The 72,089-nt window shown below is 30.9% G+C and overlaps 2 protein-coding genes and 1 non-coding gene across 3 annotated transcripts; 1 reads left to right on the plus strand and 2 right to left on the minus strand.

Moving 5' to 3' along the window:
* The first annotated feature begins 24,281 nt into the window (after positions 1–24,281).
* Positions 24,282–30,091, plus strand: LOC124919172 (protein HIGH CHLOROPHYLL FLUORESCENCE PHENOTYPE 173, chloroplastic). Its single transcript, XM_047459340.1, has 16 exons — positions 24,282–24,433; positions 24,567–24,773; positions 24,875–25,036; positions 25,320–25,370; positions 25,581–25,715; positions 26,269–26,292; positions 26,402–26,513; positions 26,709–26,834; positions 26,912–26,961; positions 27,393–27,551; positions 27,751–27,846; positions 27,939–28,054; positions 28,136–28,259; positions 28,810–28,923; positions 29,512–29,592; positions 29,685–30,091. The coding sequence occupies exons 1-16, from the start codon at positions 24,353–24,355 to the stop codon at positions 29,829–29,831; spliced, it is 1,785 nt and encodes a 594-aa protein (XP_047315296.1). The 5' UTR covers positions 24,282–24,352; the 3' UTR covers positions 29,832–30,091.
* TRNAK-UUU lies at positions 26,557–26,629 on the minus strand. Its single transcript has one exon. It is a non-coding gene; the product is annotated as a tRNA-Lys (tRNA).
* A 27,450-nt stretch (positions 30,092–57,541) lies between the features above and the next one.
* LOC124935108 (RING finger protein 141-like) lies at positions 57,542–58,297 on the minus strand. Its single transcript, XM_047475568.1, has one exon. It carries the CDS (start codon positions 58,295–58,297, stop codon positions 57,542–57,544), a length of 756 nt encoding a protein of 251 aa, XP_047331524.1.
* Between the last annotated feature and the right edge of the window lie 13,792 nt (positions 58,298–72,089).

A 72,089-nucleotide genomic window follows, 5' to 3' on the forward strand; every position in this document is an offset into this window, starting at 1 on the left:
TGGATTAACATGTAGTGTGATCTTTAACATGTCTAATACCAACTGGTCCTCCTTTATTCCTTATAGAGATCAATCTGAATAACTTTAAAATCTTGATTTTCTTTAAAAACTAAATCTTTAATTTCTTTAGAAATTAATTCTTTAATGTGCACATAAATTCCAAATTGTATCTATACAAGCATCACAATACAAACTCCCACTAAAACTGTATATCATCTAAATATGTAATATCCATATGAACAATATGTTCATGAAAGACCTCGGATAGCAAATATTTAGAGAACGGATCCGTAATTTTAGAGTTTGTCCAAATATGCTCAATAGATAAATAAACATTCTGAATTCTTTATTTTCCAAATAGTTCAACTTAGTCAAACTCATATTACTATTAAAGTAAAAGAACTGCAAATTATTGTCACGTAATAACTTTAGTGGTCTTTCTATATCATTCATAATTTGCAACCCCGTGACAAAATTTTGCAATCAGATTCTTTAATTGGATACCACAAAACACCTAATAAATTCTGCCATCAACTTGAAATAATTCGAGTGTCTACTTAACACTCTTCCAAAAATTAATTCTTTAAACTAAAATGATGTGGCACGAATTTTCGACTGTTTAGTATCCAACAAATTCGAATCAATATACCAAATGATCTCTATCCGATTCGATTTCACTATATGAGTATGCAATGTTTTGTTCTTAAAATATCACATTAGTTGTTTGGTTGCTTTCTTAATGATCCAAACCAGGATCCTTCAAGTATTTGTCCAACATCATAAATATTCTTAATTTCTTGATTCATATAATCTAGAGCATACATTAAACTCTTGTTTAAGGAGTATTATGTATATATATTTATTTTCAAGGCTAATCTTGAAGTACTTATGAGACTAAATTTATCTCTAGATCTTTCAAAATATCCAATAATTAACATCTAGAAATTCTTTAGTCTAGTTTATTTTCTTTAGACTATAAGGCCTGACCTTAACTGGACAACCCCCAAAAGAATTTACTAGTTGTTTTAGTTGAATCTTTATTCCATATATAAGTTGTTAATTCTTAACTCTTCCTTCCAAATGAATCAATTACATGAAGATATTCCATAAATGTTTGTTTCCAAATAAAAAAAAAGTATCTAAAGTAATTCTTTATTTCTTCATCTTTAATATGAATTGTCAATTGCCCATGCCGATGTTTCTTTCACCATCAATTGACTTTTGACTATTAACTCAACCGTACATCAACACATTTACTTTAGTAATACTGAAGTTACCATTAAATGTGTATGAGTACTGAAGTTAAATTACTCTTAGAACAAACAAAACAAACTATAATAGTATTCTTCTATGCACCACTTCTTTAGTAATTTTCTTTTAGGTGCAATATCTGCAATTCTTACAACTTCATTTCTTTATTATGTATTAAGGTATTTGCTAAGTGAACACTATTTATGTTATTTTTGTTTCAATCTTTTATTTTTCTTACACACAATTGATGTGAGTTCATATAGAGACTATGTCTCCCTTTAGACAACTACAATTCACATCAATTAACTTAAGTGTAAATAAGAAAATCCAAATTAGATGCATGAGAATACATTATTGTAACTCTGACTTTAATGCATTACTTTTGAAACAAATAAAACATATATTATTTATGAAATCTTTATTCTAATAATACCCTTAGCAATTTTTAACCATTTTAGATATAATTCTTAAAAATACAACAAATTCTAAATATGTCTTAAAAATTATATCATATAAATGAACTTAAGATGTTGACAAAAAAATAATCCGTATAAGCAGAAGTGTTAACTTGATTAGATAACAAACAAATGAACAACCATACTCACAAAATTTTTAATAATCACATAAATTCAAAATAATGGTACGTCTCATCATAAGATACCAAACGCAACATTAATATTTAGTCTTTGGACATTAAATATTAACTTGCAAACGGTACTCTTTTGTAGTAATCAAATATTAACAATAAGTCCTGTCAAATAATTGGTTATCTTTGGATATTCCAATTATTCACATGGCCCACCGAATAATTGTTACCATATTTATTACCACATGTGCATAATGTTATTCTGACCAATTATTTATCTTCCTTTGGGCCGATTAAATAACCGCATGAAATACATACACACTACCTTCTTAATTTATAAAACATATTAACCTTCACAAGAGAGCCTACTTTGGTAGGATGTTGCTTCAATTAATTGATTTAATAATTAATAACTTATGTACATACTTTAAGTGTGTAACTCGACCAATTATTAAACTTCATTTTGTCCGATTAATAATCGCATAGTTACAAACACAACGTCTTAATCTTATAAAACAAATACGTTCTATATAATTTGGTACATTATTTAAATTTGCAATCCGACCAATTATTAACCTTCCTTTGGGCCGATTAACAACCGCATAATTACAAATTTAAGTGGGCCTAAAATTGTACCAAATTTTGAATGTGTTATTAACACGAAAATCCGAATGTTGTTTTATGTATCAAAATTGCATAAATTCCATATGTGTTACACAAAACAAATAATTGTGATTTTACTAATCACTCAATTATTTCTTCATATCAATCAACACATATATACATAAAGACCGAAATATGTATATATTTGAATGTGTAATATAACATGATTGATTATTCATCCAAATATAATAAATAATTAAATAATCAATTACACAGATTACTCAAAATTCTAAATTTATCAATTATTAGGTTAATTGATTTCCTTAATTCTGAATAAATAACTTAATTCTTGATAAATAAGTTATTGATATTTATTTATCCTTTAATTGTAAATTATTATTATTAATAAAATAATAATCTCTTATTCTTGTCTTTTCTTAATTTCTGAATATATTTATATAAATTGACTTTTTCTTAATTTCTGAATATATTCCATACATTAATTAAGTCATAAATTAAATGGATGATACATACGTTTTATACTAATTCATTAAATATATTATGTACCCACAATATTGGAAATAATTCCAACATACTTATGTATTCTCATAAAAAGAGAAATCAAGTCCAACATAGTTCCGTTTTTTTAATGGAAATAATTTTTTGATTTTTGGTTTTATTGGAGACCAAACCTCGTGAGAGACTGACTACGTCCTATCATAATAGGAGAGGAAAATGAGGTCTGACGTAGTTCATTTTATAAAAAGAAGTCAAAACTTAACCCCTATAGTGAAACATCTTCTTTCTTTTTTCAGCGTTTCTTATGTTCGATGTCGTTGACGTGTAACATAAACCCTAATGTCTGCACTCGAACTCGGCCTCTTCGATATCGTCACCACATATATATTGACAATTGTCCGTAATTTAATTATTTTGGTATACGATTGACACGACATCATTTTTAAATTAATTATTTGTTTTCAACACCTTCTAATGCTGTAAACACTAAAAATCTACACACCAATTTATAAAATTAATATAATTATTTTGATTTATTTTGAATAAATAAAATCAAAATAATTAATCCACTGAAACTCAATTAAAATAATTATTATACTAATTATTATGATAATTAAAGCCTAATTAATTAGGAAAATGGTCAAATAATAAAAATAAAATTATTTACGATAATGTTATACTCATTTATCTTAAATAATTTTATGAAAAAAGCAGGGATTAAAATAAGTAATTTAAGATGAAATGAGGTACCCATTTCATATCCGAAAATTATTTATTTAACCCTAAAAAAACAAAAAAAATTGGTAAAATATTTGCCATATTTATTTAACTTTTGTATATTTAAAAAGATTAAAATTAAAGTCATAATGGTGAAAGAAAAATCAATTTCAAACAAGATGCTGAGAGAGAAAGAAAGATCGCTTAAAAAACTCGTTAGAAAGATACACGGCAAACCCCTTAAGGTTTTAAATAAAAATAAATCAGTAATCGGGTGTAATCAAAATTGGAAGAAAAAGTTACAACCGAATCTACAGCCATCAAATTAGCGCTGGATTGTCATCCAACGCTTTAGGTGCTCCCGCGTAGCCCGTTGTAGCAAAGGGAGCGCTCGCATCGCTAGCACTAGATCAACTAACTCGACGTTAGTCCCGTTAGCCGAAACACCCAGACGCAATGGCGCCTTGACGGATCGCTGACGGAACGCCAAACGCGTGCAAATTAGTGTTTACAATAGATCGGTACTTAGTAACGTTCAAAATATTTGATAGTTGTGTGTGCCCTTCTAGTGACTGTCTTCACTAAAAATTCCCGACCATTTATAAACTATGATATTTTATATATTTTTTTTATTAAAGTCTTTGTATGCGTTTAATCTAAAATAATTCGATCCTAGCATATGTCTAATTTTATGACTATGTTCGTAACATGTGTATATGTTCGTCATAAACTAGTTCTAACATGTATTTTAACAAATGTTTGAAAACCATTTCAGTCATCAACCGAGTTTTTTTTTGTTGTATTTCGGTCCGACCTATTCAACTGGTTGAACCAAGTTTTTTTTAAATAAATTTAAATATATTTATACATAAATTGTATATATGAATCAATTAGACATATAAAAAATAATCAAATAAATGCTAAATAAAGTCAATAATTGTCAATTAAATTTATATTATACCAAATATTCATAATTCCCTACAATCAAATTAACAAATATCCATAATTCCCTACAATCAAATAACAAATACCCATAATTCCCTACAATTAAAATAGCAATCACACAAAATATCTATAATTCTTTACAATCAAAACACCAATAACACCAATTTTTTATAATTCCCTACAATCAAAAGTTCAAAACAACAATCACACCTAATATACTTATAATAAGTCAACAACAACAATGCCATTTCGTGTGCAAATGATGGTAATCTACGATTTTAAAGTGTTCAACTTCATGAAATAATATTTTCCCATCTTTCTTGCCTATCCTCTTTTGTAGGGTTGCAAAATCAAGTATAACTTGAATAACAATTTGTTTATTGTAGTAACTGTCCTGATAATACTGAAAGGCGAGATTCAATTGATACTAGCATTTGAATAGGTTGACATAACATACCTCTCCACCAAGCCTTCATGATATCAATATAAGGCTTTATAAGTCTTTTTTGTTCAAAAATATATCCTTCATTGCTTTACGTGCTCTACGCATGCCTTCATAAATATATCCCATTATAGGATTATCATCAGCGTCATAAATTCTCATTATACGCATCAATGGAGCCATCAATTTCACAACAATCACAACATTGGTCCAAAACTTGTAATCCAATACAATTTGTTTCACTTCTATACCCTTCGACATCTTCAAATACTTTGAGTAATATTGAGATACGACCAAAGCTTACAAGTCTGCCATGTGGTCATTCAAACTTTGAAGTGCTATTAAAGTAGTAGCAAAGTGTGTAGCACCGGATCTAACAATCTCATTCCAACCAGGACATTGCCTCAACCAATTCAAAGTCAGTTTGTGATTGTACACAAAGATAGTAATCATAGACCCAAATTAACTGTCATTTCATTAAAGGCATCTCACAAATGTCCTTAAAAATCAAATTGATGCAATGTGCAACACATGGAGATCAATAAATTGTCATATACTTTTCACTCAATAATTTACTAGTTACCTTATAGTTAGCTCCATTATCAGTCACAAGTTGAACAACATTGTCAACACCTGTCCACTCAACAATCTCATAAAACAAGTTGCACAATGTTGAAGCATCTGAGATGAAACCCGATGCATCAACAGACTTGACAAATGTAATCCCTTTAGGACAAGAGACTAAAAAATTGATCAAAGACCTTTGACTACCATCCGTCCAACCATCTGTCATAATTCTACATCCCGTGTCCTTCCAACATTTCCTATAATCCTCAACAATCAACTCCACTAATTTTTTGGCATCTCTCAACAATCCAACACGTAGAGCATGATATGTTGGATGTGTATATTCATGACCCATTGCAACACTCTTATTAATCGCTATTTGAAAATAAGGAGAGTTCAAGGCATTAAATGGAATTCCAGCATCATAAAACTACATTGCCCAAGCTAAATCAGTGTCATGTCATCTTTCCTTACTTTGTAATGCAACTTTAATACTTTGTTGAGAATGATCATAAACACCATATTTGAAAAACTTTGTCAACACCTCTTTTCTTTGAAGATGACATTGTCATTGTAACTTCTTTACTATTAAAACTATTTAAATTTATTGACTTCTCCTTCACTTTTTGAGATTCTCAGAATTAAGGCTATAAGTTTTTTCCGTACTTTACTTGAAACTTGTTTGCATTTCGCAACATCTCCTTTTATTCCCATTAAGTGTTGCTTGAACCGAGAAATCCCTCTACCAGAAATAGTTTTTTCACAAAATGTGCATTGAATTGATCTTACCCATATGCTCGAGTAGAATTGCATATTCACAAGCTGCATCTGACTTAGATCTGACATTTGAAATAACGCTTGATTGTGTTGTTGAAGTTTCAGCTTCTAATTCAAGACGAGTAGCTCCCTAGTTAAACATTCCTAATAAGTTAAACAATTACCTATCAATAATTAAACAAACAAATTAATAAATAATTAAAATATATTAAAGATTTGGAAAACAATGATAATTAATAATTAATAATAATTAATAAATTGAAACCAATCAGTAAACCAATAAGCATATATCCGACTTAGATATGTTATATAGATTACTAATTAATAATTAACATATATCCGACTTAGATTTGTCATCTAGATTACTAAATTGAAGACAATCAACAATCAACAAATCAGTAAACCCAAACACATCAAATTGAAGAACCATAATTTTATAGTACCTATATTGAAAAACCATAATTGGAGAATCCTAATTCTCGGCATTTATTCTCTTCTAAACCCAAACAAATCAGTCCTATATTAATTTGATTGCTGCTCATTAATGATAAACCAACACATTATTGGAAATACTACGAAAAATGATAAACTTACCGATGAGTTCTAGCTGAAGAACAACCGTAAATCTAACGAACAACCGTAAATCTGAAGAACAATCGAAGATCTGAAGAATAGTTGATCTAAGGTGAGTTAAGAAAAAGATTAGAGAGATACGAGGAACAACCGTCTTTCTTCTTTCGAGCCTAAGGAAGCTCTGTTTCAGGAAATGAAAGAAAGAAATACGTGAGAGATTATATCAGTAAAGAGGAAAACTAATAAAAGAAAATAAATTAAATAATATTATAATAATAATTTATATAATAACATTTTCAACCGAAAAAAATCGGTTTGATTTTCCGGTTAAACCGTCTGGTCGGACCGAATTTTGACCCGTTCGAAAGGTGACCGTTTTGAAGACAAAATTCAAACCGCTCAATAAACCGGTTCGCGGTCGGACCGGTTGGACCACCAGTCGGACCGCGTATTTTAAAACATTAATTTTAACAAATTTGTATTGAAATAATAGAATGAATTGATCACAGATAGTAGTGCATGAAATCTTAACTTTGAATTAGAGAACCAAAGTTGTTTATGTCTTTTATTACATTTTATTTTCAAGTCATTAATTGGGTCTAATAAAGCACATTTATTTGACTATTATCTTTTTTCTTATAAAAATAATTTTATTTGTTTTCTAAATAATAATTTTATTTTTTTATTTATAAAATAATTAATTCATAAAGAATTTTATTTTGTTTTTTATAAAACTATTTAAACCATTTTTAAAATTTAATTTATTTTATCTAAAAGATATTAATTTATTTATAAAGATTTCATTTATAAAAATAATTTATTTTGGCCAATTCAAAAGTTAGTTTAGTTATTGAACCTAGACCCAGAGATCTTGTTATTATTAATTATTTTATTTTAGTTATGAAAACATAAGCCCAGCCCAGTATATTTTTAAGTTTAATTATTTAAACAGAACCCAAACTGAACCGGGCCTAAAATAAAAAGGTCCAAGTTATTATATACTTTTTTATTAAGCCTTGACCAAGTGAGTCAAAATTCCAATCTTTTTAAAAAAAAATCGCCATGATATCATGAAAAATGGATAAAGATATTAAGTTTCTTAATACTTGTAATACTTGATAATGTTAGAATAAAAAAAAATAAAAAAATCAAGGACTAAGGACCATAGAATTCATTTTGAACCAACATAACAATAGAAAATTTTGAATTTTTCTCACTATTAATTTATTGGCCTAAAAATTTTTTATTTCTCTGTAAAATATGTTGATTAATGTAAAATTTTATATATAATTTATTTGAAATAGTAAGAGATTTATGTGAAAAATATTAGTATATATATATATTATTTATATATTTTATAAATTAGCTGTTTTTTAAAATTTTATATATTTCAACATAAAATTAAGTAAATAATAATATATTTTTTTAATTTATAAATATAAATTATTTTTTTCATTAAAATTGAAAATATTTATAATCTCTTAAAATTTTATTATAATAAATTTAGAGTTGCATATTTATTTATTTAAAATTTATCTAAAATCAAACTCATTTTTTTAAAATAGTTAAATTTTAATAGTTGTTAATTCGAGTTTTAATGACTTGGTTAGACTCTTGTATACATAGCCATTTTTTTTTAACATTTAGGGCTCGTTCTTTTTGGGTTTTTTTAAAAACCCAACCCAAATCAATTTTCCAATCAATCACTTTTCAACAATCATATCACTCATTTCATTAACCAAAATATCAAAATATCCTCTATTTTAAATTATTATTTATTATTTTATTTATATATACCAATACTCTTTAAGTCTTTTTACCAAAAATAATCATCATCTCCTCAAAATCATCCCCAATCATTATTTTTTTCTCCCTCTATGTTTTTTAAATAACTCAAATCCGAACAAGGCCTTATTTACAGTTATAACCCACTGGATCTCGTCCATTGTTTGTTGTTTTATTATTTATTAGATTTTTTTGAATAGTCTGGTTCCTTTCAATAGAGCTCATGTGGGCCGTATCTGGGCCCAATTACATTGTCTGATCCTTTGGACCGAACTTATTTATTTATTATTATTTTTGTTTGGAGGAAGTACTTTTCTCAACCCTCCCATATTCTCACCCCTCACCTTTACTCTTACTCATAAATTAACTTCAAAATTATTTATTTATTCCTATTATTTTTATATATTTATCTTTCTTATTTTATTTATTTTATTTTATTTCATTATTAAGTTTTTTATTAAATATAATTAATTAATTAACTTTTAATATTTTTTTAACTTTATTTATTTAATTAAAAATACAAAATATTATTTTTTTATATTATAATTATTTAAAATATATTAAATATTGAAATGTATACTAATTTAATAAAATATAATATTATTAATTAAAATAATAATGATTAGACTAATTATTAATTATTATTTAATAAATAATTTTATTTATAAAAAAAATTAAATTATTTAACTATTGTTTTTATAAGTATTTTAATATATATATATATATATATATAATTAATATAATATAATATTAAATATTTATATTTTATTAAATTAAGACACACTTTAATATTTTATATATTTTAAACAACTCTAATATAAAAAAAATAATATTTTGTATTTTTAATTAAATAAATAAAATAAAATAAATATTAAAATTTAATTAATTAATTATATTTAATGATAAAAAAACTTAATAATTAAATAAAATAAAATAAGTAAAATAAATAAGATAAGAAAGGTAAATATATAAAAATAAAAGGGATAAATAAGTAATTTTTGAGTTAATTATGAAATGAAACGGGTGGGAAAAGCAATTTGCTTTTTCTTACCTAATTAATTCATTTTATTTTATAATAATTATTATATTAATTTTATATCATTATCATTGTACATTAAAATCGTAAATTAAAAATTTATTTAATTTATCAGATATAATTAATTAACATCAATAATTAATAAGTGAGTTTCAAATTAATTAATTATTTTATTTACGATGCAATGAATTCGAATAAATATTTTATAAAATAATTTCGGCTCAGAATTGTTTAAATAACTATCAAAGAGTTATTTCCAAGTTATTAGTGTAGATATGTTAAAAGATAAATGCACTCTTATGTTTAAGAAACAATTAATGAGAGAAATCTTATTAGCAAACATCGGGTCAAAACTAATGTTTGAAAACAAGTTTGATATCCCATAAGTTTGGGATACGATAAGAAATTGAACATTGCCTTCAAGATAGATTTAAATAATTTTATAAAAGTAGCTTAAGTTATAAAAATATTTTTATTAAGAATTATAAGTATGAAAGTGATAATTATGATTGTGTGTGTAATGTTAATTTTTTATATTTAAAACATATAAAATAAAGAAAATAATAATTTGGAATAATAATAGTAGTTATAATTAGGATACTTATTTAATGGATGATATTATCTCGTCGAAAACATTAAAATTTGACTTACCCCAATTTAGATAAAATTTAAAATAATTTGCTGTTATTAAAATAATTTTCTACAAATTTTAAGTTCATTAAAGAATTAATAATAAATAAAATGACTATTTAAGAAAAATATTATATCCATCTATCTTAATATAATTAAAATTAAATTAAATAATTATTTAAAAAAGATAATATATCAATTTATCCCAAAATAATTAAAATAAATTAAATAATTATTTAAAGAAATGATGTTTTATTCATTAAATTCCAAAAGTAATTAAAAATAAAGCATTAAAATACAACCAAAAAAGTAGACAAATTTTTTTATGTCTATTAATTAATTTTGTGTTTTTTTTAAGTAATAAAAATAAAGATATATTAAAAAAAAAAAAAGCCAAACAGGGCCAATACACAGGCCCAGTTAGCAGAGCCTAATTGCGCAGCCAAATAGGTCAAACGGAAGGCTACCGCCTAAGGTCCGTCCCGCCCAATGTGACGAAGACAAGAACATTCAATTTTTTTGAAAATTCAGCTTATCCTATCTTTGCAAATATTTACCAAATGATGAAGTTCAAAAAGGTAAATGATTGAGCAATATTTACAATAGTTGTGTGATTATTTCCCTTACAACCTTAGACGGTGTTACTTAGAAAGTAGAATTTAATTGAGCAACTGGCAAGGCCTTGTTCGAAATCGAATCGACTTATGTCATCAACCGACCTAAAACGACTATAAAAGGGATATCCTGGCCAAGAAGAAAGAGAACAATCAAGGAAGACATCATCAATCAACCTCTACAGAAATCCGTCATTAAAAATTTTCAAGTTTTTTATTTATTTAGAAGTTTTTGTATAGAGCTTCTAAGCTTGATTCTAGTTATCCTAAAGTTTTAACAAGAGTCTAGTCCAACTCGATATAAACTATCAATCTCATTGTAATTTGTGCCATGAACAAAGTTTGAAATTTTTACATTTAGTGTGTTCTTAAATATCGCGTGATTTTGATGCACAAGATTTGCACCACTTGAGAACACAATTGGCTCACTATGAGCTTGACATGTCCGTCAATGAAAGATTTTAAAATTTATCAACTATTTCTGAATTATATTGAAGATTAGTTGAGACAAATAAGTCAAAAACTTACAATTTGATTGATAGATAATTTTATCATTTGTTATAATTTATGAAATATAACTATATTGTTTGCTTATACTAATATATTTATTTAATTGGCAGGTTGATTCGTCTTGTTTTAACTCTTTCCGTTTTTACAGCAACAATGGAACGAATATTTTCAGCTATGAAGCTCGTGAAAACAACTCTTCGTAACAAGATGGAAGAAGAGTTTTTAACAGATTCTATGATTGTTTATATTGAACGAGAGCTGTCTGAAAACATTGACAATAATACAATAATTAAATAATTTTATTCTAAGAAGAATAGAAGGGCACAACTTTAATAATGTGTATGTTAAATGTTTTGAATGTACTGTTTTGTTTCATAATTTCATAAAATAAATGTTCATACATCTTTTATTTTATATGTTTGAATTTATTAATTTATTGTATCAATTACATGGAGAAAAAACGGAGCATAGAAAGTTAAATCTGAAGTGCAAGTTGGAGTCAGCCCCATATAATTTTTCATCATGGCTCCGCCTTTGGCGTTGACCGAAGCCAAACCACATTGACCCTGGCCTAGATCGCGTCCAAACCAATCTAGCTCGCTCCCGAACTAAGCCCCTTCGACCAACGGTCCACCCATCATCCGGTCCAGCCCGCTTTATGGCATGTTTGTTTTAATCTTTTGATTTTTAATGTTTTTAACATTTAAATGTTCTAAACTATTTTTAAAAAAATTAAAAAATATAAAATGCCTTTAAAATATTTTATTAAAGACTCGTTTGGATTTATTTTAAGTCTAACTTCTTTAATTAATATTTTTAGGTACTATTTTTGACATCAATCGCAAATATCGATATTTATATAATATTTTTAAATCTAAAATGTCAAATCTCAATACATGTCTAAAATTTGAAAAAGTAATTAGATAAATAAAATTTCCGAAACAAATTTTTTAAATAGTCATAGCTAGTAAAAAAAATTGACTTTTTACGAGGGTAACTCTCTCGGTGAAAGCCAATATGCCCTCGGTGATAATTTTCATCGAGGGCGACAAACGCCCTCGGAAGGTGTCAATGAAGAAAAAATTAATATTATCGAAAGCATTTGTCGCCCTCGAAGATAATTAAATTATTTTACCGAGAACATTCTAAGAAAAAATTATAATATGAAATATCCATCTCAATCTCCTAAACAATTTCTGATCTATATGAGTCATTAGTATGTTCTCTTTTGATGAGGCATAGAATTTGAGTATAATATTTTCATCAAGGTGTTGTAAAGCGAGAGATATAGTCAGTGAATAAGTCCAAGTAATGTGTTGGAAATACAATGACATAAAGCTCTTGAGTCTTCATGGAGACACCTAAGAACAAGTTAAAAGTCCCAATATATCAGGACATTTGCAAAAATAAATCAAAAGATCTGAGTAAAATTAGCTGAAACCCTAATACTTAAAGTTCAGGATGACCAATTTTAGCCGAAACTGCAGTTAAAGAAGAAGCAACAGAAGTAAGCATATGAGATAAACAAACTATGACAAGATTTGATGGTGTGGATCCTGAGAAGCAATACGAGAACACTTGCGAGGTGAGTCATATACCGGCTAATAGGAGTATATTCATCTTTTTTTGTCCCTCTTTCCTCAACAACAACGAATCAGGGAAATCTTGGTTTTCCTTCTGCTTCTTTAGATCTGTGCAGGTGACAAGTTAAAGTCATATGCATTTAGCGTTTATGAAAGATGTTAGATTAGATAAGCTCGTGAAGTGTACCTCGTAGATTATGGTTTCCAATTTAGATCATGGTGACTCATTTATAGTTCGTGCAACTTACGTAATGATTATAAAGTAAAAGATTTGATAAAATTATAAAGTAATGATAAAGAGCGATAATTTAATGTCATTAATGATGTCGGAAAGATATGACAACACATAATTAAACTTCTCTTATTAGATTTAAGTCCAATCACGTGTTACCGCATGAATCATGACACAAATACCCGCTCTCTATCATTACTTAATATTATATAAACGAATTTTTTAATATTATATAAATGAAAATATATTGAAAACTTATATTATTATAAATAAATAAATTTATTTTTTTTAAAAAAATATATATATATTATTGATATTATATTAAGTGTTGATTAGTGTTCATGGTTGAATCGAGATGAAATAAAGACGGTGACACATATAACATTCTGATTTCATTCCTAATTAACTAGGATAATCCGCTCTTAACGAGTTAATTCAAATAAAAAATTGTATGCGAATTAAAATTGCCATAATAATATAAAAGGAATAAATACTAGTACCATAAATAACAAACATGAGATTAAGAATAAGTTAATATATATATATTTATTTATTTTATTGTTTGGTTTAGTTATTATTTTCTAAAGGAGTTGTACTTAAATTTGTGTATAATAGGGTTGGGAAATTTGACGAAATGACCTTAAAGACTGGGTTATTTGACCTGGTGGTAATTTGATAATTTAATTGCGCTCGTGGTGATTTTATTTTTTTTGGACGATTTTGCCCTTGTCGCGAAACGCTAAGTCGCTTAGCGTTTCGCGAAGTGAAAATGTGTGAAATGTCCAAATTACCCTTACTATTTAATATAACTTCCCTCATTTTTTTTCATTTCTTTTCTTCTCCTTCTCTCTCTTCCCGTTCTTCTCCTCCTTCTCTCTAAACTGGGCGGCGGCGACGGCGGCGAAACGACAATGAGTTTCACGACGAGCACTGTTCCACTTGGTACGTTTATCTTATGATATTTCAAGTTTATTGATGTTTGGTTTATGCATCTTCGAATCACTGTTGTTTAGGGTTTACTTCCCGTTTCGCTAAGGACTTCCCGTTTCGCTAAGGACTTATCATTTCGCTAAATATTTTAACATGAGTTGTCTTAGCTCAGCTGGTGGAGTGCGTGGCTTTTAACTATGTGGTTGTGGGTTCAATTCCCACAGATGGTGTTTTTATAGTTTTTTTTTGAATGATTATTTTTAATTTGATATGGTTATGTTTTAATTTGATGCATAAATGAAATGGTATAGAAAATGTTTGTTTGTTTTTTTTACTTTTGCATAAATCAAATGTTCATTTGTAGAGAAATGGTTATGTTTTAGTTTGATGCATAAATGAAATGGTATAAAAAGAAATGAAACAAAATCATCTTAAACATTCATTAACAAATACCAAAAGCAGCTTAAACATTCATTAACAAATACCAAAGAAAGTAGTTCACTTTTTACATATTATTATTTTCTTAATTAGAATTAATTTATTTATTTACTGAAGTAATCTTCAGTCCTGCCCTTGAATCCAATTTGTCCAAAAGTCAATGCCAAGAACAATCTCAAGTGTCAAGTAACCAGCCTAACCTGTTTGTTTACTTGTTTATGTATATTAATATTAGAAAGAAACATAAATATATTTTAATTGCTCAGTCCCAATGCTGGAAAGAGTCCGTTGATCGCCGAAATACTGGAAGGTGCTAACCATCCGATCAACCCAAACCCAATCACGTTTAGATCTTTCCGTAGCCAATCCCTCTCGAAACTACAATCAATCAAACAAACAAATTTCAATTATACTCTTATTTTCTTACATTACATACATACATACATACATGATACATACGATGTAAGCTTTCCACCTAAGGCTTTTGCAACCATCAAAGGATTCATGGCTCTAACTGGGATTCATGGCTCTAACTGGAGCCTTTAGGAATCCTGAGCTCAGTCTCACCGGTGATGAAGACAGACAAGATCCGTTTCGCTAAGTGCTTAGCACTTAGCGAAACGCTAAGCACTTAGCGAAACGATAAGCACTTAGCGAAACGATAAGCACTTAGCGAAACGATAAGCACTTAGCGAAACGCTAAGCACTTAGCGAAACGCTAAGCACTTAGCGAAACGCTAAGCACTTAGCGAAACGGTAAGTCCTTAGCGAATCTTCCCTGAAACGGAACTCATATGATCCAAGATTATATGCAAAACCCATTAATGAACCACACTTAACGAAATGATCAAATATGAACCCACAAATATGAACAAATATGAACCAAATATGAACAAAATATGAACGAAATATGAACAGGTTTTGAAATGAAGAAAATGTAAACATGAACATAACTGTTTATCAGATCTGAAATGAACATCTACCTCGACGACCTTCAAATCCTTAGAATCGGAGATCTGCATACCCTAAACCCTAGAATCGGAAACCTGCATGCAAAATAGATTTAGGGTTATAAATCTTGTAAATCTGTATAGATAAAAACATAAATGGATTATGTTAGAAGATCTTGTAAATCTGTATAGATCTGTACAGATAACCGCCGCCGTCCATCGCCGCCCGTCGTCGCCGCTGGCCGCCGTGAAGGAGAGAACGGGAGGAGAGAGAAAAATAAAACTAAGAAAATGAAAATATTTGAGTATTTATACTAACCTAATCCACTTCGCGAAACGCTAAGTCGCGACAAGGGCAAAATCGTATAAAAAAAATATAGAACCACGAGCGCAATTAAATTATCAAATTACCATCAGGTCAAATAACCCAGTCTTTAAGGTCATTTTGTCAAATTTCCCATATGGTTGGATATCCAAAAAAATGAAAAACTCACTCAAATCAAAGTGAATATTCACCAAATATAGGTTGAAGATAAAATATTCAACCTATACATACTAATCTTATACTGGGAAATTTGACGAAATGACCTTGCAAACTTGTTTATTTGACCTGGTGGAATTTTATAATTTTTTTTGCGCTCGTGGTGTTCTATTTTTTTTTATACGATTTTGCCCTTGTCGCGAAACGCTAAGTCACTTAGCGTTTCGCGAAGTGGATTAGAGGTTTGTATAAATACCCAAATAATTTCATTTCCCTAAATTTTTTTCTCTCTCTTCCTCCAATTCTCTCCTTCACTCACGGTGGCCGGCGACGACGGCGGCCGGCGGCGACGACGTCTCCGTTTCCTCCAATATCCATACAAATCAAACCCGATCAGAGCTCTTCTAACCTAACTAATTCATTTATGTTTATCTATTGCCGATTTCTAACCCTAGATCTATTTTGCATACAGGTTTCTTATACTAGGGTTTATGTGAGTTCTCCGATTCTAACTATTTGAACGGCGTCGAGGTAGATCTTCATTCTAACAGTTATGTTCTTGTTTACATTTTCTTCATTTCAAAAACTTTTTCATATTTCCTTTATGTCCATCATTTTCTCCGTTTTGGTTGATTCTTATTTCTTATATGGTTCATATTGGTTCATGTTTGAGCATTTCGTTAGGTTATTATTTGTTATCTGTTCATATTTGCAGAAAATCTCTGTCTGATAAGAGCGTATGTGTTTCCGTTTCAGATCTGCTTACCGTTTCGCTACGGACTTACCGTTTCGCTACGGACTTACCGTTTCGCTAGCTACGGACTTACCGTTTCGCTACGGACTTACCGTTTCGCTAAGTATACCTCGCGATTCGCTAAGTATCAAGATTTTTTGTTATTTATAGTTAATCATGAACTTCATTTGACAAGGTATTTACATCACTTCATGGTTATGAAGAGAACATGTGTTAACAAAACAAACCTTCTAATTTTACATTGGAAACATTTAGATTCTTCAGAAAATGCCTTTGAAGAATCTATCATTGACCTCCAGATAAGCAAATATTGGCTGACTTTGATTTCGTTAGTCGTTAAGCTAAAGAAATAAATTTCAAACAATTTTCTCTTATCTGGAGTTCAACGATCGCTTCTTCAAAGACTTTTTCTGAAGAATCTAAATGTTTCCATGTAAAATTATAGGGTTTGTTTTGCTAACACATGTTCTTTTCAAAACCATGACTTTGTTGTTGATACCTTGTCAAACGAGATAGATTACCTATGAAACCAATAAAAAATTTTGTACTTGACGATTCGCTAAGTACTACGAGCTCCAGCTAGGAGAATGGTTTGAATTCGATTTCGTTATTAAAATATAGTAGCGAAAACGTATTCAAACCATCTTCTCTTAGCTGGAGCTCGTTGACCTCTCGATTCGCTAAGTCCCTTCCCGATTCGCTAAGTCCCTCCCGATTCGCTAAGTCCCTCCCGATTCGCTAAGTTCCTCCCGATTCGCTAAGTGCCTCCCGTTTCGCTAAGTCCCTTCCGTTTCGCTAAGTCCCTCCCGATTCGCTAAGTGCCTCACGACTCGCTACGGAAGTTGAAGAGACGCGCGTACTCACACGCGCTAGACCTTATATATTCAAAAAATTCAGAACATTTCATTTCAACCGCCCGACTCTCTCTCTCTAACCCATTTTCTCTTCACTGAATCTTGTCAAGCCCGATCATTTCTGCTTTCTTCTCGTTCGTCATTAAGGTTAGTTCATTATCATTTTCTGCTTTTTTGTTCATTGGTGGTTTTTACATGTTAGTGTAATGTTAAGTGTTTCTGTTCAGTATATATTTTTTTGCTAGTAGGGTTTCTGTTCAGTATATTTTTGTTGCCATTAGGGTTTCATCAGGGTTTCGCTAGGTACCTTCCGATTCGGTAAGTACCTTCCGATTCGGTAAGGACCTAGCGATTCGCTAAATACCTAGTTGTGGTCGATCATTTTCTGGTTTTTTGCTTATGGATTTTGGTCTTTGCATGTTAAGTTTAAGTGTTTGTTTCAGATTTTTTGTTTAGGGTTTTTGCATGTTAAGTTTATTGTTTGTTTCTGATTAGTTTCGTATTGTTTCCGATTCGGTAATGCTGTCTTATGTGCAGTTAACGGTTTCGCTCGGTACCTCTCGATTCGCTAAGTGCCTCCCGATTCGCTAAGTGCCTAGTGATTCGCTAAGTGCCTCCCGATTCGCTAAGTACTTAGCGAATCGGGAGGCACTTAGCGAATCGCTAGGTTCCTCCCGATTCGCTAAGTTCTTACGTTTGTATGTGTTTGTTCTAACATTTTTGATGATGTTGTTTCCTTTTGTAGATGGCAGAAACAACTGTTACTGAGTTTCCCGGTCGGATTTCGTGGAAAAGTGCCCTCACCCTGAAGAAGATTGTGAATAAGTTCGAGGAAATGGATCTTCTGGAGAGTGTGTACAATACCCAGTTCAGATCATTATTCACAGCCCCCCTCTTGCAGTTCTCAGGAAGTATTGTACATCAAATGTTGATGAGGAGGTTAAGCTCAAACTCCAAGGAGATAACTTTCATGGTGAATGGGCAAAAACTTGTATTTGGTATGAAGGAGTATGCGTTAGTTACCGGCCTATGTTTCGCCGTTTATCCTGAGTTGGACCAAGAAAAATTGCGCTGTTGTCCACCTATCTCGGTTAAATACTTTAAAGGGAGTATGAGTGTGAAAATGTGCGACTTCGAGAAGGCTTTTTTCAAATGCAAAGACAAGGAAGATGCATTCAAGATGGGGCTGGTATGCCTGATTTGCCAGTACCTATTCACATTTGACCCAAAAAGAGTTATATTTCCAAAAATACTCAACATGGTGGAAGACAAGGACACTTTCCTCCAATATCCATGGGGGAATGTCACCTTTAGAGCCACCCTCAAGGGTTTAAACAAGAACATGAAACATCTCTGTACCTCATTTTTTGACAAGAAGGAGAAGGCTGAACAACCTTATGCTCCTTTTGCATATAACATCTATGGGTTCGCATTGGAACTTCAAGTGTGGACGTATGAGGTCATCGAAAACTTTATCCCTAAATTCGCCAGAAGGAATCAGATTAATGACCCTCTACGCCCAAGGTTGTTACTCTATCATTCCAATAGGAAAAACACATCGATGGAGGTAAAGACTGCCCTAGAGACCACGGATGTGACTGAGATGGAAGAGTCCTCCATGGAGAAGAGGTTATACAGTGGTGATGTATTTGAGCAAATCGACGAGACATCTGATGATTTTTTTGAGGGATTTACTGATGGGAAGGTAATAAAAGATGATTTTGATGAAGATGATGAAAGTGAAGATGAAGAAGTTACTCCGATTCCCCCCAAACCTGCCACGAGGAAGAGAAAGGCTGATGCTACTCTTAAAGAAGCAGCCAACTTGAAGAAGAAGCTTGCTTATGAATCGATTCCGGCCCGCATTCTTACTCCCCCATCCGCGACCTCAAGTCCTCGGGCTGACACACCTTCTCCTCGGGCTCCAACACCTACTGTTGGATGTGATTTTAATGAGATGAAGGAGGAGCTGAAAATAGAGATGAAAGAGGAGATGAAAAAGATGAAAACATAGCTCATCAAAGAGCTAAAAATCACAATCCAAGAAACTCAACAAACTCACGTTGAGTCGTTCAAGAAGATGGTTTTTAATATGTCCACACAGTTGTTAGAAAAATCCAACAAAAGGATGTCCATATTATTAACCAGATTAGATGATATGGAGGAGAATATAAAGAGGAAGAAGAGTAAGAAGAAGGATTCTAAGAAGGCTGTGAAGGTCGAAGAGGAAAAGAATACTGAGGTATTGAGATATTTTACATTTCATTTCGTTAAGTACATATCTGATCTGACCAGTACCTATTTTGCAGGTTAAGGATTGTAAGAAGGATGTCGAAGTTGAGAAGAGCAAGGTTGAACAGGAGGAGGAGAAGAAAGAGGTATTCTGCGAACTTTTCGTTTCGCAAAGTAGTTTCCGTTTCGCTAAGTTAGTATTTTTCGTTTCGCAAAGTAGTTTCCGTTTCGCTAAGTTAGTATTTTTCGTTTCGCAAAGTAGTTTCCGTTTCGCTAAGTTAGTATTTTTCGTTTCGCAAAATAGTTTCCGTTTCGCTAAGTTAGTATTTTTCGTTTCGCAAAGTAGTTTCCGTTTCGCTAAGTTAGTATTTTTCGTTTCGCAAAGTAGTTTCCGTTTCGCTAAGTTAGTATTTTTCGTTTCGCAAAGTAGTTTCCGTTTCGCAAATTACTTGTTGTCGATTCGCTAAGTGTGAATTTTGTCTATTTTGTAGGAGATGATAGCGATGCAGGAGACTGTGGGGGATGATGAGAAGGTGAATGATGGGACTGATGGGAAAGACGATGTAATGGAGGACAATGAGTATTTTGGAAGTTGGATGATGTATTGTAAATTATTTTGTGTAAATTGATGTATTGTAAATTGACCCTTCAACCTACAAAAAAGATAAGTTAGTAGCCTTCGTTTCGCCAAGTACTCTTCGTTTCGCCCAGTACTCTTCGTTTCGCCAAGTACTTTTCGTTTCGCTAAGTCCCTCCCGATTCGCTAAGTCCCTCCCGATTCGCTAAGTGCCTCCCGTTTCGCTAAGTTAATACTCATCGTTTCCCTACTCATATACTACTACTACTAGAACATACAACATAAACATTAAACCTGAATTAACAACATACCAGTACCATAGTTCAATTAACAACATATATTACAACATAGTATCTATCAAGCTAAAGGTTCATATTGTTGAGATGATGAGTCATGCTGCTTAGATGATGAGTCATGCTGCTTAGATGATGAAGCTCGTGCAGTAGATGGTGCAGGCATAACTGCTTTGCATGTTGCCCTATTATGTCCAAGCCCAGCACATGAGCTGCATCGTCTCGGGATCTTACGGACCTCACCCTGGGATGACCTACGCTTTGTTTGTGGCCTGCCTTTCTTAACCTTCACATTTGGTTTAAGACACGAACGTTGCTTGATATGTTCGGGAACATCCCAATTTTCTTCATCACCGGGAGGATAACATGTCTCGGCATATGAATTTATCCAACACTCAGTTGTGTAATACCTGTGTGTAGGGAAAATATAACGAATTATTAATTGGTTAAACAGAATGAACACGTGAGCTAGATATTAATACCTTGAACAGAAGTCATAAGAAACCAAATTCCGACTACGGGCAGCAGCCATTGCATGCGTACAAGGAAGTCCCGAAACTTCGAATACTCTACAAGTGCAGTTCATGTCTTTCAAATTGACTTTGAAATGAGACTGATTGTCATGCACATAAAACTCGAATCGGTTAAGGGATTGGACTGTATAGAATCTGGCCTTCTCGAATCCCTCACGTAACACCTTCTCATAATTTGGAGATAAAACTTCTTCGTGATTAGACGCTCTTTCTCTTCTATCGTTAAACCATTGTTGTATTGTGAATCTTAAATACTCAGCCATTTCTGAAATGGGATACTTTCTGGCTTCCCTGCTCTGACTATTGAAACTCTCAGCATAATTGCTTGTCAGTTGATTGTATCGCTTACCGGGAAAAAATGCTCTACTCCATCTTGGGAACCCAATTTCTTCCAAATAGGCAGCAATCCGGTGATCTTTAACCTTGATTTTCTCAAACCAACGATTAAATTCGTGGACAGTGTATGCCCTTGAAGCCGAATCAAACTCCGCATGACACTTATCACTTTTGAATTTGGCCACAATATTCATCTTTATGTGATATGTGCACGCACCGTGGTCTGCTTCTGGGAAAACAGCACACAAGGCATTAGCGATGCTTGGGTGTCTGTCGGATACGAAGACGAGATCATCAACTAATCCAATTGCGTCTCTCAGTTTTTGCATGAAATAAGTCCAGGAGTTATTATTCTCTGAATCAACAACGCCGAATGCGACAGGATATAGTTGCTCATTCGCATCCAATGCAATAGCCACCAATAATTGACCACCCACCTTGTGCTTAAGAAAACTAGCATCAACACATAATACAGGACGGCAAAAGGATTTGAAACCCCTAATTGAGAGGCCTAGGGACATGAACATATACTTGAAGTGACCGAGCTCGTCTGTCTGTATGTCGGTTATGGTACCAGGATTACACTTCTCCAACATGTAAAGGTATGATGGCAGTATTCCATAAGAATCCTCTACCGTCCCTCGCACCGCTATTAAAGCATTTTCTCTTGCCCTCCATGCCTTATTATAAGTAAAAAATATCCCATAAGTTGTCTGCATGTCTTCAATTATTTTCTTAGGCAAGTGGTTATGATGATGGTCCATGTACTTGCTCTTCACGCACTGCCCAATAACCCATGCTGGTGTTTGCATTTTTTTCTTGGGCCTCGACAAAGTTGAGCATGAGTGTTGATGCTCAAATGTCCGGATCTCAAACATCTCAGAAAACTTACCTTTCACAGCCCGCAAACTCCACTTGCATGTCTCATCCAAACATTTGAGTTCCCAAAGATTTTTTCTTGACTTCTCCACTTTGAATTCAAAATGATTGGCCATCGCATATTTATATAGAGCAAGTTGAAGTTCTTTTTTATTTTCAAAGAACGAACCAACTTCCAATACGGTTTCACTAGTTAATGCCATCGCAAATGTGGGGTCTGGCGGTGATGTGTCTGTCGGGTCTGTCGATGGTGTACCCATTGAAGACCGTCTTGCACTAGATGGTGTACCCATTGATGATCTTCTTGCACTTGTTGGTGTACCATTTGATGCCTTTCTTGCACTAGTTGGTGTACCCAATGATGATCTTCTTGCACTTGGTTGTATATGTATTGATGCTTTTTCACCACTATTAACATGCAAGTCCTGAGTAAGTGGGATGTGAGGCAAAGAGGTTTCTCCGGCTTCATTTTGACTTTCAACAAAGAATTCCAAGGGTACAACAGGTGGAACAAATTTCTGAGTAAGTTGTGGTGGTAGTATACTTTCTTGAGTTGGGTATGTAAGTAGTGGTATCTTTTCTTTAGTAAACGCTGACTTCTCCACTACAGATACACACAATGGTGACACTGTTCGACCCAAAATCAAGCGTGATAGATATGTGTTCAAATCCCCGTCATTATCAATAAAAACAGGTTTTGGATTTCTGATATTCGGAATATCATACTTCACTTGGAGCACTAAATCGTATGCTGATATCTGGAGATTAAGTCTATCGTAGAGTATATCAAGTAATTCAGCATAACGAGTATTTTGGGGTAGATCAAATGTTTTGATTGAAGATGCATCAAAATACAGTATTCCATCAGCATCAAGTTTCCACTCTCCATTATAGAAAACGAAAACTTCAGCTGCAATATAAAAACATGATTTGATTTAGAGACGGATAATTAATACTTCGCGAATCGCTATGAACTTAGCGAAACGGGAAGGCCTTCGCGAATCGTAAGGCACTTAGCGAAACGGGAAGTAAACCCTAATCAATCTCAGAAAACGAACATCAATAAAACATGCTTCAAATAGACGTACCTATTGGAACAGTGCTCGTGCACGTCGTCGAGCTCATAGTGGATTTCGAACGAACTTCTCCGCCGAGATCTCCGACGAGATCGCCGCCGCCGCCGCCGGAGTTTAGAGAGAAGGAGGAGAAGAGCGGGAAGAGAGAGAAGGAGAAGAAAAAAATGAAAAAAAAGTACGGAGGTTATATTAAATAGTAAGGGCAATTTGGACATTTCACATGTCGTCACTTCGCGAAACGCTAAGTGACTTAGCGTTTCGCGACAAGGGCAAAATCGTCCAAAAAAAATAAAATCACCACGAGCGCAATAAATTTATCAATTTACCATCAGATCAAATAACCTCATCTTTGAGGTTATTTGATCAAATTTCCCCTTATACTTACAAATTATATTTGTATACCACTTATAATTAATTCTAAACGCGGCCAAATAAAGAAAAATGTAACTCTATCAAATCTATCATAAATTATGATTAAATTTCAATTTATGCTTAAATTTGTGAAGATCTTTCTTCTACAACATTATATTCCTAATGAATATGGATGTGTGGCCTGCAATCTATTTCCTCCTTTTATCATTTCACTTTCTTTCCATTTGCACCATCAATCATCATTATCGTCATCTATCCTCCTCTATCTTACTCCACAATGGAGTGCTGCTATCATACCTTCGCCGCCAACCCCAATTCTCCTTATACTTCCCTTCCCAAAGCCCTAACTCATCCCCAGGTACAAACAACATCTTCACTCTTCAACTTCTCTCTATCATGCTCGCTTGAATCATTGTTCTAATCTTGCTTATGATTATTCTCGATTTCGGTGTTCTCTATCTTCTAACAAAAAACCCACAAACGGGTTGCAGGGAATTCCTTCATCTGCTAAAACATTTCCAGGTCATGTGTTGCTTTCACCCGCTCTCTCAAAGCAATTCCGTCTGAAGTCTCTTGTTTATCAGCAATCCTCATATAAAGGGGGGCTTGTTCTTGCACAAGCTGAAAAGCAATCTTGGGATTTTGGTAGATTTCTCAAGACATTGTATTTCTTCAATGGACCTCCATCTCCTGCCAAGGTTTTCTTCAACTTTCTTATATTTTATTGCATGTTCTAACTAGTACTATTATGTTTATGCCATCTAACTAGTTATTGTTATTGTTGTTGTTTATTTTGAAGTTCATTGAATCTATGATTGAGAAACTATCGAATCCTTCACCGATTGAACCAGTAAGACCTATGGGCAACACTGGGATTGTTCTAGTTACAGGAGCAACAGGCGGTGTAGGGAGGCGAGTAGTTAACATACTGCGAGAAAAAGGATTACAAGTTCGAGTTTTGGTAGTCCTTTATACTCCATTTACATAGATTCCTTACTATTACTAGACTAACAAATGTTTCCAATAAGGAAATAGTCTCATTTTACTTCCTGAATTTGCATTGGGCTTGTTTTGCTTCAGGAACTTTAAATGCAGTTTCGAAAGATAATAATTTTATCAATCAAGGATTTAAATTTAGGAGTTGCAAAACACTGTGTTAAGATGATTTAAGAACCTTTGATTCAAGTTTAGGAAGTGAAATGAGCTTCTTTCCTTCGAATAAAAGTTTTGAAATCACATTTCAGGTTAGAAACATAGAGAAGGCAAGAAGCATGCTAGGCCCAGATGTGGATATGGTAAGCTTAAGTTCTATTTGTATTCATTTCATGATGTGGATATGGTAAGCTTAACTTCTATTTGTATTCAATTCATGATGTGGATATTGTAAGCTTTACTTCTTTTTGTATTCATTTCATGATGTGGATATGGTAAGCTTAACTTTTAATTCTATTTGTAAGGATTTTAAATGCCTAAAAAATGAAATTACTTCTGCTGAATATTTCTAGGTTGTTGGAGATGTCACAAATGAGAGCACTTTGATACCTGAGTATTTTAAAGATGTGAAGAAAGTCATTAGCACGATTTCAGTCATTGTAGGTCCTAAAGAAGGGGATACTCCTGATAGGGAGAAATACAGCCAAGTAAGATCACGCTATGTATCAACTGATTATTCGTATTGATGCTCTTTGAAGCCGTATAAAACTTGTTTGATTAAGAAAATTAGATTAATTGAAGAATTAGGAATCTCATGTGGAATTACTATGTTTGGTTGTTGGAATGGGAATCGGTCCTATGTTTGTTTCAAAGTTGATTGAAATTGGAATATTTACCAGTTCAACGTGGTTTCATTGATGAGTTATTTTCATGTTCAAAACTTGGTATTTAATATAAATTTAATGTTTAAAACAAATTCTAATGCAATTTACATTCTCATACATTTTTCTTACACCCCAATTCCTTTCTTCACTCATTGGAAATTTAGAATTACAAATCTAGGTAACATAACAAAGTCTTATTGTAATGATCCTCAAAGGGAACTTTGGTACAATTATCAAAATCCCATGTATTAGATATCATGATTAACCTTGAAACATCATTTTGAGAGATTCTGGGATTAGTTGGAAGCCTTACCAAACAAACTGACTGTCTAAATAAATAGTTAAGTCACTGAATCTTCAAGTTGTGTTATTGCAGGGGATCAAATTCTTCGAACCGGAGGTGACTTACTTATTCATGTCTATTAAACTTAACGGAAGTAACTTTTATTATATTTCTAAGAATATCTATTTATTTTCATCTAAAAACTTATTTCTCATTTGTGAAACAGATAAAAGGTGCTTCTCCTGAAATGGTAGAGTATATTGGGATGAAAAACTTGATTAATGCTGTGAAAGAAAGTATTGGTCTACAAAGTGGAAAACTAATATTTGGATTGGAAGGTATTACTAATTTTCTCGAGCTCTTTGGTTAAAATAAAAAAATCGCCGTCTGTGGGAATCGAACCCACGACCACATGGTTAAAAGCCATGCGCTCTACCAGCTGAGCTAAGACGGCTTTTGAAGGCTTTTCTGTAAGGGTTTATAGATAGATTCATTGAAAACAAGACAACTTATGTTTTAATCTTTGCTGGAAGGTAATTTATCAAGAGAACTTATTTGGGGAGCTTTGGATGATGTTGTGATGGGAGGAGTTAGCGAGAGTACGTTCCAGATTGATCCAATGGGCAGCGAAAATGGTGGACCTAGTGGCCTTTTCAAAGGTTTTTTTATGATCATATTATTTGTTATCTTTTCTAATTCTACTTACACATTCACTAATATAATGTACTTCTTATAGGTGTTGTTTCAACCACAAATAATGGTGGGTTTACCAGTATAAGAACAAAGGTAAATACGCCTTTTCCACTTTGACTACATTAGAAATAATCGATGTTTTATTTCAATAAAAGAAAAATAATGTTGGAAATGAAAATAAAGAATAACAAAACAAAGAAAACGAGAAAGGACAACGAGAAATATGTTGAATTGTTGCATCCTGTTTTTCTTTTTGAGTTTTACACAAGTCAATTCCTTGCAACATGAAAACCGTTTTTAAACTCAAGTTGTATTTAATTTTGTTTGTTTTATGTTTATAAGTCTAAGAACACGTTTCACAATTATGAGTTTTCTAGTAGAATTATGTTATATGGTTCTTGTTTATGTCATTTCTTGTGAACTGAGAAGGGACTTGCTTTGCTTCTTAATTATAGTATAATACAAAATATGTACTATCTTTTGTTAAAACAATAAACATAAAGAACTAAGTTATTTTGGTTCAGAACTTTTCAGTAGCTGAAGATCTTTCTGCATACGATGGCTTGGAATTGCGTCTTAAAGGTGATGGTAGACGATATAAACTTATAGTCCGCACCAGTCGTGATTGGGATACAATAGGCTACACAGCAGGATTTAATACAGTAGAAGGCCAATGGCAATCAGTAAGTTGCATAAAAACAAATCACATTATACATTTTACCCAACACGAAGCTCGAGTATAATTGTCTAAAAGACCAAAAGTCTTATGTTTGATTCCCACTAAAAAAATTCTTGATTAAAGTGAATGCTCTACAGGGGATCATGCTAGTTTGCAACACTGTTTTCAAATAAATAAATTTACTTTTAATATATGACTAACAGGTACATGTGCCATTTTCTTCATTGAAACCAATATTTCGAGCAAAAACTGTGATGGGTGCACCTCCTTTTGATCCAAGTGGCATCATTTCATTGCAGGCATGCTTCAAAAGTTCTTTCTTCTTTCCTTTCTCAAATTTTCTTCTTAAATGTTATACGCACGAGCCTTTAATATATATATATTTTTGCAGCTCATGTTTAGTAAATTTGAAAGTGACGGAAAGCTGAATCCGACATTCAAGGAAGGTGCATTTCAGCTTCCGGTATCAAGAATACGTGCATATATTAAAGATCCAATCACACCTAGGTTCAGAATTTCTTTGATAACAGTTAATTGAACTAATGAAATTTTCTTTTACTGATTATATTGTATGGTGGCATGATTTAGGTTTGTGCACGTAAGTTCTGCTGGAGTGACCCGACCTGAAAGACCTGGACTTGATTTGAGTAAGCAACCCCCTGCTGTCCGTTTGAACAAAGAATTAGGCTCTATTCTCACATTCAAGTTAAAGGTATATTTCTAGTTTTCCTTATTGTTGGCCAAATGCAATTTATGTCATCACCCTGTTATCTTAACAAGTAAATAACCAATAAAACTAATACACACTCTACTAGTGCTATTCAACATAACATTCTCATACATATCAACACCATGTATGTATAGCATCAAATTTATTTATTTACTTTTAAAACGGGATGTCGTTAAATTACAGTTACGCAAAAGTCGCACTTCATGTAGAAACAATAAGAAAACAAACCAATGAAAAACTCACGATAGAAGAGGTGGGAAAACCCACTACATAATATAAAAAAAAACAATCAATTTATCCATATCCAAGTTATCATAATAACTAAGGTCAATATCAAGATCCAGAAATTTGAATCAAAGCACTAGTATGCATTAGATAGATGCCGATAATCTTTGTTGTAGTTCTTTTACTTTTATGTATTATTTCACTGAATCTTTCAATATATTGAATATGTTTAGAAACTGTAATTTTTGTTTATTTGTTTCTTATATGGATAATGATTACCGTTCTTTTCTGTTCTATGTTCAAATAGGGTGAGGACTTAATACGAGAAAGTGGAATTCCATATACTATTGTTAGACCATGTGCATTAACTGAGGAGCCTGCAGGAGCTGATCTCATTTTTGATCAAGGAGATAACATCACGGTATTGTCCTCAGATGTCTATTTTTATTTTTTGAAAAACAATCCTCCTATAAAATGATTTATTGCAAAGTTTGTTATTCAATGATACAAAAAAGCAATGCATGAAAAATACAAATAAAAAGGAAAAGTAAAATATTCCCTCTAACTCTACTATAAAGGTCGTTGAGTAGATGACGAAAGAGTGAGAAATTCAAATAAACATAAAATAAGAAGCAAAAATAAGAGTCGAAAAACGGATGAAAGAGTGCACCTGAAGAAACTTAAATGGAGCATAACATCAAGCATATTAAATTCTTTTTGATGAAATTCTTTTTGAAAACTGGGTTATTCCCTAAAGGAAGACTTCACACAACCCCCACAATCATGAAAATCAGGGAGTTTTATTGTTCAAAGTGGGAATCAAACATGAGATTCATGTTTTTGGTTTTATAAGTAAGAATCTTTTCATTTAAACTATTTTAGTATAATTTTAAAATTTGTTAATTCGGGCAAATTCGTTGTTCCTATCATTTTTTCTCTAGCGAACAACTATATTGCTTAGCGATCTTTCTTGCAATGATATTTTTTTGAAGTATTTGTTTTTGTAAAGGGAAAAATTGCAAGGGAGGAAATTGCCCGAATTTGCTTGGCTGCCTTAGATAGCCCACACGCTTGCAACAAGACATTCGAGGTTTCTTGGCTGCCTTATTATTTAACTTTAGTGTTTTTTTTAATGTTCAATGTTGAGTTTGCTTCTATTTTTTGCTTCTTTCTATTGTGCAGGTCAAGAGTGTTATTCCATTTAGCGAGCAATTCACAGTTGACCCAAAAAATTCTCCACCGGAGAAAGATTATAATGTTTATTTCAAGACACTTAGAGATGAAATTACAGGTAAAGAGGCATTGACACAAACTCGTGTCTCCGTATGAACATATATCTGTTTTTGACAATAATGTATATATAGATCTGTTTTGACAATAATTGACTGATAATTTTAGTATATATGGAGCAAAATGCGACGAGTATAATATGATAAAACGTCTGTATATAACTTAGAAAAAGGCTCTATAATAATTAATAAACTAAGCATAATCTATAAAGTGGATTTTTTTCCATTTGTACAGAAACTTGATAACATCTTTCTTTAATCATGTTGCTGATTGGTTGTTACTATTCAGGATGTCTTTGTTTTTGTAATATTTTTGTTTTTAAATATTCTCATTTATATTTTTCTCTAAGAATTTGATTTTTTTTTCATTGAAACTATCTTTATTTAGCATTTTTCTTTTTGTGAAATGACAAATGTTAATTAGCATGAATTGCTATTATTATATGTTTGTTTGAAAATATTTCTGGAGTTGAATTTGAGTTTATTAAGTTGGAGAAATAATTTATGAATATGTTTTTTATGTTACCTTTGATATAATTGGATGAGATATACATTTAAAAATATTTTTTTAGTTTATATATATATATATATATATATATTCTTATTTTTTAGAATATTTTCTTTTAAGATATTAATTGCTATAATTATTTAATATAATCATAACAAAAGAACTAAATATTAACCATTTTTTTAGGCAAAGTAACTTTATAAAATAAAGTGAACATTTAGTTTGTGATATTATGCACACATTTAATATATATAATTATATATATATATATATATATATAATTTTTACTAACCATGACAAAAATTAATTCTAAAAATATTTAAGTATTCATTAATAAAATAAAAAAAATTCAAATCAAATATTAAATTTTGTGAAACTAGAAAAGAAAAAAAAATCAAACAAATAAAAACCCAAATGTTATGCTATAAATTAAAAAAATAATTTATTTAAAATATATAAAATATGCACATATGAAAACAATATATTAATTTGAATACATGATATTAAAGGGTCTAATCAATTTACAAACTTAAAACGTTTAAATTTAAAAATATTATATTAGAGTATTAAATTTAAAATCTAAAAAAATAATACTAATATTTTAACTAATTAAGATAATAAAATTTTATATTTTAAATTTAACACAAAACTACTCACTTTTGACATTATTAAAAATAAAGTTTAACATTTTAACCAATTAAGTTATAAAAAATTTATGTTAAATTTAAAATAAAATTTAATTAGGACAATGTGTTTTTATAATTAAAAATATTAGAATTAAATATTATTATCTATACATTTTAAACAAACTAATTTATTAAGACTTTATTTTAAATTTAACATAAGTTTAATAAACGAACAACATTATGTTTATATAATTTAAAAAAAAATAGAATTAAGTATCATTATCTTAATTCTAATTTGTTGAGTATAATTATACAAAATATCTTCTCTTTAATTATTATTTTTATTTACTAAAAAAAATTATATAAATTTTTTTAATGAATACGTTAATTAATTATGAAATTTAGAAAACAGTAGAGTTGTTTCTCTTCTTTTAACTCTATTTTATATTTTTTTTGTGTGATGAATAGTTATATATGTATATATAATTTTATTTATATTAATTATTTTATAATATATAAAATTTTATTTATAAATAGTTAAAACTTAATATGCTATATATTAGAATTAAATATCATTATCTATCCATTTTATAATTAACTCAATTATTAAGGCTTTATTTTAAATTTATCATAAAGTTTGATGAACGACGGCATTGAATTTATATAATTTTAAAAAAATTAGAGTTTATCGGGATAACTTAGTATTAATTTGAATATTTGAATTGAATTTTTATCGTCCACAATAAATTAATGGTACAATTTATACCAAATATTTTTTGTTTAATTATTTTTTTTTATTTAATAAAAAAATTTATATATAAAGAAATTAATGAATGCAAAATTAGTTATAAAATTAAAAAATAGTATTTTTTTTAACTCTATTTTATATTTTTTTAATAACTAGTTATATATATATATATATATATATATATATATATATATATATATATATATATTTCTATATATATATATATATATATATTTCTATCTGTATTAATTATTTTATAATCTATATAATCAATATAATTATATATTATATATATAACAACTTATTTTATATTCTATATAATTATTTTTTTATTATTTATTATCCTTTTATATTAATATTTTTTTATTATTCTCTATATCTATTAGATACACAATTATTATTATTTTTTTAATTATTTTTAATTATTTTTAATTTTAATATATTTTTCTTCATTATAAATGTTTTTTTTATAAATATATCAATAATTTTTTTTTTATTAATTATAATCTATATAATTATAAATTTATATACAAATGGACCATTTTCAATATATATATATATATATATATATATATATATATATATATATATATATATATATATGGATGGAATAATGTGTCACTATATCACTGGTTGAAAAAAAAGATAAAAGTGAGAAGAGAGAAAATTTTATTATTTTTTTGGCCAAGTACCACGTCATTCCTTCTTCAAAATTCCCTCTCCCAATCACTTCTCTCTATATATAACAACCTATCTAAAATTAAATTTGCGATATATTTAAACAAAAATAAATTAATTTTTTTATTATTTGTCTCTCTTTTATAATTGACACAAAACGGGTAAATAATATTTTTTATTCTAAAAAATTAGTTTTAGTTTATTAATAAAGATGAGATCTTATTTGTGAATTTTATAAAAATAATATCAATATTTTATTAATTTACAAAATATACATGCATACACAAAATTATAAATCTTAACTTTTACAATTGATCTAATAGTTAAAAAGTGATCATATTTTACACTTGAGACTAAAATTCGAATATTACAAATTTAAATTTTAATGAATCATATATTTGAGAGGATAGTGTGATGATGATATATGTGAGTGCAAATTTAAATTAATTATATATGTATGAGTGAATATTGTAATTGTGGTATATGTTGATACAAATTTGAATTAAGTATATGTGTTTGAAGGATAATGTGGTAGTGGTAAAATGTGAATGAAAATTTGTATAAATTATGTGTTTGAAGTGATAGTGTGGATAGTATAATAATAGTATATGCGAGTGGAAATTTGAATAAATTATATGAGTTTGACGGAATAGAGTGATGGTGGTATATGTAGGGTGTGATGTAAATTTGAGGATATTATTTGAGAAACTATAAATGACTTAAATTGGTAGTGATGTTGGTGTAAATTTGAATGAATTGTATGTGTGGTTTTATAATAAAAAAATCAAAATTTTGATATTTATTATGTTACAAAATATATATGAATACACAATTATAAATAAAATTCATTAATCACAAATGATCTAATGGTTAGAGTGATCATCTTCTACACTCGAGAGTCGATATTAGAGTTCGAATATTTGTATGATGGTGGTATATGCGAGTGCAAATTTGAATAAATCATATGCGATTAAGTGATGCATTCATTTTATTGAATATATTTTTTTCTCAAATTTTTAATATTGTGTAATTGTCATTAAAAAGATTGTTAAATGCGATAGAAAAGTGTTGTTTCTAATTGATTAGTTGGTTGTGCATTGAATGTACTCTCGATCTTGTGCATTGAGAGTACTCTTGATCTTGGAGGAGGTATCTCATCCTATATTCAAAAACTCTTCCATCTGACATTTTTTTTATAATAGTTCGAAAAAATATATTTTTTTTTAATTTTTTAAGATATCTATGTGGAGAAGTTTGATTCAAAATATAAATATTTTATTTTAAATTGAAACATTTGTTTTGAAAATTAAAATAGAGGAAAGGATGATATCAATATGTATAGGCTATGAATTTTATTATAATTAATTATTTTTACTTATAACTTATATTTGACGATCAAATGAGCTAATAATAAGATTTTAGAGAAATGTTCAATTTAAAAATGCTTCATATAAAGTATTAGTTATAGAAAAAGTTAAACAATTTATATATATAATGATTAATTTGAATTTGCTTGGTTTGTCGGGTCGAGAGTTGTGGTTAATTTGGATATATATGTGAGAATAAATTGATATTTGGGTCGGATAGTGGGTTGACCTGCCTATAAACTTAAACGGTTAAAAATAAATTAAAAATGCTATATGTATGTTTCGAACTTACAACCTAACAAAACAAGTACAAACATTTAACCAAGTGTGATTGGGGTCTAATTTTCTGAGGGATAATAGGTCGGTAACAAATGAGAATGGTTAAAAAATATGAATCAAATATTTGATTGACCAAAGTGTGAGGTCACGAGGTTAAATGTCGATTGAGATTGGTAGTTTATTTTCTTAAGGATAATAGACATGTGAAAGTGTGATTGAGATGTGCTTTGCCAAGGGATAAGAGGTGGGTAACAAAGGATCGTGATGTCACAAGATTAGATGTCAATTGAGATTGGTGGTTGATTTGTTGAAAGATAAGAGGCGTGTGAAACTGTGATTGAGATTGACGGTTAGTTTTCTGAGGAATAACAGACGTTTTAAAATGTGATTGAGATTGGTGATGTTTTACCGAGGGATAAGAGGCGTGTGAAAATATGATAAAGAGACATATGAAAAAGTGTAAGTCCCGAGATGTTGACTAATTAACTAATTGATAATAAATATTAAATACAATATATATATACACAAAATTATAAAATTATTTCAACAAACTCAAGTGGTCTAACAATTAAGTTTTCATATTTTATGTTTAAGACCAGGGTTCGAATCCCAAAAATTGCAAATTTAAAAGTGAGTATTATAAATATTTTAGAGATCAAATTTAAAAGTGAGTATTATAAATATTTGAGAGATCGATGTTAAAGAATGCATTCTTGAGTATAATATATGGTGGCACAACTTTTAAATAAGGGATACAAGGCATGTGAAAGTGTGAAGTCGGATTTATTGATTGGTTTGACGAAAAATTGAAAGTATGAGGTCACAAGATTGAAGTCAGATGGTGGATGATTTGTCGGCTGAGGGGATAAAGAGATATGAAAACGTGTAAGTTATAAGATGATGGTCAATTAGGGGGTTAATGATTTGACGAGGTATAAGAGGTGTGTGATCAATTGTCATTGGTTGTTGATTTGTTGAAGTGGAGGTAAAAGATGTCGTCTAAGATTGGTGGGTTGTTTACCGATGTACTAAAGAGTCATATGAGGAGATAAAGAGGCATATGAAAAAGTGTGAATCATAAGATGAGCCTCAATTGAGGGATTATTGGTTGGTTTGACGAGGGATAAGAGGTGTGTGGTCGATTGGAATTGGTTGTTCATTTGTTGAAGTGTGGGTAAAAGAGGTCGACTATGATTGATGGGTGGTTTTTCGAGGGAATAAAGAAGCATATAAAAAAGTGTTAGTCACAAGAGGTCGACTAACATTTGGTGAGTGGATAAAGAGGCTTATAAAAAAGTGTGAGTCACAAGAGGTCAACTAAGATTGGTGGGTAGTTGTCGAGGGGATAAGAGGTATGTGAGGTCACGAGATGAAATGCCGATTGGGATTTGGTGGATGATTTGCCAAAGTGAGGGTAAATATAAGAGATATTCTTAACAAATTAGAGGTGTGTGATCGATTGAAATTGGTTGTTCATTTGTTGAACTAGGGGTAAAAAAGGTCGAATAAGATTGGTGAGTGGTTTGTCGAGGGATAAAGAGATATATAAAAAATGTGATTCATAAGAGGTCAACTAACATTTGGTGAGTGGTTAGCCGAGTGAATAAAGATACATATGAAAAAGTGTGAGTTATAAGAGGTCGACTAAGATTGGTGGGTGGTTACCGAGGGGATAAGAGGCGTGTGAGGTCACAAGATGAAATGTCAATTGTGATTTGGTGGTTGGTTTGCCGAAGTGAGCGTAAATATAAGATGTTTTCTTAACAAATTTAATATTAGTGGTTAAAAATATATGAATGAGATGTTGATTGACCGAAGTGATCGATTGGGGTATTGTGATTGTTGATTTGTTGAAGTGGGGGTAAAAGAAGTCACGATAAGGGTAAATATGATAAGATGTGATGTGGGGAATTTTGATTGTTTATCGGGATAAAGAATCCGATATAAAAGGAGATATTGGCGGTTAGCAATATATAAATGAGATGTTGATTGATCAGAGTATAAACGTGTATGTTAGGTCACGAGATAAAGGTCAAAATTAAGATCAGTGAGTAGTTTATTGAGGGGATAAAGAGGCATATGAAAAAGTGTGAGTCACAAGATAAGAAGTCGATTGGGGAGATTGATGTTTGGTTTGACGAGGGATAAGAGGTGTGTAAAGTGTGTGTAAGGTCGTGAGAAAAAATGAGATGTCGGTTGAGATTTAGTGGTTGGTTTTCCGGAAGTGAGGAATAATTTAAGTGGTTGATAACAAATGAGATATTAGTGGTTAAAAATATATGAATGAGATGTTGATTGACCGAAATATAAAAGTGTGTGAGGTCACGATAATATAGGTCGATTGTGATTTGTGAGTTATTTGTTGAGGGGACAAAAATACATATGAAAAAGTGTAAGTCACAAGATGAGAGGTCGATTGAGGGATTGAGGTTGGTTTGACGAGGATAAGAGGTGTGTCAATATGTGTGAGGTCACGAGATGAGACGTCGATTGAGATTTGGTGGTTGGTTTACCGAAAAGTGGGGGTAAAAAAGAGGTCACAGTACTATAAAAGAGGATGGTAATAAATGAGATTTCTGTGGTTAAAATATATGAATGATATGTTGATTAATCGAATTGTAAAAGTGTGTGAAATCACGAGATTAAAGGTTGTTTGAGATTTATGGGTGATTTTCCGAGTGGATAAAGAGAAATATAAAAAAGTGTGAGTATCAAGATAAGAGGTTGATTGGTGGTAAAAGAGGTCGTGGTAAGGGTAAAAGCCATTAGATAAGAGGTGGGATTTGTGGGGATAAGACTCCAATAATAAAAGAGATATCGATGGTTAAAAATAATATGAATGAAATTTTGATTGACCAAAATGTGAAAATGCGTGAGCTCACGATACTAAAGGTCGATTGAGATTGATGATTGATTTATCGAGTGTGATAAGAGTCATGTGAAAAATGTGAGGTCATGATATGAGAGGTCGATTGAAATTTGTGGTTAATTTGATGAGAGATATTAGGTGTGTGAAAGTGTGTGAGGTCACGATATGAGATATGGATTGTGTGATTGGTTGTTGGTTTGTCGAAGTGGTGGTAAAAAAAGTTACGGTAATGGATAAAAGGTCAGTAATAGTGTAAAACACGTCTAATATTATATTAGATAAGAGAAAAATGTATGACACAACTTTTAGTAAAATCTCTGAATTAATCTATAATAACTAACAAGATAAATTGTGTAATTGACTTCATTGTTACTAAAAAGAAATTTACATTTCTTTTAAGTGTTTTTCAAAGTCATGATATTTTTTAACTTTAGATATTTAATGAATTTTAAAATATACGTTAACATTAAATTTTGGATTGAACTTAAATTTTACAAACTAAAACTAATTTTAAATTAATTAAATTTGACTAATATTAATTTTATCTAAAATATTTATTAATAAATATTATTTTATTTATATTTTTACCCGTGTGAATTAATTCTAACATTCTTATTTTTTTTAATTAGAAATGCATGTTTTGAGTGTATCATAATTTCAACAAAAAAATGTTTTAAAGATATTTTAGAAAATGTATTTAAAAAGATAATTAGTACGAACCGGAGAATATGATGAAAGTTACATTTGATAGCACAAAATCTGAAATAGAAGATAAAAACATTTATATATTTTTTTTAAAAGTGTAACCTCGAAAATTCTTTAAATCCGAAGAAAGTTTGAGGTTCGAGAATTTCAACCTCGATTTGCGTGTCATGAATGTTTATAAAATAAAAAATTATTTAAAATTTTTAAAATAATTCCCGACAGCTTTTAAAAATAATTTTATTTGGGTTCACGTTCAAATAATATTTAGATTTGATATTGCAACAAACCGGATTAGGCCCCTCTTTATCCCGTAGCTTAACCCCGTAGCTTAACACGTGTCTTGTGGACATGTGGCAATACGAGGAGAGGACCCAAAATCTTGCTTGAGGTTCAACGATTTCAACCTTGATTTGCGTGTCAGGCATCATTTTAAAACAAAACATTAATTTTAAAAGATTTTGATAAGACTTGGCCGCTTTTAAAATCAATTATGTAAATATAATTAATTTTAGATTCAAATTTTAATAATCTGGGTACTTGTTGTAATTAAATAATAATTTGATTTGAAACTCGATTTTAAATTAATTAAATATAATTAATGTAACAGACCACTTATTTAAAAACAAAGTCGTCATACAATTTTAGAAAAATCAGTAAAATGTACGTGTATAACGGTACTTTATACCATAGTTTCTATAAAAGGTTCTTTATTTGGTTACGCTCGGGAAAAAGATTTCGTGCTATGTCCTCCGTGCCCGTCAAATGAAGATTTTATTTTTTAAAGTTTGACAATTAAAAGATTTATTTATAACATTTATTACATTTGATTAAAAGTCTGGGGGTCCTAAAAAGGATATATTTGAATTGCGTAAATAATTGTACAAAATTATTTAAACGGATGTACTTGCAATTGCGTTGATATTAGATTAAACAAAACCTGAACAATATCAAAAGAAAGCATTAGAATTTAAAAATAAATTCCAAATGGGGCCTTAGTTGAAATATCTGTTTTGGGAGACATCCTAGAAATATTTCATTTTGCTGACTTTTAAGACCAATTAAAAATGGAATGGAGTCTCCCAAATTATAAAAATAATTTTGGGTTTTGAAAAGCGAATCCCAAACAGGTCTTAGGATTGGAGTCCTAATCGTTGGATTTATTTGTATGGTAGATTGGAGAGGTTCAGTTTGGACCGAGGGAGCTCTTGATCAGGGTTTTGGACACCCGATTGGAGGTTCGGAGTCCCTAGATCAAAGTATGAAAGATTCATGGTCCTTAGTTATGATTGTCGGTTTAGGTGTAGAAACCTGCGGATTCGGGTTTAGAGTCATAGGTTGGCTAAAGGCTAAGCGTCCTAGGCTGGCTCGGGGCAAAGGGTCCTAAGTTGGCTCGAGACTAAGGGTTTTAAATCTTGGGGTTAGGTTCCTAGGTCTTGGAAGGTTCACCAGTCCTAGGTCTAAGGTTAGGCTCGGTCCTATGTTTAGAGAGCTCGGCCTAAGTTATCAGTCCTAAGCTAAAGGTTCTCGGTCTTAGGCTAAGAGGAGGCTCAGTCCTAGGTTAGAAAATTTGGTTCTAGGCTAAAGGGAGTGCTCGGTCCTAGGCTAATAAATTCAGTCGGAGTTCACGGTCCTAGGCTAAAAGCATAGGTCCTCGGGCTCGGTCCTTCCTCAAGAACACCAATCATAATCCTCAGTCCTAACTTAAGAACACCAATTCTAATCCTCGGTCTTAGCTCAAGAACACCGGTCCTAGGTTAGAAAAATCGGTATGGATTCCTCGGTCTCAGGCTAAATTTCCTCGTTCCTGATTTTGGACCTGAATTAGTTTTCTCAATTCTAGGTTTTGATCAGGACCAAAGATCATCGATCATAGGCTAAAACCCAAGGATCGAGTGTTTTTGAATTGGTCAAAAATTCCAGGTCTTGTATATTTTGATACAGATCATGGAATCATGATTTGTAAGTTGCAACCAACTCATATGATTTAGTTGAAAAAAGCCATAACCCTAATTACGATCATTCGATCTCTACAAAGATCAATTTCGCAAAATCATTTTTAGGTCAAAATTTGGGATCTTTTGAATTAAGACATCTCAAGGTCTAATTCTTGTTCCATTAACTTTGAAATGATGAACATAGTCGAACACAACAAAATAAGAACAACATTCAAGCTCTCTATAACAAATTAACAAACTGAAATTCTAAGTTTATTTTTCCAAAATTTCAATTGGATCAAACATGATCGGGATGATGATATCATTGTTTGAAAATCATCCTAACATGTTTACAAACATATTAGACAACTAATTGAAACAAAATTTTAGCTTAAAATCTCAAGAACATGAATTTCAAAAAATTCAATTTTTCAAACCAATTTTTTTTTTCAGGTTGATTTTATCAAATCTCTTTCAAAAGAAAGTTCATATATCATCCAGGGAGTGATTCTAAACAAAGAAAACACATAATTAAACTTTAGAATATATCAAACCGATCAAACTTAGAAATCCAATTTTTAATCACACATCGAATTACAGAGGATCTGGAAGTTTATCAACATCTGAAGAACACTCCAATGAAGTGTTAGAAGCTTTCCTAATGCCTGATCGAAGCTTCGGTCACCGAAGAGGATTTTACAAAATTTTAGTTTTTGTTGGAATCTTGATTCTTCGATTTAGGATGTGATATGTGATTATAGTTTGATGATCTTGAAGATTAACACCTAGGGAGTATTTATACTCAACTACGTCGGCTATGATCATCAAATTCAACTTTGATTTTACCTTCGAAATTGTTCTTCTTAATTTCTATTTGGTCTTTAGCAACATAAGTTTTGACTTCTAAACCTATGAGAAATGATGGCGAGGAGGAGACGTGCACATGGGTGAAAAAACGAAGGGATCATGTCGACTATAGGCTGAGATAACCCTTTTGGAAGAATCGCCATCGTCGATCACGTTTACGGCGTTCCCCTATGAAGACGGGTCAAAACAACATTGTTTCGTTTAACCGAAACGCGACGTTTTGGCATTTCGTCACATTCCGTGGGAGTTTTGGGCTAACGGGGTTGATGACTTGTTAGTTGATTCTGTGTGAACCGGGCGCGCGTGTGCTTCTGCTACAGCGGGGTGCGTGTTTTCTTCCTAGGCGCTGAATGAAACTCCAACGATGATCTGATGGCCTAGAATCCTGCTGCAATAATTAAACATAATTTCGGCTACACAGGATTATCAGTTTATATTTTTAATAAAAGAGTTATTTGAAATCAAATTTTAATTCATTTCTTGCGTTTTTTCTTTTTCAAAAATTCCACAAAAATATTTTTGATAACATAATAAAACTTATAATTATTTATTTTATTTGAGGGTATTTTTGGGTATTTTGTGATATTTATTTAATTGTTTTAACCCATAAATTATACATAATTTATGTTTAAAATCATAACTAGATAAATTCAACCCCTTCTTAGGTTTAATATGGAAAAATAAATATAATATTTTAATCTGAAAATATTTTTGAATTTTTAATTTGTATAATTAGGGTTTAATTATCACAATAATTAATCATAATTTGATTCTTAATCTCTCCCTAAGATTATTTTGAATATAGAAATTCAAAATATTATTTTAAAATTATAAATTGGGGTATGTCAAATTTTCATGCTTACAGTTATAATCAAATTAAAATTTGATTATTTGAAAATATGTGTTTAAATTAATTAAAAATAATTAATTTAAAAGATTATTTATTTGAAACAGAATCGCCAAATGATTTTTGAAAAAATCAATAAAAAGACATACGTGTACAAACATATTTTTAGTCAGAGTTACTTTAAGTTCGTATTTTGGTGAAACTCGGGAAATGACTTTCGCGCTTCATCTTCCATACCCGTTTTAAAAACGGTCTCTACTTATAAATTTGACTTTTGAAAATTGGTTGTATAACGTTTTATTTTAACCGATTATTCTTCCGCTCCTAGACATGCATAGGTTTTTGTGTATTTAAAAATTTGTAACAAAAATTATTTAAATGCTTGTACATGTTACTCATAAAGACTAGGGAGGAAAATACATGAAGAACATTAGTTTAAAAGATATTAGGGTTTAAAAATAAATCATAAACAAGTCTTTGTCAAAATATAATTTTTTGTGAAAATATCCCAAAAATATTTTGAAATCATTTTCTATTTTTTCGGGATTTTTAGAAAATGATTTGAGATCCTAAAATTACAAAAATAATTTTGGAATTTGAAAATTGGAACAAAACAGGGCTTAGGACCGGTATCCTAGGTTTGGGTTCATTTTATCGGTCGAGGCTGAAAAGCCATCGATACTGGTCGGAGACCCCTCAGTCTAGGTTCAAGATCTTCGGTCGGGGTGCGAAAGTCCCTCAGTCAGGGTGTTAGGGCGTCTCGGTCCTCGTTTAGAATTCTCGGTCGAGTTTCTTGGTCTTAGGTGGAATCATCTGTCATGGGTTCGGGAGTTCTCGATCGGGTGCGATACTCCTCGTTCCTATGTCTGACTTCTTGGTCGGACCTCTCGGTCCTGGGTGGAAGTCATCGGTACTAAGTTTGAGAGTTCTCAATTGGGTGCGAGACTCCTCGATTGGGTGCGAGACTCCTCGATCCTAGGCCTGACTTCTCGGTCGGACCTCTCGGTCTTGGGTGACGTCATTGGTCTTAGGTTCAGGAGTTCTTGGTCGAGTGCGAGACTCATCGGTCTTAGTTCTGACTTCTCGATCGGATGTAAAAATTACAGGTCTGATCTCTCGGTCCTAGATGAAGAACATTGATCGGACCTCTCGGTCCTAACTAAAAAGTCTCGGTCGGACCACTCGGTTTTGGCCAAAATTTATCGGTCGGACATGTCGGTCCTCAAGAACATCAAAATTACAAATTTTGCAATTTTGATGGAGACTTGGATCCTTATATCCAAGAACTTGAGTAGCTTCACAAAGCTCCCAAAAACAATAAAATTAACATCCCAATGTATGATTCGACTTAGGTGATGATCAATTTGTTCAAATTAGTTTATGACGAAAATCGGGTTTTTAGTTTTAAAGTAGTTTTGAAGTGTAAGGAGCTTGCAAATAAATTTATTATACTTCATATACTTTATTGATAACAAAACATAAACACTGACTGTTCATTTAAACCAATTTAAGAACTCAAAATTTTCATTTATTTTGAAAATTTTGATTTTGATTAGATATGATCGGGATGGATCAAACATGATCCAAATAGTTGCCTAACATCATTAAAAAAAAATTGGGAAGTTTTTTAAGCTATTATTATTAAGGATTAGTTCAAGAACAGAAAACCCGTTTTTTAAGTTTTTAAAATTAAAATTTGGGTTTTTTTTTGTTTGAGATCGATTGAATGATCTTAGCTTTCACAGAAAGCTCATAAATGATCCTATGATCAATTTTCAACTATCAAATTCAAAATCAGACAACATACAAACTTATGAAAACTAAAATATACAAATTTCAATTTCAAACTTGAAGTACGAATTAAAGAATGATTGAAATCTTACCAAGTGTTGGAGAACACTCTTTAAGTCTTAGGGAAGCGTTTGGGATTCATGGATCTAAGATTTAGAAACTTATATAGAAATTTCGAAAAATCAAAAGCTTTGAACTTCAAAGGCGGATTTTCAATTTTTTTATTGGGAGTTGGAGATTGATTCCCTTAGCTAATTTATAGTCTCCCGAAGTCGGTTGAGGCAACAAGTGGCTTGAATTAGTCAAACATTATTTATGGTGTTTTAGTTGTTCTTCATTCCAATTGTTGGAATAGGCGTCATTGATGCCTATGAATATATGGGAAATGATTAATGTGGTAGGGGTGATCATTTCACCTTTTGAATCAACCGAAATGGTTGACTGTAGTCGGAGTTCCATCTTTGAGAAATCAAAGATGAGACATGTTCTTAGCCTCTATCGATCGCGAGGAAGAAGACAACCCATGCGTAAAACGACGCCATTGGGTGCAAACACGGACGCAAAGCGTTCTGTCCGCGTTCTGTCAGCATTTAGTCTCGATCCACGTGTTTTATTGCGTTTCGACTAACGACGATAAGGCGCACGTTAATCGATCTCTAGCTTCGCGGATGCACACCTCCTTCGTTGCAGCGGGCGATTAGTGGGCGTTGAATGACAATTGAGCGGTCATCTGATGGTCTTAGTCTCTGCTGCAGCCGTTTCTCATAGTTTCGACCACACAGGATCATTAATTTATTTTTTTATTTAAAACTTTAAGAGTTTGTTTGAAATTGATTTTTCTTTCACCTAGCTGGATTTATTTTTAAATCTTTAAAACACACAAAATATTTAAAATAAATATGACAAATATTTTGCCAATTTATTATTATTATTATTTTGTTAAATAAATATTTGTTTTGATGAAATGGGTCCCATATTTTTTTCCTAAATTATTTATTTTAACCCATTTGATTTTTTTAAAAACTATTTTGAGATAAAATGAGTGTAATATTTTTCTCAAATAATTTTATTTATTTGATTTGGCCATTATCCTTAATTAATTATATTTTAATTATTACAATAATTAGTTTAATTAATTGTTTAATTCATGGGTTAATTATTTTCATTTTATTTATTTGAAAAATAAATTAAAATAATTATTTTAAATTTATAAATTAAATATATAAATTTTTAGTGCTTAAAAAATGACATGTATTTTTATATGTATTTAATCCATTAATATGTTGGTGTACCTATATATTATTTTTTAAGTTAGTTTTGTGTATATCTAAACATTTTTTACAAATTATTTTAGTATTGCGTTGAACAAATTTATTTATATCTATTGCAACTACTACGCAACATATGAGATATAATAATAATATAAATATAATTTATAATACTATAATGTTGGGGTCAGCTCAAATGATTTTGGGCTTGACCAAAAATAAAGCCCATGAAGGCATTTCATTAATTAAAAAAAGAAGAAGAGAAATAACTTTCTCTCAGATCTCTACTCACTCTCCCCTATACACTTTAGTTTCTCTAGAGACAGACTCCGATCACCTTCGACCAGTCGACCAGGTTAGTTCGTGTAGACGAGAAACCAACCCTTCTTATGTTCTTCACTAATCAGCGAGTTTAGGCCAGAAAGATTTTCTTTTACCTCTGTTTTGCTAGCCATCTTTGATGATGATGATATGTGTTGTAATGAAAAGTTAGGATGAGGTTATTTGATGTTTCTTATTAGATTACCTCTAGGCTTGTATTTGAAAACACTTGTATACCCATTGATATAGTGGATGTTTAAGTGGCTTAAGGGTTCCGTGGTTTTTACCCTAATTGGGTTTTACATGTAAAATCTTGGTGTCTTGTTTATTTGATTGTTTGATTGTTTGATGCTCAATTGAATTGGATGCCCATTTGATTATACAAAAGGGGAAAAAAGTTTTAGGCCTTTGTTGTAGCTTGTCTAATTGGATTGCTAAACAAGTACTTTTATTCGGTTTCTCTAACAAATGGTATTAGAACTGAGTTCGTTTGGTGGTGACTCTTGTATAATTGAAATGGAAGAATCGTTGAGTAGTAATGGCACAATGATCAAACTCATAGCTACTAATTACACAATCTGGAAGTCACGGATGGAGGACTTATTATGTAATTATGATTATGAAGACACTATTTTGGGTGATAAAGGCAAACCAGAGGCTATGACAGATGCATATTGGAAATAGCTAAACAGAAGGGCAGTTGGTAAGATCAAGCAATGGGTTAACAACAATGTGTATCAGCATGTGGCTACTGAGATTAATGCTCATAAAGTGTGGACTATTTTGAGTGAGTTGTATGAGAAGAACAACACTCAAAATATAGCATTTCTATTTAGAAAGCTTTGCTCGTTGAAATATCAAGATGAGTCTTCTATGTCCGAGCATCTAAATGCTTTTCAGGGTATTCTAAATGAGTTGGGTGCGATAGGAATGAAATTTGATGATGAGCTTCATGATATGCGTTTGATTAATTTCATGCCTGATAGTTGGGAGACACTTGTGGTTTCAATTACTAATTATGTTCCACAAGGTAGGCTCACTTTGAAAATGATGAACGAGAGTGTGTTGAATTAAGAGGCTAGAAGAAAAGAACAAGGCTTATCGACTCCAAGTCAGGTGTTCGTGACCGAGAGAAGGGGTAGAAGTAAAATTAAAACTCCAAAGAATCGTAGTGACAGTTCAAACCAGTCACGGGGAATATCCAGCTCGAGAAAAGAGATTACATGTTATCATTGTGGCAAGCCAGAACACAAGAAGTATCAATGAAGATCTTTGAAGCAGGGACAAAATGAGAATAAGAAAGAATGGAAGTAGTAAGGTTGCAGTTGTGGGTGGTAACGACATCGATATTGTTTACGACAATGATAGTATCAACCTTGTTTCTCAAGATACACAATGGGTGGTAGACTCGAGTGTTTCTTATCATGTCACCAATCGTTGTGATATATTTACTTTTTACACTAGTGGATAGTTTGGTTCAGTGATGCTTAGAAACTATGTTACGTGTAAGGTTGTTGGAAAAGGAGATGTTTGTTTGGATACTAACACTTCGTGCAATCTACTTTTGAAGAATGTTTCACATGTTCCCAATATTCTGATGAATTTGATCTCCACTAGCATTCTTGATGATGAGGGCTATCATAGTCACTTTGGTGAAGGAAAATGGAAAATCACTAAGGGGTCTTTGGTGGTAGCTAAAGGAATGAAAGTCGGTTCACTTTATGTGACAAAGGCTAAGTCTTACGGGGGAGAAGCAAATACAATTAATGATTGTTCATCAAAACTTCGGCATAAGCAACTTGGTCACTTAAGTCAGAATGACATGTGATTTCTCTCCAAGACAATCGATCTTCAAGGCTTGAAGTCCACAGATTTGAAGACATGCACAGACTGATTAGTTGGTAAGTAACATAGAGTCTCTTTCAAGAGTTTCTCTCCATCTAGGAAGCCAAATATCCTAGATATGGTTCACACAAATATATGTTTTATGGATTCCTTGACTTTAGGTGGTGCTCATTATTACATCACTTTTATCGATGATTAATCAAGGAAGGTGTGAGCATATTTCTTGAAGACTAAGGATCAAGCATTGGATTATTTCAAGTTGTTTCATGCTGAGGTGGAGAGAGAAACTGGGAAGAAGTTGAAATGTGTCCGTTCGGACAATGGTGGCGAATATAGAGGGTCATTTGTGAATAGTGTAAAAGTCATGGGATCAAGCTTTTGAAGACTGAGCCAAAAATACCTCAACAGAATGATGTCGTAGAGATGATGAACATGTCTATCAATGAGAGAATTTTGTGTATGTTGTCTCATGCTAAGTTGCCAAAATACTTTTGGGGAGAGGCAATAAAGGCAACAGTTGATCTGATAAACTTTTCATACTCAACTCCTTTAGATGACGACATTCCAGAAAGAATTTGGAGATGTAAAGACGTTTTTATGATTACTTGAGAGTTTTTGGTTGTAAAGTGTTTGTTCATGTTCCTCGAGATGAGAGAGCTAAGCTTGATAGCAAGACAAGATAGTGTATCTTTATTGGGTATGGCCACGGAGAATTTGGGTACCGATGTTGGGACCCGGTTAACAAAAAATTCATTAAAAGCAGAGATGTGATATTCTTTGAAGATTAGACCATTGAAGACTTTGAGAAAAAAGAAAAGCCAAAGTCTACGGAAAAGGAATTGTCCGATAATGCTAGGATTCGCACACCACAATCACAACCCAATGATGTGGGAAATTCCCAAGTTGGGGTTGATGAGACTCCTCTAGTTGATGGTGAGCCAACAGAAGAAGTTGAACAAGATGATGATAGTTCTCTAGAGCCACATGATGATCAACGTATTATAAGATCTAGTAGGTAACGACAACCTTCTAGTAGGTATCCTCCTAATGAGTATGTGATGTTGACTGACGGGGGAGAACCACAAACCTATCAAAAAGTATTGTCTCATAAAAACAAGAAAAAGTGGTCGGTGGCAATGCAAGAAGAGATGAATTCCTTTCAAGAGAACGAGACTTATGACTTGGTGAAACTTCCGAAAGGAAAGAAGACTTTGAAGAACAAGTGATTATTCAAGTTGAAGCATCAAGAGAATAGCTCACAACCTCGATACAAAGCAAGATTGGTTGTGAAGGGCTTTGGACAGAAAAAGATGATTGATTTTGAAGAGATCTTTTTACCGGTTGTAAAGAGGTCATCCATCAGAGTTGTGTTAGCATTGACTGCTAGTCAAGATTTGGAAATTGAACAACTGGATGTGAAGACTGTATTTCTCCATGGTGACTTGGAGGAAGAGATCTATATGGAATAACCCGAGGGTTTCAAAGTTAAAGGTAAAGAAGATCTTGTCTGCAGGTTGAGGAAAATCATGTACGGGCTCAAGCAAGGGCCTAGACAATGGTACATGAAATTTGACTCATTCATGGAAGAAAATGGGTATAGTAAGACTAATTCTGATCATTGTGTTTTCATCAAGAGATATGGCGTTGATGATTATGTTATTCTTATACTCTATGTTGGTGATATGTTGATTGTTGGGCAAGATATTGCAAAAATTGAGAAGCTTAAAAGGGATTTGAACAAGTCTTTTGCGATGAAAGATTTGGGTTCAGTGAAGCAGATCCTAGGCATGGAAATCACAAGAGATAGGAAGAACAGAACACTTTGGCTGTCATGGGAGAAGTATATTGAAAAGGTACTTGAGAGCTTTGCAATGAAAAATGCAAAACCGGTTTCAGTTCCACTTGCAGGTCATTTCAAGATGAGTTCTAAACAATGTCCTACAAATGAGAAAGAGAAAGATGAGATGAAGAATATACCTTATGCCTCCACAGTTGGTAGTCTTATGTATTCCATGGTATGTACCAGACCGGATATAACACACATAATTGGTGTTGTTAATCGGTATCTCTCCAACCCGGGAGAAGAACATTTGTTGGTTGTTAAGTAGATTCTCAGATATCTTCGAGGATCTTCGAAAGTATGTTTATGCTTCGGAAGAGATACTCCTGTTTTGGAAGGCTTTACCGATTCTGATATGGCGGGTGATGTTGATTCAAAAAAATCTGTATCAGGTTTTTTGGTTACCTTTGCAGGCGGTGCTGTTTCGTGGTAGTAAAGGTTACAAAAGTGTGTTGCTTTGTCTATTATAGAAGCTGAATATATTGTATCTATTGAGGCATGTAAAGAGGTGTTGTGGATGAAGAAGTTCCTACATGAGTTGGGCCAGAAGCAAGAGAAGTTCACTTTATTTTGTACAGTCAAAGTGCCATTCATCTCTCGAAGAATTCAGTTTTTCATTCGAGATCCAAACACATCGACGTGAGATATCATTAGATACAGGAGAGAGCCGGTTTATTGGAGCCTGCGAAGTTGCGCTGACGAGGGAGATTTGTTGGGGTCAGCTCAAATGATTTTGGGCTTGACCAAAAATAAAGCCCATTAGGGCATTTCATTAATTAAAAAAAAAAAAAAACAATTTTCTCTCAGATCTCTGCTCACTCTCCCCTATACACTCTAGTTTCTCTAGAGGTAGACTCCGACCAGCCTCCGACCAGTCGTCCGGGTTAGTTCGTGTAGACAAGAAACCATCCCTTCTTCCGTTCTTCTCTGATCAGCGGCTTTAAGCCAGGCACATTTTCTTTTCCCTCTATTTTGCTAGCCATCTTTGATGATGATGATATGTGTTGTAATGACTAGTTAGGATGAAATTATTTGATGTTTCTTATTAGATTATCTCTACGCTTGTATTTGACAACACTTGTATACCCATTGATATAGTGGATGTTTAAGTGGACTAAGGGTCCCGTGGTTTTTACCTTAATTGGGTTTTCCATGTAAAATCTTGGTGTCTTGTTTCTTTGGTTGTTTGATGCTCAATTGCTCATTTAATTATACAGAAAGGAAAAAGAAATTTTAGGCCTGTTGTCTAATTGGATTGCATGTACTTTTATTCGATTTCTCTAACATATAACCATATAACCATATAAACATAATTTATAATTGAGTGATAAAATAAACAACTTAATAATGAAAAATTATTTCATAAATATAAAACTTACAATTAATTAATAATACAAAAATTAATAAACCCTCTATCTATATAATGATTTATTTAAAATAAGAATGAAAATCAGTACATACCCTAATGTTCCTATATGACTCTAGCCAAAATTATTTTGATAAAAAAAAATATCCTCCAACATTTGAATCAAAATATAGGTTCTTAGTTTTGATTTTATATCATATAAATATCAAATAAACAATTTTAATAATATTATATTAATTGTTTTACTAATAATAATTTTTATATTTGAAAATATATTATTTTATTTTAACAACAAATATTTAATTAAACTAACTCAAAGGTTAAGATTCTGGTCTAAGAGATCAAATATTAGCGATTCAATTCTCACTAAAAAAAATCACTAAAAAAAAATGTTATAAATTGATGTGTATTAGTGATAACTTTCTAAATAAATAAAAAACATGTGAAAGATAAATTCTAAGGTTTGTGTAATTTTCTTGTATGTTTTTAATAGTTTCAGGTTTTTTTTTTTTTATCAATATTTATGATTGAAATAATTTTATAAAATTTATATTTTATTTATATCGTATTTTATCTTTGTTTTATAACTATAATTATACTCTACATGATATCTTAGTTAGTAATATTTAAAGATGTATAAGTTTGAATGTAAGTAAATATAAAATTCCAAACTTATAAATATTCTAATCTTAATAATGAATAACTAATTTCATAATAATCTCTAAAAAAATTTTAATTATTATTTTTTAATCTCTCTTTTATTATTAACTAAATTATGTTCTCTAACATTCCAGCAAACAAAATTGTAGCTAAATAGTGAGGTTTTATCTAAGAAGGGCAAATATGATAGAAGAGAGGCTTTAAGGAATATATGTTTACAATGTGATTTTTAATGAGAATGTATTTTACGGTGATTAATTTTTATTAGTATATTGTATATATCTTGTTACCTTGTTTAGATTCCTCGATTAGTGGGTTACCTTGTTTAGATTCCTAGATTAGTGGTTTACCTTATTAAGAGTCTTTTGACTAGTATATATTGTAACATTGTTTATCAATAATAACCATGGGATTAATCTCTATCATGGTATCAGAATAAAGATCCTCTCAAGATCATCAATCGAATTTTTTTTCTCTTCCTCCCACCTTGCTGCCTCACGCACAAACTTCTAATGTCTGTCCCACCTACTAATTCAGACTCCTCCTCCAATCAAAGTCAGACGCCCACCACCATGTCTGTTTCTCAATACCACTCTGCTTTCTCTGTTAACAATCTCCGCTCCATAATTCCTATCACCCTAGAGATGGGTAGCGAGGAATATCTCTCTTGGGCAGACCTTCTCGAAAACCACTGCTTGATTCACAATGTTTACGAACATCTCAAACCAAAAACTCCCAACGCCTCCGAAACACCTTCAACATCTTCCGAGACCGACTCTCTTCTGTGGAAACGCCTTGACGCCCTTGTCAAGCAATGGATATTTGGAACAATATCCAAGGATCTACTAAACACGATCCAAAAACCTGGTATGACGGCTGCTCAGGCTTGGGAACGTTTAGCGAATATATTTCAAGATAACACAGGTTCTCGCGCTATGTATCTTGAAAATAGGTTTTCTCAAATTCGTCTCAATGATTTCCCAAACATGAGTGCTTATTGCACTGAATTGAAGATGATTGCGGATCAACTTGCTAATGTTGATTGCCCCGTTTCTGAAAATCGACTGGTGTTGCGTCTACTTGGGGTTTGAATGAAAACTACGAAACAATCGCCACCATAATAGGTCAAAAGAAGCCTCTCCCATCTTTCTACGATGCTAGATCTGATTTGCTCCTTGTTGAAACAAGGAAGGATGAATTCGTCCACACAAACACCTCTTTTATTGCCTCGGACGATCGTAGCCAAGGCCGCGGAAACAACTCTAGCCAATCAGCCCGTGCTACCGGCCAGCAGCAGCAGCAGGGCACCTCTAGCGCGCAGGAACAGGCCGGCCAGGGCCGAGGACGCAGCCAGCGCGGCAGAGGACGCGGTCGCAACACCAGCCGCACATACCACCAGCAGCAGCAATTCTGGGCACCTCCTGGCCAACAGCAATGGGCACAGTGGGCGCCTGCGGGCTGGACAGCACCCCCTTGTCCCTACCCGACACAACAGATCTGGCCGCAGCAGCAAAGCGCCCCCTGGCACGCATCTGGTCAACAGCAACAAGGCGCCTCCTGGCGCGGTTCTGGCTATCAGCAGCAACACACTCGGACAGCAGGAGCAGGCGTACTCGGTTCTCGGCCACAGCAGGCCTACATGGCTGAGACGAGCCAGCAGCAGCCCCAAAGTTACGTTGCAACCGATATCAATCAGGCGATGCACACTTTATCCCTTACTCCGCCTGACGATACTTGGTACATGGATTCGGGAGCAACTTCACACATGACACCCAACTCAGGTAGTCTCTCGCCTTATTCTAATTTAAATTGTGTTAAAAATATCATTGTTGGGAGTGGACAGGAAATCCCGATTCGCGGTATTGGTAAAACTAACTTAAAACCACCCTTACCACCCTTACTTCTGAACAATGTTCTACATGCTCCCAAACTCATTAAAAATCTTATATCTATTCGTCGGTTTACTCGTGATAACAACGTCTCTGTAGAATTTGACTCACTTGGTTTTTCTGTAAAGGATTTCCAGACGGGGAAGGTTATCATGAGGAACAATAGCTCGGGGGATCTCTACCCACTCTCTCTGTCGAGCCAAAGCCAAAAACCCCCAACTAATTCTTCGTTTACTGCAATTTCGTCAAATTTATGGCATAATAGATTAGGACACCCCGATGTCGATATTTTGCATTCTCTCAATAAATCAAATTCTATTTCTTGTAAGCCCGTTTTAGGGTCTAAACTCTGTGAGTCTTGCATCTTTGGTAAACAAGTTAAGTTACCATTTACCAATTCTGTCTCTTATACTACTTCCCCATTCGATATTATTCATAGTGATTTGTGGACGTCGCCTGTGCTAAGTACAAATGGACATAAATACTATATTCTGTTTCTTGATGATTACACAAATTTCCTTTGGACTTTTCCAATTGGAAACAAATCCCAAGTATTCTCCGTCTTCTCTACACTTCAAAATCAAATTCAAACACAATTTCAAAAGCCCATTAAAACAATCCAATGTGACAACGGAACTGAATATAACAACAGTCAATTTCGTACATTTTGTGACAAAAATGGTCTACAATTTCGCCTCTCTTGCCCCTATACTTCTCCTCAAAATGGTAAAGCAGAAAGAAAAATACGCACCATAAATAACATGATTCGAACATTGCTTACTCATGCTTCTCTCCCGTTAAATTTTTGGCATCACGCCCTCGAAATGACCACTTATCTCCTAAATATTCTTCCAAATAAACAAATTCGAAATTTCTCACCCACTCAACTTCTATATAACCGAACTCCTTCTTACTCTCACCTAAAAATTTTCGGTTGTCTTTGCTATCCTCTTCTTCCTCCAACCACTATTCACAAACTTCATAAACGCTCTACCCCTTGTGTCTTTTTAGGATACCCCTCTAATCATCGCGGCTACAAATGCTACGACCCAGCCTCAAAAGATTTATCATCTCTCGTCACGTCATTTTTGACGAAACAAAATTTCCCTTTTCTCTTGTCCAAAACCCAAACTCAACTCACCCATCTCAATCCGAACCAATAACCATCCCAATACACATCCAAACCCCGCCCATCACCGAGTCCATTTCCCCACCAAACAACACTCCATTACCGAGCCCATTATCAACTCAACACACTCCACCAAACCCACCATCACCCATCACCACTTCACCAGGCCCAAACCCAAACACGACCAGCCCGTCCACAAGACCAAACCGTCCAAATCATTCACCAACCATCATCAATCCAACACGGACAATACGAACCCGCGCAATGGATGGGATTGTCTGTCCAAAACGCATTTTCAATCTAAACACACTCACATCTCCATCGCCTATTCCCAAAAACCCAAAGTTAGCTTTATCAGACCCGAATTGGAAAGCCGCCATGGACGATGAGTTTAACGCTTTAATTAGTAATAAGACTTGGGACTTGGTTCCGCGTCCTCAGGGTGTTGATATTATACGATGCATGTGGATTTTTAAGCATAAAACTAACTCTGACGGCTCTTTTGAGAGGCATAAAGCCCGTCTTGTTGGTGATGGCAGGTCTCAGCAGATTGGAATCAATTGTGAAGAAACCTTTAGTCCTGTTGTCAAACCAGCCACCATACGAACTGTTCTGAGCATTGCTTTATCGAAGTCTTGGTCCATTCACCAAATGGACGTCAAGAATGCATTTTTACATGGTAATCTCAACGAAACAGTTTACATGCATCAGCCTTTCGGTTTTAGAGACAAAATCTTTCCCGACCATGTTTGTTTATTGCGCAAATCTTTATACGGCTTAAAACAAGCTCCTCGTGCTTGGTATCAAAGGTTTGCAGATTTTGTCTCTACAATCGGTTTTACACACAGCACGACTGATCATTCGCTTTTTATCTATCAACATGGGTCCGAAATTGCCTATCTACTCTTGTATGTTGATGACATTATCATTACGGCTTCGTCTGATCAGTTACGTCAGACTCTCATGAAAAGCTTAGGCGCAGAATTTGCTATGAAGGATTTAGGTAAATTAAGCTATTTCTTGGGAGTTGCTGTATCGTATACTAAGGATGGACTTTGTCTTAGTCAGAAGAAATATGCTGAAGAAATTATTGATCGTGCTGGAATGTCTACTTGCAAATCAACACAAACGCCGGTCGATACAAATGGCAAACTTGGAAAATCAACTAGTCCACCAGTCTCTGACCCCACTCATTACAGAAGTTTAGCCGGAGCACTACAGTATCTTACTTTCACACGTCCTGATATTTCATATGCAGTCCAGCAAATTTGCCTCCACATGCATGATCCGAAAGAGGCTCACTTGGATGCCTTACACAGAATCATTCGATACTTACAGGGTACAAAGCACTATGGCCTTCATCTTTACAAATCCTCACTGTCTACACTCGTTTCATATACTGATGCAGACTGGGGAGGATGTCCAGATACCCGTCGCTCTACATCTGGCTATTGCGTCTTCCTAGGCGATAATCTTCTGTCTTGGTCGTCAAAACGGCAATCCACACTTTCTCGTTCTAGTGCTGAAGCTGAATATAGAGGAGTTGCCAATGTTGTCTCCGAATCCTGTTGGCTTCGCAATTTATTGTTAGAACTTCGTATCTCATTGGACAAAGCCACACTGGTCTACTGCGACAACATAAGTGCGATTTATCTCTCCCAAAATCCGGTCCAACATCAACGTACCAAACACATCGAAATGGACATACACTTTGTAAGGGAAAAAGTAGATAGAGGTAAAGTTCGCATTCTTCATATGCCTTCTCGTTTTCAAATCGCTGACATATTCACCAAAGGACTTCCGCGCATACTATTTGAAGATTTCAGAGACAGTCTCAGCGTCCGAGAATCTCCCGTTTCGACTGCGGGGGTGTATTAGTATATTGTATATATCTTGTTACCTTGTTTAGATTCCTCGATTAGTGGGTTACCTTGTTTAGATTCCTAGATTAGTGGTTTACCTTATTAAGAGTCTTTTGACTAGTATATATTGTAACATTGTTTATCAATAATAACCATGGGATTAATCTCTATCAATTTTTAGCAATTCGTTAGCTATCAAAAATAGATATCAATTTACATGAAACATAATACCCCAAATATTGAAGCAACAAATGTGGTGTTGAGGGTAGAGTACTAACTCATAATTCATTCTAAAGTGATTGAATTGAACCTTAAATGCCATATTGGTTCATTTGGATATAAAGGAAAGGTGCATAGATAAGCTCTATGTATTGGTTTCTTATTGATTAAACACATAGCTAATGCAATTGATTGATTGAAATTTACCTTTAAAAAACATTTTTAACAATCCCATACGTAAGTTCTATAATATATAATAGAGCCTAAGTAAAAAAATTTGGGCTCAAAGTAGTATAAACATTCTTTAAAAATGATAATAAAAATATCCATGAAATTTTCAAGTTTACATTGACTAGAACATCCAATTCTTAGCATAATGTTTGAATAATTCTCAAAATAATGTTTTCATGTCAAATCTCTTGGTAGAAGTGCACTCTTCATTATATATAGGCAAACAATTAGTACTTTTTTTTTATATACAAATTCACTATTTTGTATAATACACTATCATTTTTTTACATTCTTAACAAAGAGTGTACTGGGAATATAAAAGTGCATATTTAAAATTATTATCAAATCTAATTATATATGTATTTTAAAATAAAATAAGGTTTTTATATACTTAAAAATATTTAATAAAAAATGTTAACAATATTATATTATAAAGACAATTATAAAGATAATTTTTAACACCAAATAAATTTATGGTTTATATTTTATTATTAACCTACCATCTAAAAAAATTAATATTTATTTCTAAAATATATCATAATTTAAAAAATAGTTTATAAAATAATAAATATTATCACTTTTTTAATTAATGAAATATTAAATAACATTATAGCATTCAGATTATGATTAAAATAATATTCATATATTAAAAAAAAATTAATAATTATTGATAAATTATAACAAATTTCAAATGAGTTATATATATAAAAAAAAAAAAAAAAAAAAAAAAGGAAATGAGAATAAATTCAAAATCGAACAAATTCATAACTAATAAAATAAAATAAAATTTAGAGAGATGAAATGAAAGTGGACCCAACACATAGCCACCTGGTAGGTGTTTCCAAACCAAATCATGGTGCTGGATGTAAAACCGGGTGTTACCGCCCATTGTTTTGATATATAATTTGGAATAAATATGCTAGAAAAAAAATTTAAATCTTAATCAATAAATTTTCAAAAAATATAAAACACATAGTTAAAATTATTATCAAAATTCAATTGTATATTTTTTATTTTAAATAAAATAAGATTTTTATATACAAAATAAATATTTAATAAAAAGAAAGTTCAAAAGAATAACGATATTGTTGTTTAAATAAAAAAAACATAAATTTATGATTTATGTTTAACATATGATCTAAAAAATAATATTTATCTCTAAAAAAATTGTATGATTTAAAAAATTATAAATATGATAGACTTTTTATTGAATAAAATATTAAATAACATTATACTATCTTAATTATGACTCAAATAATATTATTATATTAAAAATTAAAAATTAAATATTCATAAATTATTACAATTTTATAGAAATTATATAGAAAAAAACATGAGAATAAATTGAAAATCAAACGAAGTCTAAAAACTAATTAACAAAAAAAAATTAGAGAGAAGACCTAGCTAGGGTTTGACTAGCCGCCACAACCACCCAAGTGTTTTCCAAACCAAATCCAGGTGCCGTTTTCAAACAAGGTCAATTTAGCATTTGAAACTTAAACAAAAGTGTAGAAGATAAAATAGATTATGTGTATTGTTTCAATCAGATCAACATAATTTTAATTACTTAAACGAAAGCAAACAATTGATAAACCAACAAACCATCAAATTAAACAGACTCAACATTCAAATCCAGTACATAAACATGAAATAACAACAAAATGAAATAGAGTCAAGATCTAGCAAATGAAAATGCATGCTCAATGAAAAGAACAAACTTAAACAGAGTCAAGATCTAGCAAATGAAAATGGATGCAAAATGAAAGAAGAGCGAACTCAAACAGAGTCAAGATCTACCAAATGAAAATGCATGCAAAATGGAATCAGAGCAAACTTAGATAGAGTCAAGATCTAGCACATGCAAATGAAAAACATGAAAGAAGAAGATGATGATAGTGAAGTTAAATCTGGAACCTGCAAAGAGGGCACAAGCTGCGGCGAACAAGCCACTTGTCGATGCATTCACCATGGAAAACATGTCTGCAACATCCCGTTCTCTTCAGATCTTTCTCATCCTTTGAAGGCAGCTCATCTAGACAGATGATACACTTTTCTCCGCCAACTAATTCCGATACGGGAAAGATTTCCATATTAAACTCGGGCTGCATCGCCATCGCCTCCTCCTCTGCCTCCTCTTCCAATATCAGATCCTCTTCATCTTCATCGGCACTATAATCATGAGTATCCACATAATCTTCCACATAAATATACACAGAAAATGGTAGAATCTTCTTGCGTACGGTGCGTAGTTGGCGGGTAGCCATCGTATGGGCTACCTCAAGGATAGGGTCCATCATATTCCAGGTCGGCCGGACACCCATTTCGATTATCATGTCGGAGATGGTATCCTTCCGGACTAGCGGATCTTCCGACAACAATTTATCACGCGGAATCATGAACGAACCCGTGGTCTCACTTTCGTCAACTAAATCTCCGAGGAAATTTTCGAAATCTTCCATACCAGAAATACACCCATAGGTAAAACACGCCTCCATCTTAATATAAAAGTAGACTCTATCGTCCGATGGAATCTCTACTTTGTCTTTCCTAATTACCCCAAAATCCAATTCCATTACATCGTAAGAAGGATCTATCTGTTCGTATTCGTTACTTATACCGTAATCAAAACGTTCTTCCATATGCCAAAATGGAGCCATAGTCTATGAAAAAGAGTAATTTCTTGTACAGAGAGAATGAGAGAAGAAGGATTTTAATAATTTCTTTTTTAAAGGAAAGGTCGATGTTTTCGATGAGTCGTAAATTGTTACAGCCTTTGTATTAAATAAGAAAAAGAATCAATTTTCAAGAATGAATTAATTCCGCATTAAAAAATAATATATAATCGATCAAAAATATTTATTAAAATATTATAATTACATAAATTTCATAATATGAATTTTAAATAATATAAATTAAAAAAATACATATTTTTTTTTATCAAAATTAATTTATAAACTTAATTATTTTTCATAAATTAAGTATACAATACAAATAATTAATAGAGAAGGATGAATGTTTAAATAAACTTTATAAGAAAATGTTAAATACGTCATTTCATTAAAAGAAAAATAACCATAAAAATGAAATTATAGAAGTAAATAAATAAAACACAATTAACAAGAAGAATATGGTTAATATTTGTTTTGTTTTTTTCTATTTAGGTGATGATTAGAGAAATCTAATTTCCGTTCATTTGCTCAGACATTGGCACCAGTATATAACAAGAGATGTTCCTTATTTACTTTTTTCTGTTTCTTTTATGTACTAGTTGTATGCATATGTTGTATCGAGTGGATTCAAATGGTGCCTCTAATTCCGTCTAACAATGTTCTATTCTTTCTGTCTCCTGTTTCTAAAATCATTGAGCTAGCTTGATGTGATTATTTTTAGAGTTTTTTTTTTTTTTAAATTTTACTTAGTTTTTAAAAATGATTTCTGAAATTATTATCAACCAAATAGTTTATTTTATTAACTAAAATAATTTTATTTTTATTTTATAAATTTTAAATAAAAAACATTATAATAATTTTATAAATTCTATTTTTTTTTATGAAATAGATTATTTTTAATAAAACCCTCACCAAAATATTGAAATAACAAATATATAAAACAAGTCATTGCTTTGAGTATTAAAATAAGTAAAAGTTTTATTTAAATAATTATCTTAAATAAAGGACTTTATTTTTACCGATCTATCCATTGTGTTAGCTAGAAAAAAACAAATAAATCAGGATCCTAATAAAAAAAATTGATTTAAATACTACTATTTCTAAATAATAATAAAAAATTAATATACATCTATGTTAAATAATAATAATAATAATATATATATATAATATTATTTAATAGTGGTATTGTTAACAGTTTATTTATTTATTTTTTACTCTTTTCTTTTTAGCACTGGAGTGTTTTTTTACTTGTTAGGTTGGTTCGATACGACATTTTATTTATTCGGATTAAATTTTTTATTCCAATTTTTTGTGATTCAAATAATGCTCTAAATCTTCGGTGGATCGTTTGCTCTTCATACCCTCTGATTGTGTTGATGATGTTTTCTCGAGTCTGTGTCGGGTAATTTTGTAAAAGAGACGCAATTATTGAATCTTTAGTTGCTTTTCATAATTATTAATATTTGATTTGATTATTTAATACGGAGGCTTTTTAACATTATATCTTATCATCATTTATACGAGTTTCTTACTATTTGACCATATACATTGATGATCAATTATAATTTAATAGGACATTTTACGACGTTGCTTATCAATCATCGGTAAATGATAATTTCAACTACTACTTAAGATATTTGGTAGATAATCTTTCAACATCGTTTCATTAGTTCGTTCGGATTGCTCTACTATAACACTCATCGTTTTAGAACTTAAAAAAATTTATTCTTGGAGTGATCATCAACAAATTACATGATTGTTGAATATTCAATATTGAGAATTTTAATTTTTTGTAAATTATTCATATGATTTAATATCCACATCATCAATTGTTTATACTAATTTTGTATATTTTATTTTATAACATTTATTAATTAATTTCTTATATATAATTATGAATCGATTGTATGTGAATTAATACTTATAAAAAGAATGAATAATGCGGGTAAGTATGTAGTTTTTTTAGAATATTGGGTTCCATTTTTTCTTCAGAATGTGGCCAATTATATATGAGGGTTAAACACATAACGTACACACAACTACACTTAACCAATTAACTATACAAGCGAAACTTAGAAACTTGACGTCTACGGAATAACCTATAACTTCTATAAGAACTCAAGACTTCTATGTTATTTAGTTTAAAACAAATAATATTACATAAAATAAATTAGTAATATATATAATTAATAATATTAAAAAACATATATATACATATATATTTATATATAAACAATTCAAAAGATAAAATTCTATATAATAAATACTAATATATATTTAACTTCAAATATAATATTATTTAATAGTTGTAGTTATAAGAGGGTTTTCCAATTTTTTCATTAACAAAAAAAAATGAACATAATTTGCTTCTTTTGGAAACCCTTAAATCCCCATTAAGATGAGTATTTAGTCCAAACATTGTTTGAAGTTTGAACACACACATATTGATTCTTAGGGATGGTTTGATTTGGGGTATTTAAATAATTATATACTTATAAAAAAATATTGGATGATATTAATTTTGAAAAACTGATTTTTTTTTTTTTTTTATAAAAAATCTTAGAGCTCGTTTGATGTTGGTTTTTTTGATATAAATCCGGTCTTTTAAAAAACTTTAGTTTGATATAAATGATTTGAAAAAAAAACTATTTTTATGTATATATTAACTTAATACTAATTAAACTTGTATGAAAAACTCAAACACATCTCGTTGTATGTGCAAGAGAAAGAGAATATTTATGATAGAGATAAAAAAATAGAGTATTTATAGATTTTTTTAACATCCAAATTACGGTGACAATGTAGGACCATGTGTTCTCATGTATTACTAATTAGTATTTAAAATCTTAAATATCATGAAAAATTATCTTAAATAATTTATAATTAAATATTATTATTTATAATTAAATAAAAAAAATATTTTTACACTATAAATAATATAATAAATATAAAATTAATACATATCAACCAAACTTATAAATTAAAAAATAAAAATTATAAATTAAAAAAAAAATTCAGATACACTTGTTTATCCCATAAAAACAAAAATACATTTAGAAATTACTTTTCAATTTGTCAACCCAATTCAGTCTCAAATACAGCTCATACTCAAAACTGTTACCAAAAAAAGTATATATATATAATAATATTAATACAAAAATAAATAAATAAGAAAGGAAAATAATAATAAAAAATAAAGGAAAGCAATATCTTCATTTATTCTTTCCAACTTTCTCTTTAAATAAGATTTTGCAAAAACAAGCATTCATCATCTACATAATTTCGATATTTTGTCGGATCCATTAAAATAAGATTATGTTAAACAATTTTATTCTGTAATTATTATTTTTTAAACTAACTTAAACTATTTTGATTATTTGTTTCTGGTTACTAGTTTCTCATTGTTCATCGTCATCCAACAATTGACGAGAATTTGGTTCACAATAATTTCCTTCATTGATTTTATTATTAAATTTTCAAAATAAAAATATTATTAGTGTAATTGTACAAAATTTGGACAACTTTGAATAAGAGTTCATTAGAATTTATGGATAGAGTATAAAAATATTACATTTTAATTTCTTTTTATCAAATTGGTAAGAAAACGAACTAATATTTGCTAATTATAGAGGATTTTAATAACTATATAAATTTTAATGAAAAAGTAAGAGAAACTACAAATTAAATTCATAATCAAATTGATTTTAAAAATTCATCAACAACACTTTTAAGCTTTGTTTGTATTTGGGTTATTTAAAAAATCTAAAATATTAATTATAAATAAACTCATTTCAACCTTTTGATTTACAAACATTACTTTTACTGCAAATTTACATAGAGCAGGAATCAAAATTTATGAAAATGAGATTGTTTAGAACAATATAAGTCTTTCCCCTTGGTTATAAAATTTCTAAAAGCATGAGTTAAGAATGAGATCTCCCTAATAATCATTACAAAACTATGGGGGAAATCAAAACCCTCTCAGTCCACTTATCTTTGAAGTTTTTGAGATTATCTTTAATAAAAAAATTCATTTTCAAATTAATTTTAGTATAAATATTACATAAAAAAGTAATTCTTCTTTAATTAAAAAACTCATTCTTTAACCCAAAAAATATTTTTATAATATTTTTCCTTACATGAATTTTTATAACCTTGTAATATCACCTATATATTTTTCAATATTATAAATTAAATTAAAATATTTTAATATCACCGCAATATTTTAAATTTGATTATAAATTATTTATAAAAATTTATTAAAAATTAAAATACACAAATTAATATATATATTTTTTAACATTATTATTATTTTTTCTAAACATCATTATAATTTTGTTGAACATTATTATTAATTCTGAATATTATTATAAATTTATGTTATATAAAAAATATTATATAAATAAATTAAATAAATTAAATAAATTAAATAAATTAAATAAATTAAATAAATAAATTTAATGTATAAAATATACCTAAATTAAATTTAAGTGTTAAATTAATTTTTTTTTTGATAAACTCATTTATTATTTGCGATTAGATATCGGTTTTAGGATAAATGTGATTTGGTTTGAGTTCTCCAACTCTGAATTCACTAGCATTCTTTTAAACAAGTTATTGAGAATCAAATAACTTAACTTTCAAGCTTTACAAATTATATATATTTATTTTGTTTTTATTAGTATTCGAGGGACGTGAGCACACATATCATCAAGACATAAAACAAATCACATAAACAAGTCAGTAATTTAAACAGCACCCTAAAAGTATTTTGGGCCACAAAGCCTATTTCTAACATAGAGACTTATTTTTTTTAAATTTAAATTTTGGGCCACAAAGCCTATTTGGCACTCTGAGATTGTTTTATTTATTTATTACTATTTTTATTATTATCATAATCTTAAGTTTTTAAATTAGTTTATAATACTAAATTTAAATAATAAAAATTAATTAATAAATAAAATAATAATAATAATTAATATAATAATATTATTGAATTATTTAATTCCACTTTTTATTAATTTTTTTTTAATAAATAAATATAATTTTTTAATTTTAATAAATAATATGTTTAACCTTTTATTTTATTTTATTAAATAAAAATTAAAAAATACATAATTTTTTGTCTAAATTATTTAAAATTAAATTATTTTTCATAAATATAAATTAGAATTCATGCCAGAAAATAAACTGACACATGACACAGTCACTCATAAATAAATAAAAAATTAGAAACATAAATGTACCATCTATTAATTTCTCTGTCTATTTGAAACATAAATGTAGCTTTTTATTACTGATAGCCTCAGCTTTTATCAAGCAAGCTATATCCAATCGCATGCTACCAATTTCTTTATCAAGCTATATTGCCAATGGCATGCTTCCAATTCCTTTATCACAATAATTTCAATCTTATGCATCAAATAAAATCCAACTTATCTATTAAAGTAGAGAATAAAAAATAAATAATTTATTATATAGAGAATGGAATAGGGTATCTTTTTGATTCTGAGATTTATGGATAAGTTTAATAATTTCTTTGTTAACATAAGAAGAATGAGATAAGATTAACTTAATCTCTTATTTAAATAACTCAAATAAATAAAATATTATTTTAATTTTTACTTAATTTATTAATAAAAATATTAAAATATATTTTATTTTAAATTATTATTATTATATTTTAAATCTTTCTACTTAAAAAAATTCACACAAAATTATTATAATTTTTGACTCTCAAATTTTATTTAAAAGAAAAACAAAATTGTAAAAAGTCCTAAGAACTTGTTGGGATTGAATTTATTGTATTAATAGAATTTTGGTTTAAAAAATAACTTGGACGGTAAAAATGATAATTATTGGTAATGTTTTAGAGAAAATAAAAAAATATTTCGTAAGAAAATTTTAAAAGTAATAATATATATAAAAAATAATTTTAAATAGATAATATTTTAATATTTTATTTAATGAATTGTGTGATGTGATAGATAATGAGAGTGAAATATTGTTTGATTTATTTTTATTATTTAAATAATTCAAACCAAACCGACCTTATAATCTCGAGTGATCTTGATTTTAAGTAATATATATATATATATATTAAAAAAAATCATGAAAATCGTTTGAACACAACAACAAAAACATGACATAAAGAGAAAATAAATTAAAATAAAAAATAGAAAACAAAACAAAAAACTTAAAATCGTTACTTAATAGGTTATCAAACTCGCAAGTTCTCGAAAAGGACGATTAATTTCCCGACAGACTCTAACGATTTTTCGGAATGAATCTCAGAAAGCACACATTAATAATAACATTATGAATGATATGCATTGAACAACTACGATTAGTGAAAGTTCGACGATTTCTCTGAAACTAGATAGTCCACCAAAAATTAATTGGGATGATAACCAAATTATGTAAGAATGTCATATTAGTCGTATCAATCCAAATTTTCTAACAACTACCAAAATACTCGGGCATCACCCAATGAATCCTAGTTATACTCCACAAAAAATCCAGATACTAGCCACCTCTCGACAATGCAAAATTAAGTGAGTTGTCGATTCAACCTTCTCGTGATACATATGACAATGACTAATCATAATACAACATTTTATCATTCACATATCATCCGTAAGAATTCTAACGTGAATACCGCTCCATCCAAAGAACGAGATTTTAGATGAAATCTTTGACTCCTAAAGTTTCTCCCAACAAAAATTATATGAACTCGTCTTAGCGAACAACTTGTAACAACGCCACACATGGAAACTATCCATGTCTTGCCAACACATAACATTTTGTTCAGACATGACACTTGTTTTCATCCTACCAAAATTAAACTCTAATATGGGATGAACTCTCCATAATGTTTATTCTCCTTATATATCTAATTTGGCTAGCAAAACCACTAAATTGAGTATCAAACATGTTCTTAACTGTGGTATTTCTACATATAACAATGAAAGAAAGTTCATGATATATCGTAGCTAGATTTTTGACACTACACCAAATGTCGTCCCAAAACTAATCGAAGAACCATCACCCACAATGAATCTAGATTACACACGAAATTTTTTCCACATAGAATAAATCTCTCTCCAAATGCTACATCCCGCTGAATAATTAGACAGTTTTGTGAACTAACTAGACCAATCGTAACCATAATAACATTTGACCATCGATGCACAAAAACTATTTGGCAATTCTACAGTACCATTTTTATAAAAGAGCATTATTAAAGGAAATAAAATCTCAAATATCTAAATCTTCCCGATCTTTAAAACATTTAACATTATCCCAACTAATTAAATGACAAAACGATGAATTAGAAGATCTCTATAGAAATTTACACATTATTTTTTCCATTTTTACCGCCACACTCTTGGAAATAATGAATAAAGACATCATATATATAGGCATAGATGAAATCACACCATTTTTTTGGGAAAGCGATTAATACTATTTCATTAAAATTCCAAAAGTGGGAGGGTCAAAGATTAAATCTAGACAAACCCTAACTATGATTAAAGGATGACAATCAAAAAACCCCAAAGAACCTGATTAGTAGAAATCAACATACAAACATATATTACAAACAAATATTATAAACTATATCAAATCCTAATTATCCCAACCACGATTTTTATTTTCATACCAACATGTTGTATCAACAAGTTGTCTTCCCATTTTTCTTCCTCTTCTCATTCCTCTTGCAATGAAAAGGAGATGAATTTAAGAGGTTGATGAATACTGCCTATTATTATTTTGATTTCTTTCTTTATATTAACCCAGTTTGATTTAATAGAAAAATCATTTTTCAGGATTTTCGGGCTCTTCACCTTGCTGTTCTCAACTTGAATTTCTCGATCATTGTCTTCATTTCCTTCAGCTTCAGCTTTGGAATCCTCATCAACTTTGAATTCCTCTATATTAACCTTGAAATTCTCTTCTTCCTCTTGATTAGTTTGAGTATCTTCCTTTATGTTTTCATCAGTAACCACTTCAACTTGATTTGATTGCGATTCCTCAATTATCTTTTCAACATTATTAGGCTGAAGTTCTACCTCTTTATTCGTATTGTTTTCTTATTGTATAATTTTTTTGATCTTTTGTTTCCCATTCTTTAACCACATTTTTCTATTTGATTATAGACACCTCTATTTTATTTTCATGCATCTTTACTTTATGACTGCAGAATTATGTCTAAATCTTCCTTGGAAGAAAATACCAAAAGTCAGTAGCAAATCAATTGGTCTAATTAATTTGAAAATTGACCGAGAATGGAATATTATCAGTAGCAAATCAATTAGACTAATTGATTTACTACTTGATTGAAGATTTTCTATTGATTGTCAAATTAATTATTTCATATGATTTTATTGTTTAAATAATTAATTTCCTACAAATGTAATTTTCATTATTTAAGCACTAGACTTCTTATGTAAGCAAGACACAAATAATAACAATTATCTACATATTTTTTCTCTCAAACTTTCTACATGATATCAGATCAGTGTTTTCCATCTTGAAGAAACATGTTCACAATCTTCCGTTGCATCCTCCAATGGTGGAAATAACTATTGGAGGAGAACTCAAATGATTATATTATCTCATATTTCTTAGGTATTTTTTATCTTTATTTTATTATCCGCAATGTTAAACAAGTGGGACGTCATTTCAAAATTGCATTTTATATTATCACTTTTCACTTCAAGAGTTGCAAGAGCCAGAGCCAAGAGCCATGTGCCAAGTTCCAAGTGTCAAGAGCCAAGTGCCAAGAGCCAAGTGTCAAGAGCCAAGTGCCAAGAGCCAAGAGCCAAGAGCCAAGAGCCAAGAGCCAAGAGCCAAGAGCCAAGAGCCAAGAGCCAAGAGCCAAGAGCCAAGAGTCAAGAGTCAAAAGCCAAGAGCCAATAGCCAAGAGACAAGAGCCAATAGCCAAGAGCCAAGAGACAAGAGGTAGGAGCCAAGATCCAAGATCCAAGAGCCAAGAGCCAAGTGACAAGAGACAAGTGCCAAGAGCCAAGAACTCTTCCCAAGTAGAATTTTGAAGAACTATGTGGCAAGTTGATTACTCTCAATATCTTTAACCCAACTTGAAGGGGAGTGTAGAATTATCTCTCAATCTTCCTTGGAAGAAAATACCAAAAGTCAGTAACAAATCAATTGGTCTAATTAATTTGCTAATTGACCGAGAATGAAATATTATCAGTAACAAATCAATTAAACTAATTGATTGATGATTTGCTATTGATTCTCAAATAAATTATTTTATATGATTTTATTGTTTAAATAATTTCCTTTCCTATAAATATAATTTTCACTATTTAAACACTAGACTTTTTATGTAAGCAAGATAATAAAATACAAGCAATAAACAAATAATATAATTCTCTACATATCTTCTCTTTATTATTTCTACAATGACCTTTATGAATTTTTTGATCTTTCTCCTTAGCCAAATCACATTTTGGACTTGCATGTTGGAAGGTATTGCCGAAAGAGCATCTGTCTCCTCCACTCATAACTAATTTCCATAACAATAGTTTTTTCTATCTATTACTATCACAATTTTCGGTAGTGTGCTCCGAGGATGCACCTCAATACTAATTCTAGAATTAATTCGGGTGTTAATTCGAGGATCAATTACGGAAGGAGGAGCACCTATCATTTTTTGTAATGGCTTTTTGTTCTAAAGTTGGGAATGGATTAAGAGAGAGTTGTTCCACCAACAAGGATATTATCCCCAAAAGATCTCTCAATGTAAGAGGAGCTCTCAATTGAACGTACCCTCACCTCTATTTCAAAATCCCTCATTTTCAATAGTAGGGGATATTTGAAAAGAAGAGAGAGTTAATCTAGGTTTTTTCTTAGAGTTTTTCTCAACTTTCAAATCACACAAAAGCCTTCAAGGCATGGGTTGAGGGTGTCATCCACATTGACTACCCTTAGCACATAAAATATAGATGTGTGATCTTCATGTATACTCACACACCTCCACGTTGGAGCTCAAAGTCTCATGCAAATAGTCAAATAATGTTATCATGGAGTATGAATTATAGCGTAAAAAAAATTAAATACTTGGCCAAAATTACTTTTGGAGCTAAACGTCGAATGTCCACATTAGAGTCGCTAGAAAACTATGATCGATTTAAAAAAAAAAACATTTTTCGACAAATTTGAAAAACCTGGGATGCTCTTTAAAAAAATTATTTTGAAAATTTGAGGGTAATTAATTTTAAGATTTGAAAATTTTAAGTTTATAAAATGAGGTTTTGTAAACAACTTCATAACTTACAATCCTTGAAAGAGATTGAGAGTTTTTTAATAGGAAATATATCATAAGCCTACTTTAAATATTTTCAATATTTATTAACCTCACGACTAAAGAGTTGCCACCGAATTTTAAAAAATTAGGAAATTAAGAGAGTGAGTTCGGCGTTTGGTTACATGTGGGAAAGAGTTTTTTAGACGTTATGTCCCACAACGCCCTAAAGTCTTTACTTATTAATTTTGGCCGTTTTTCAAATTTCTTACGCTTTACGATTAAGAAAATTTCATTTAACATTAAAAGGGTTGACATTACATAAAGATAAAGAATGAATAAATAAAGACAAAACTTAAAACAAGAAAACCTAAGTAAATAATCCACGCATAAAGTTATCCTAAAAATCAAAACTAAACAAATTATTGATCAAAATTTAATTGTCTTAAGTCTAGATTGATTTTTAAGAACTTTATTGGAGTGAATTACATAAAGATTCTAAAGTTTTTTAATTTATTTTTTCAGTTCTATATAAAAAAAATTATAGTTCAAGAGAATTTAAAAAAAAAATTAATCCTAAGTCTAAGTTAGGTCTAGGTTCAATTTTAGTTAAAGGTTTAATTTTAAAATTTTATTCTAACTAGGATCAAACAAGTCACAAACTTTTAACTAAGCAAATAAAAAAAAGTCAACCAAACAACCCTAAGTCTAAAAAGTAGAAAATAAAAGAAAACCTATACCAAATATAAAATAAAGTTAAAAAGCTGAAGTAATGCAGCAATCGTCGGATGGGAAGCGTCAGCAGCAGGGTTTAGACATGAAGAAGCACTCAAAGCATCGACAGTGGAGCTTCGTTGCAATTCTTCAATTTCTGGAATTATTTCTAGAGCATTAGTGTCGATGAAAAAGTGTGGGCAGCAGCATTGACCACTCTTTTTGGTAGGACAACCCTAAATCTCAAACAACGCAACCAAGTAACCCGAAATAAGATAAAAACCCAAAATATTTTGGGGGTAAAAACTAATATTAAACAAATATACAAAAATATAACATAAATACACGATTTCACCCAAAATTCACACAAAACAATCAAGATCAATATTTAAAATCAAGAACATGCATATTTTCGATCACTCTTTTTATATTGTTTTTGTTTTTCAATCAAAACTACTTAGAATTGTCTATTATTTTTATATGTTATCCTATTCACTTTAAAAAAAATTCCTACAAAAATTCACCTAAATGTAATGTGTGCAAGGCTAAGAATAAAAATTTACAAATTTAAAATCATGAAAATATGCAAGTTTTGGGTCACTTTCGGTTTTTCAATTTATATGTTTGTCAAAACAAACAAGAAATTTCTAAATTTTGTATATCAAAACTATAGTAATTAACATGCATATAAAATTTCATCCCAAGGGGAGGTGAGAAAGGTGAAAATCAAAAAAAATACAAAGTCAACGTGAGGGTGCTTATTTTTTATTTTTTAATTATATTTCGGCTATTTCTTTGTTTTGATTTTAATCATTCTATTTCTTTTGTTTTTTATTTATTTATTCATGTTACATAAAATACAAATTTACATTATCATGCACAAAATTAAAGAGGCTAGCTAAGCAAACAACAAATTAAAACAAGCAATGATTTTTATTTTAATGAAATAGACAATACATTGAAAAAAATGGGGAAATCAAGAGCTTTCAATATGGGCTGCTCTTTATTTCGGTTGTGCAAGGAATTGGGCAGTCTTTGTGTGATTTTGTGGAGGAATGGAAGGGGCGGCCTAAGGGCACTTGAGAGTGAAAAAGAGTGTCTTTTGTAATGTGTTAAGAAATGGTATTTATAGGAAAACTATGAAACTCTAGGGCCCAAAGGCCCAATTAACACCCTACACATATTTTGGTCAAAATATTTTTTTAAATTAATTAAAAAATGGCCTAGTTTAAGGGATTGTTTTTTAATAAAAAAAAACTAAGTCAATTCCCCCATATCCTTACTCACTCACGGTTGGGAGGCACTTTAAAGATCCTTTAACCGTCATCATCATAAAGAGGAACGTTGGATTCACCTTTTCCTCTGTAGCATTTGATTCCATGGGTCGGTCCATAGGTCGGGTCGCTGGTCGGATCCGTCAATTGGATCCTTTTCTTGGCTTAATTTCGGGTTGACTTGCCTTTGATTTGGATTTTCTTGGCCCCATTCACAAACCGAATCTTGCATATGGATCTTGGATGTATCCTTGAAGAGTCACACGTCTCCCTTTATCCTACAAAAAGATTTCGTTAAAAATAAATTAAAACAATAAAAAAAGAAAGCGATTTTATTTTTAATTATTCATATAATATTTAAGGAACGATTCTAATTATAAAAAAATACTAACTATAACTAAGTCAAATTCAATTTTTTTTTGCAAAATTTAATCTAACAACTATTCTAATTCTAGTAGATAACTAAACTAACAATTTAAAACAATTATTTTAATTATTAAAATAACAAAATTATACATACCGATTTTATTTTTTTAAATTAAAAAAAAGTTAATATATATGTTGTATGATTTAAAAAAAAAAATTATTTATAGATACCCAAGGTATTTACTTAAATGAAACTTGAATACTCAAAATCTAATAATTTCTTGTTTGATGTTTAGTTATTGGGATAAACCCCAGTTTTTATCCCAAAACTCAAACATCTTATCAACAATTTTCTCACATTCATCATATCCTCTCAACTCAAGGGTAAAATAGTCTTAAAATTTTAAACACCAGTTTTTTCATGTTTTTTTTATCAAACAATAGTTTTTAATAGAAAACCCAGGTAAAATCCAAAACTCACTTCCTCAAACATGTTGTAACTTAGACAAATTACTACCTTAACTTACTATAAATCCAAAATCAATTATTTTCAAAAAACTCAATTATTCTAAAAATAATTGTTTTTAAAATAAATCATGTAATGTGCCCATGAATGAATTGGAGAAATTCACATAAGCTTAGATTTATTAAAAGTATAAACTTTAAAATTGGGGGAGGAGATGAAAAATGAGTGTCTACAACCACCAATTCACAATTGACCTCTCATCTTGAGACTTTGCTTTCACTTCGTCAAACAACTCATCCCTAACATATTTTACAATATACAACCAACCTTCTTTATCCTCAATTCGGCTAACCATCCATCTCATTCCATATTTATCTATCCTAGTAATCGACCACTCATATGTGACATTACACTTTCACTTCGGTCAAATCAACCATCTCCAACATCACCAATCTCTTTTATTCTTCACTATGGTCACTAATCCCCAACTAACTTATTATCTCGTGACCCATCTCCTCACATATTTTACAATATACAACATGAATTTTTTATACTCACTTCGGATAACTAACCATCTCATTATATATTTATCCACACCACAATTAACCACTCATATTATGTGACCTTACACAATTTTATTTCGGTCAAATCAAACCATCTCCAATGTTATCAATCTCTTTTACCCGTACTTTG

This window comes from Impatiens glandulifera, chromosome 1, assembly GCF_907164915.1.
Source record: "Impatiens glandulifera chromosome 1, dImpGla2.1, whole genome shotgun sequence".
NCBI classification, from domain to species: Eukaryota; Viridiplantae; Streptophyta; class Magnoliopsida; order Ericales; family Balsaminaceae; genus Impatiens; species Impatiens glandulifera.

Bases quoted from the DNA above. Each gene is read 5' to 3' on its own strand.
- LOC124919172 (XM_047459340.1), top strand. From the start codon at position 24,353: ATGGAGTGCTGCTATCATACCTTCGCCGCCAACCCCAATTCTCCTTAT. The intron at 25,037-25,319 runs GTAGTCCTTTAT...ATCACATTTCAG, and splicing joins GATTACAAGTTCGAGTTTTG to GTTAGAAACATAGAGAAGGC. The intron at 28,924-29,511 runs GTATTGTCCTCA...GTTTTTGTAAAG, and splicing joins ATCAAGGAGATAACATCACG to GGAAAAATTGCAAGGGAGGA.
- LOC124935108 (XM_047475568.1), bottom strand. From the start codon at position 58,297: ATGGCTCCATTTTGGCATATGGAAGAACGTTTTGATTACGGTATAAGT.